This window comes from Phoenix dactylifera, chromosome 16 (genome assembly GCF_051530095.1).
Source record: "Phoenix dactylifera cultivar Ajwa chromosome 16, Ajwa_hap1_PhDact_Kaust_v1.1, whole genome shotgun sequence".
Taxonomy (NCBI): domain Eukaryota; kingdom Viridiplantae; phylum Streptophyta; class Magnoliopsida; order Arecales; family Arecaceae; genus Phoenix; species Phoenix dactylifera.
In genome coordinates, this window is record NC_143205.1 from 13664250 (window position 1) to 13736338 (window position 72089).

General features: G+C 36.0%; 4 protein-coding genes across 13 annotated transcripts in view; 3 read left to right on the forward strand and 1 right to left on the reverse strand.

Moving 5' to 3' along the window:
• The first annotated feature begins 11455 nt into the window (after positions 1-11455).
• Positions 11456-33330, forward strand: LOC103721812 (membrane protein of ER body-like protein). Of its 8 annotated transcripts, none has more exons than XM_008812158.5 (9): positions 11460-11690; positions 15689-15838; positions 16505-17077; positions 20260-20406; positions 23269-23418; positions 27356-27529; positions 27999-28250; positions 30725-30786; positions 32489-33330. In XM_008812158.5, exons 1-9 carry the CDS (start codon positions 11492-11494, stop codon positions 32960-32962), a joined length of 2181 nt encoding a protein of 726 aa, XP_008810380.4. In that variant the 5' UTR covers positions 11460-11491; the 3' UTR covers positions 32963-33330. The 8 variants fall into 8 exon arrangements, with proteins under 8 accessions (XP_088569153.2, XP_008810380.4, XP_088569149.2 ...); XM_088713025.2 differs by lacking the exon at positions 11460-11690 and adding an exon at positions 11904-12593; XM_088713027.2 differs by lacking the exon at positions 15689-15838 and having other exon boundaries at positions 11456-12593.
• Positions 33331-40098: 6768 nt separating this feature from the next.
• LOC103721800 (salt tolerance receptor-like cytoplasmic kinase 1) lies at positions 40099-41898 on the reverse strand. Its single transcript, XM_039114807.3, has 2 exons — positions 41223-41898; positions 40099-41133 (listed from the first exon to the last, which is right to left on the reverse strand). Exons 1-2 carry the CDS (start codon positions 41608-41610, stop codon positions 40430-40432), a joined length of 1092 nt encoding a protein of 363 aa, XP_038970735.3. The 5' UTR covers positions 41611-41898; the 3' UTR covers positions 40099-40429.
• An 8241-nt stretch (positions 41899-50139) lies between these two features.
• Positions 50140-61367, forward strand: LOC103721801 (Ribosomal protein L9/RNase H1). 2 transcript variants are annotated; one of them, XM_008812143.5, is made up of 7 exons: positions 50140-50392; positions 51937-52148; positions 52255-52389; positions 53711-53782; positions 55356-55412; positions 58694-58765; positions 60672-61367. In XM_008812143.5, the coding sequence occupies exons 2-7, from the start codon at positions 52005-52007 to the stop codon at positions 60834-60836; spliced, it is 645 nt and encodes a 214-aa protein (XP_008810365.1). In that variant the 5' UTR covers positions 50140-50392; positions 51937-52004; the 3' UTR covers positions 60837-61367. The 2 variants fall into 2 exon arrangements, with proteins under 2 accessions (XP_008810365.1, XP_088568626.1); XM_088712500.2 differs by having other exon boundaries at positions 58694-58846; positions 60672-60833.
• A 1951-nt stretch (positions 61368-63318) lies between these two features.
• The window catches only part of LOC103721803 (dihydrolipoyllysine-residue acetyltransferase component 2 of pyruvate dehydrogenase complex, mitochondrial-like), a 14889-nt gene continuing 6118 nt past the window's right edge, over positions 63319-72089 (forward strand). The window contains exons 1-9 of one of the 2 annotated variants that reach the window (XM_008812145.6): positions 63319-63568; positions 63650-63716; positions 65211-65304; positions 67745-67878; positions 67964-68061; positions 68141-68181; positions 70982-71037; positions 71131-71205; positions 71307-71399. In XM_008812145.6, the coding sequence (XP_008810367.4) occupies positions 63678-63716; positions 65211-65304; positions 67745-67878; positions 67964-68061; positions 68141-68181; positions 70982-71037; positions 71131-71205; positions 71307-71399 (630 nt within the window). In that variant the 5' untranslated portion in view covers positions 63319-63568; positions 63650-63677. The remainder of the gene's footprint in view (positions 63569-63649; positions 63717-65210; positions 65305-67744; positions 67879-67963; positions 68062-68140; positions 68182-70981; positions 71038-71130; positions 71206-71306; positions 71400-72089) is intronic. The other variant, XM_008812146.6, reaches the window with a different exon arrangement.

The following is a 72089-nucleotide window of genomic DNA, read 5'->3' on the forward strand; positions in this document are numbered from 1 at the left end:
AAAACGCCCATTACATATTATGTAAGGTACATCGAATGTCCAGGGTTCCATAAAAATAACAGAGCTAGACCATGTGACCTACATGAAAGGAAGCTCTTTATACCTTCCTTCGAGGAACTAAGTTCATAACAACAGTGAAGTCTGGCTTCTCAGACAAGTCCACCTCCTCTCCATCCACCGCCTTCCACTCGAACTAAGGATTAAAGTGGATCGGATAATATCCGTCCAGATTCGTTTTCGTATCCGAATCTATCTGGATATGGATAGAAATTTGAGCATTCGACTAATATCCATATTCGTATCTATATCCATCAAAGAAAAAATAAAAAAGAATATGGATAGACAACTATCCGATTCATATCCGAATATCCGATTCCATTTATAACTTTATTTAATTTTAATTGATACTCATAAACTTTTAAGAAAAATAAATGATCACATTAACATGTTGTTAACTTGATTTATCATCCAGTACTCAATAATATTTTTGATTCTGGGGTTATAAAGTTTAATTATTCGATTTATATTCGTATTTATGTCCCTTTTTTTATCCGATTTGTACACGTATCTATTTAAAATAAATATAGATATGAATATTTGCATCCGACTAACATCCGTATCCGTATTTGTATTGGTCAAATAAAATAAATGTGAATATGAATATGCTAGTATCTAATGCATATATGAATTGATTTCAATCCTAACTCGAACTCACGCACCAAATTATCCACGAAGTAATTGACAGAGAGCATGGCCAGCCCAAACCCCAAGCATATCTGTCTCCCCAACCCAAATGACATTATCTTGATCTCCCTGCTCCTGGTTATATATGTTATGCCTCGAACCCGTGACTTGGGTCGACCATGTGATATGGCTGTAAGAGCCTTAAAACGATGCCCTAGAGATCATGCAAGGCCTAAAATGAACAAATATCTATTAACTCAACGGTGAATAGCTGAATAGTCCAAATAAATAAATTATCATATTCAAACTAGTTCAATTATAAGATCTTCAAATGTTCCTTGGTATCAGAAAAATAAATTAACTAACTAACTCATAAATCTGATGCTCAAATTCCATGCCCAACCTATCCAAAATTATGCATCCTCGAACTCTGAAAGAAGAAAAGAGAAGTACCCAGTAAGAATCCCACACACTTATACCAATATAGATATAATAAATTTTAAAAATAGATTAACTATAAACCACATCAAAATACAAGGAAAAATCGTAAAATCTCATACCAATTATCCAACATAACTCGATAAAATATACATCCATGTAGGTTATCAAACATGTAATCCTTTCCAGAAAATATGTAAGATATTATCATACAATGGCTTTTTATTTTTAATCTTCCATTTTTATCTAGATTTTCGATCTACCATTATCTTTCTGATTTAGACTATTCATGGTTACACTTTAACCCGTGACTGGCAAACACAAACATCCGCGCTTTGGCTTGTGGTGGCAAATCAAGATAACTGCACTTCGGCCTGCAGTGGCAATCCAAAATAACTGCGCTTCGGCCTGCAGTGGCAAACCAAGATAACTGCGCTTCGGCCTGCAGTGGCAATTCAAGATAACTGTGCTTCGACCTGCAGTGGCAAACCAAGATAACTATGCTTCGGCCCGCAGTGACAATCCAAATATCCGCGCTTCGACCCATGGTAGCAAACTAAGATAACTGTACTTCGGCCTGCAGTGGCAAACCAATGTGTCATGATTATACCCGTGACAGACAATCCATATCATGTCTAGTCCAAATCCTTTTGTTCATCAATCAAATTATTCAATTTCATCCATATCAGAAAAAAAAATATAATTTTATATTATATTTCATGCCTAAATTCTAAAATAATTAGCATCATATCCCAACAATCAAAACAATAATCCAAGCAGCTATAATCACCAATATTTGATATGTCTATATATTAAAGAAATATATATGTTTATCTATCATAAGGCAATCATATAGGAAACGATGCAAGCCTCAAAATCGTCAACACATGTTATAAAATATATATTATCCATAAAGATGATTGTGTATAGGATTTCTTACCTCTATCGATGACAGACTCAAAACACTAGATACACAATCCTCTCCTCGATCAACGAACTTAAAAACAAAGTGGTTTGCTCAACACTTTCTTACCCAGACGGTTATCCCACTACAAGATCAAATCTAATCATCATGGTGACTACAACAACCACAATCAATAGTAGAAAATTATGGAACGGTATTAAACTTTATCATAGCAGAGCTTGCCGGAGTTCAACATGCCTTCGAATCTCAGTTTTCTTGCCGGGGTTGGGGAGGAAGAAGACCCCGTCCCTCGACTCACATGCCGGGAGCACCCTAAGTGGCCCAAATAGCCAGCCTAGGCCCACTGTGAAACGGGCCTTGCAATATCCACGCCCTCCCCTGACCCCCTGGGCGAAGTTAATTCTTATATTTAAGTATTGACTATGATTTATTAATTTACCAATTTATATATTGTAATTCTTATCTAAACTAAATAATGCACAGCCGCACAGGGGCATTACTTCAAAAAGCTAGATACAAATTCTATGAATATTGACTTCTTTAAGTAGCGTCGTTGTCTACGAATTACATTTTATGTTGCTAACCCTTGTGGATCACGTCTAGTTGCATCAATAACATCTTCCATCATCAAGATTAAGGCATAATTATATTTAAAAGAGAGAGAGAAAGAGGCTGAATTGGCCATATATATATGATGGCGATTATATAATGACCCATCTTCGTGGAAAGTGTCATTTATTTTTGTCCACTAGCAATGACTTTGAAGAAGTCTTGCAGTTTATCGGTATTCCTTGTTCTGCTTGCCCGGTGACCACGGCGACAGATGTTGCCAAAGTTTGGCACCTTGGCCATCAAGCAACATACGTCAAAGGGTGAACCGAGACTGATCTGAGCACATGTTTGGTATACAAAATTTTTTTATTAAAATATTACAGAAATGGTGCTTGAATATATAGTATTTAAAAGAATATTTTTTATGATCATAAAAGAATAGCATATTCTAAATGACTTATATTTATTTTAGCATTTATATTTCTAAAACAGTTGTATAAAATATCTATTATACTTATAATAAAGAAAAAATCATATCTCATTCTATCTAAAAGAAAAAAAATTCTAATTTTCAGGTAATAAAAATTAGACTTTTTAATATTTCAAATGATTTTTTTATAAAATATAAAAATTTTATTTATATAGAAAAGCTATTTTTTATCTCTCTTATTTAAAAACTCTAATCAAACAAAAAGTATATTTTTATTTTTTTATTAACTTTTTTTTTTGTTTCTTTCTAGAAATAAATCCGATTTTATTCATCCTACACAAGGATAAGTCATTTCTGAGCATTACTTCTCTCAAAGAGATAGAGAGAAATCATGCAACCTCTAATTTTTACATATGCACCATCTAAAACTTGAAGCTTAGACATCAAAGCTTAAAAAAAAAGGGACGTAACTATTCAGAAAAAAAAAAAAACGATTAATTCACAACTTTAAATCTATAATTTTTTGCATGGATACCCTTCTAAATATAGAATTTTGCATGAATATCCTTCCAAAATTGATATTTGCATGTATACTCTCGTCAAATATTTATTTTACTATCCTACTATTTTTTTATTCTTATTTTTGTATATGTACCCATACCATCTAATGCCGTTAAAAAATTAACGGTTTTAAATTAAAATAACTAAAATATTCTTAATGAGTAGGTGTGCAAATAAATTTTTTTATAAAGATATATAAGTAAATAGAAACTCTACCATTGTGGAGTGATTGATTATACCTCTATTTGATTTTGATGAGCTCAAAGCATTTGAGTATATTTTATGTTATACTAATGAATTCAATTTAGTGTTGGGCGACCCATGACTTAATATAAACATGATTTTTTTTAATACCGTTAGAACAACCGTTATATTAGGAGTATTTGTACAATAACAGAGTTTTACGAGGGTATACATGCAAATATCAATTTGAAAGGGTATTCACGTAAAATTTAATATTTAGAAGGGTATCATGCAAAAAAATCCTTAAATCTATGTCCCCTGAAGGCCCATCAAAGGCCCAATATGGATGTATATCTCTAATGTTATGAATTATGTCAACTCTGAATTTGTACTCTGCCTCGCATCTCGAGTACTCTTTATAATTTTTCAAAAGAAGCAATCGACTCCCTTCTCTCTTTTCTCTTTCCCAAAAACCTTAGCCATCCATCCATTTATTTTTTCGACAATCACTCCGACTCCACTTTTTTAACCTTTTTCTATCCTTTTAAATCCACACCCTGCTCTTAAAAGTTATTTTTATTCTTATTTTAGCTTTTAGATTACAAGGATAGTTTTAGTGTTAGATTGCACTGTCCCTTATTTTGCCTCAAACTTTATCCCATCTTTGTTCTCCAAAAAAAGTAAAAAATAAAAAAATAAAGATAAGAAAAAATGTGTAGGCCTCTGTGTATGAGGTATTGAGGATCAAATGTGGGGTTTAGTATCACAATGAAAAAGGTGATAGATGGATTGATATAGATAATCAGGCCAAAAACTTAACATTATAGACTTTTAGGTTAAATTGGGTTCAAATTTGCGTATCAAAGCTTTAATCCTAGTTAAACTCAAAATCTTGGTTTTTTTTTCCCAACAAGTGGTATTAAAGCTCCATTTCTCCTCAATGAGTGAAATCAAAGAGTAGTAGATTGGACATAGGTGGAGTTGAAATCGACTCTTGAATGAAGGGAGAGATTGTTGAATAATAAATTGGACTCGAGGGGAGAGTTGATTTCATAAGGGAGAAAATGTTGGAGGTCATGCGTGGGGTTTCGTCCCATATGAAATAATTACTAGGAGGTAGATGGGTTCATATACACTAGACCAGAATTAGTGGCTAAAGCTTTTAGGCTGAATTATATTCCAATTTACATCAATACCCTCTAGATTGGACTCAAATTTTCTAATTCCTCCTAATAGTGAGGATCTATGCGGGTATGTGTTTAGTCTCATTTTATGTTGGAGAGATCTTAGTTTCTAACGTAGGCCAAGGCTATGTCAACTAAAACTATCATACATGTTGCTCTGGTACACTGCTTTTCATGATCATATCAAAAGAATGTGCCTATTCAGGCAAGCAAATATAATCCATATTTGCTCATCTACATACTAATATCCAAAATACCCACACAAAAAAATATCGTATCTTAAGTCAGTCAATTAATAATGTATATTTTCTAGATAATTTGCTGTGTTGTAGAATCATGAAGTTTGTTATATGATCGATGAGTGAGTAATGGCTTACTATTATTGATCAGCCAACAATGATTTTAATTTAGGTATTCTATCATTTCTTTCAAAATTTTGTAATATGTGGCATAGAAGCCATCCTTTGCTTCCCAGCATTTAAATACTATAAAAACAAAGTGTGCCTTCTTGTGTTTTTCATTAAGTTTTAAGTTCAAATGTATATTAACTCTAAAATCCATTTTTTTTGACAAACATGATTCAAAGCACCAACAACTCATTAAGTCAATGAAATTGATACAAGAGAGGGAGAGGTGAGGAAAATTAACTCTAAAGTCCTAGCTTGCCTCCTCCTCTTACTTTGCTGTCATGTTCTCAAATTCATGGCAACCAGTCTTTTTTAATCTATTATTTCTGCTCTTCTACTATCACTATTCTACGTGCTCCTTTCTATCAATTTCAGTACCTAGATGCTAGATTGGAGAGGAGTACTTTCACTCTCCAGACTCTCTAATGAAAACCTAATTTATTGATAATAGAACGATTGAAACCTTTCAAATCTTAATCAATGTTCTCTCTTTATCCTTATCCAACTTATTAAGTAAATCAAGCGACATGCTATCTACATCCAAGAAACTAATCTCCAATAAACTGGCAATGGAGATTCCTACATGATTTCACACCTTACTCTCCTTGGAAATAGCTAGACATTAGTTTTATAGTGAATAAGGGACAAGATGTTATTAAGAGGTTGAGGGACAAGATTATGTTTTTCTAATATGTTTCATAGTATCTTAAAAAGGCATGCATATGGATGCCCAATATGTTCATAGTTTTGGACAAAAATAACTTTTTATAATAAGAGTTAAGATGGAAATAATATTTTCCCTTTTCCTCTTTATTTGCTTCTTGTTATTCTATCTTCAAACTAGTTCTTTTTTTTTTGGGTAGCAGTTTACACAACCTTGTAATAAATACAACCAACAGAACCTGAAAATAAGAAATCATGGAACTATGTAGGAATGGATGCATTGGAGTCCCAAATCATAGAGCTTGCATGGTTAGCAACATATGAAACCATCCAATCTATAGCGCTATTGGCCTCTTTATATCTTCAAAGTAATCCACTATTTTATTATTCGTTCCATTCTAAAGGACTTGCATTGGTAGATACTTATAGAACCTCTTCAAGATGGGTCACTCTTCCACTCTTTTTGATTTGTTGGTACAATAGTTTGGAAAAAGAGAATTAACATGCCTTGTATATAGAGTAGGATATGCAAATGTATTGTTAGAAGATCAAGTTTCTACACATCTAAAGATCCATGACTCATTTTGTTGTTTCAAGTCAAATTATCTCATTGTTGCATTTGATTACTTGAGTTTTTTGTGCAAATGTAATTTCTAATATGGTTACTAGTCCACATGAAGGAAGTTGATGAGACTAATAAGGGGATACAAGATTTATGTTGCGCTCTAAGATTACATAATTTATCCAACTTCTCATTTTTTTCATGTCTTTATTTTCAGTATATTCATACCTTTTGTCTGTTGGCATTGCATGCCCATTAAAATGTGAGGTCAAATTTGAATTCAAATTATTGGGTTTGCATCCCCTTTTTTAATGTTTATAATTTATTCAAAATTCTTGCTTTTTTAATTTTATTATTTGAGAATTTTGTAATAATCAATATTCCACGTAGGCTACAAAATGAGAAATGGAAAAAAACTGAAAAAGTAAAGGATGAATAAATCCAACTAAGATATTTAGAAAACCATATAAAAATTTCAAGATGATAATTATGAAAATCTATTTCAGACACACATATAAAATCTAAAGGTGTTTGATTAAGAAAAAAAAGATATGGTCGTCAATTCTAGGAAAATATTTTTATTTTTTTGTAATACAAGAATAGGTTAGTTATTGTAAACATGACTAAGAATTGATTAATTTTATACTCAATAAAAATTATCTCATAATTTGTTTTATCCCTTTTTAAAATCTTAAGTATTGATTACATTTTCTAATTTTCTTTAAGTTATGAATGACAACACAATGTTGGAAATGCATGCATGTCATTTGCCACAATTTTTATGAACAAATTTAGGTAGCTAGAGGTCAAATTTATTGGTTATTAACATGACATGATAAAAAAAAGTTTGGTATTTGGTATGCTTCCCAATTAAGTTTATAATTTATTACAAATTATATTTTGATATATCGAGGCATGACATGCTGTGATGATGCATTAGATAATCAAATACTCCACCTAGCATTAATGGAGCTGCCCAATATTCAGACTAAATTCACAGGGATCACAGGACACAGGAGAGAGGAGCATAATTAAAACTCACCAACCAAATTCAAACCATCTCGGCAGCCAAGGATATTTAAACCAGAGACCAACCAAAATGGCAGCTGATCCCACTGTCCGGCTCTCCGTGAATCCATTAGAAAAAGAGAATCCAAGCCTCCCGTCTCTCATGTCCAATAAAATAGGCACTTCTTTCTCTTGTGTTGCATGTTGCAGGGGATTCTCTGAGATTTTTCTGTCATAATTAGATGTTTATAAGAACTAGGAGGAGCTTCCACCGTGACCAAGGGAGATGGTGGGGAAGTGCACATAGGAGATGAGCTGGTTGATGATGCCCACAATTAATTGATATATACCAAAGTCGAGCCGCTGACTACTGTTTCTCAACTTTGAAGGACATTTTTTTATCTCCATTTCTCTTTTCCTTCTTGCCATGATGAATCCATTCCAGAGCTAGTGGTGTCAAAATATCCTCAAACCATGGCATGAGAGGATGATGGATTAATTTATTCCAGAGCTGAATAAATTAATCCTCATATGCTTCAACTGATTGGGTCGTGCTAACTTGTGCGAATATGGGTTATGGCTCATCGAACCATGGAATACCATCTGCAAGATTAAGAACCACAATACAATTGGGAAGCTTTGGAAGATTTATCATGCTAGGATTCATCATCATGCGCATCCTGTTAATGTAATTAGTTCACTTGCATTCGACTTGTAATAGTGCCTTATTCCAGTTGTTGTTATCGAAAAAGAAACAAAAAAGAAAGGGAGAAAAGGGAAAGCAAACTTAATTCAACTAAGGAACAGTGATTTTGATGATGATCGCAAAAGAAATGTGAAGTATAACTTAGGCATAAGTCATCTTTTTCTTCTTTACTTGAAACTTTTCGTATCTAATGGTTGCAGATAACCGTCATAGTGACTCGTTAAGAAGGCATAATACATGCTTCTTCTTTTTTGAGATAATATGTAGTATATTGATCACCAAAGATATGATTGATGTGGTAAATCTAGAGTTTGTATTATAAAAGTCAAATGTTATATGTTATAGTACCATTGATCAATTCTAATGTTAGTATGTTACTATGCATATTATTAGCATTTGTATGGATGTGTATGAATTAAGTGGAGTGCCAGATGGATAAGATTCCATCAAATAGTAAAATATTATAATTTTCTTCTTTTGCCATTGTTTTAATGAAAGCAAATCTGCTGATGTGCAATGAGAATGGTGGAATCAATGGGGAGCAGTTAATGACCACTGTGGAACTGCTTAGAAGGTGGGGTACATTTAATGGCTGGGTTTGATGGTTGTCATTTACACTGTTCATCAATATTTTAAACAGAATATAAATAATGGTTGGTTGTGACCCCTTGACCCTGCAAATGGAGAAAAACTTGGAGTTACAATGTAGCTTGTCATTAGATAATTTTTTTGAAATGTCGATTATTTAGTTCATGCAATCCCTGCAAGAAGATAAACGGATACTTTTGACTGTATCAACTTATTGATATTTCTCTCTAGGATAATGAAATATTTTTGTATTGTCTTTTTGTTTATTTATCTCTCCATGACCTTATAATGCCCACATCTACGTCTTCCACCCCTGATGCAAAGCTCCAAAACCAAATCCAAAAACCTCACCTCCTGAATGGGAATCGGTTAAAACAATATTGCCTACCAATACTACATATAAAACAAACTCTAGGCAATCAATCTTCATTTACACTCTAGGAAATTCAGCATATGATTATGCATGAGCTAGAATAAAATAAATAGAGTATAAAAAATAGGGATGCAAATAGGTCGGATCGAATTAAGTCATTAGTGACTCAACTCAACTCGATTTTTTATTCGGATCCTAATTTTAGAATGAGACTCAATTCAATAAAAAATCGAATCAGATCGGGCTGAATCCATATATAATTCAGACTCAATTCAAAAAATTCGGACCTGATTCGGATCTGGGTAAGAAGTGCTACAAGATAACTTTCAAATAGCTACAATGCTTAAAAAATTCAAGTACAATCAAAACAAACACGCAAGCAACTGTTGTTGGCAAGACTTTATCTCTCTGCCCAAAGTATAGTGATATCCGCCAACCTTCGGTCCTTGCAACTGTTGCCTCCATGATTAGCCAGTCAGTCACAGCCAAATGGTCCTCTCTAGAAATGAAAATTAATCTTCATTTGTTAGTTCGGATAGGCAAAGTTAATAGGGCTAGAGACAAAATGTTGAACATGCAACTTATTTCCAAAGATATATGCAGCCTCAAAGAAGACAAACACATTAAGAGATGCGGTTAAAATGATAAAATTTCTCTTCTAAAACTAGGAGGTAGATATGTATATCATTGAAGGGAAAAGTCATTGTGCCCCTATTGTGCCCCTACAATCTGAGACGAGAGTCTCAAAATGGATAATACCCTGCGACCTATGGGCTGCAGGCCTACAAACCCAAAATAGATAATCTAAATTTGAATCGAGTTAGATCCAGTCATTGGGTAAATGATCTAAAATTGATCCAAAAAATAACTGATCGGACTTGGTCGGATTGGTTCAGGTTGAGATTTAGTAAACTCAAACTGGAATCGAAAAATAGAACATGTCCAATTTGAGACTTTAACCCAGCTATCCTTAAAAACAAGTTGGATCGGATCTAATGGATTAGGTCGGATCGGGGATGAACTCGACCCATGTGCAGCCTTAGGTAAAAAATAGCCATGCAGGATAATGAATTGAAACTTCTCAAAATACAAAAATTTTGACAAGAAATCAATTTCTTAAAAACTATTTATAAAGATTATTTAAACATGGTATCTGATTCTCTTGAATCAATCACGTATAAGTATGCCGAGTGCTTGCAATGACTGTTATACAGCTTTCTTCGAGATCATGGATCATGCATTAGCCTGTTGTGGATTAATTAAGTTGGTCTTAATAAATTATGAGTATTGCTTTGCATATCCCTGGAATACGATCGGTGATTAATGAATACTGCATGGATAGGCTCTGGAGCACGTATGAATAATAACTGGCATTGAAGGATATCATCCACCATCGGTACTTGCATTTAAACTGACTATCGGCATTAAATAATCGGAGCGTCGCCGGTTCCCGGGGCCATATCATACTTTCCAAGGGAAAAAAGCAGAAGCTTTCACCGATAACGTTCGCGTCATTCTTTCCCATGCTTAAGACAAATAATAAATTTGTCCATATATAAATATTTTACACATAATAAATATCATGACCTATGACTCGTAAGCTGTAAATCGGGCAGTCAGCTTCTCACCAGTCTTTTTTAAATTAATGTGAGTGCATCACCACCAAATAAGTACCGAAGCTTCCGCAACAAAACTGTAATGATTGTAAGAACTTGTTTAGTCTCATATTAATTATTCACTAAATAAATTTTAAAAATTTATAAAAAATTAAAAAATTTAAATAATATTTTTTAGCAGCAATTTATTAGAGCTGATCATAAATCGATTGTGATGTTTATAATTAGATTTGAATGCATTTGAATTCTAACCTAACAAATAGTCAGATTTGAACAAAAAAAATATAAGAGAATCCGTGCGAGTATGTATTTAGGCCCACATTGATTATTCGTTAGATAAATCTTGAGTACTTATACATGACTAAAAAAAATTAAATAATATTTTTGGGCTGGTCATTTTGGGTGAGCCTAGTTTTGTTACAAAAATCTTGCACAAAGTTTGATCCATCAACATCAAAGAGCAAAAACCAGAGATATATTTTAGAAAGAAAAAAAAACAAAAGAGATATAGTATAATATTGGGCTCATGAAAAAGGTTGGTTGGACATTTGGATATAAAGGACCCAAGGGTGTGTTTGGGTGGTGACTTGGTTTCTTGTGGGAAGGGAGGGATGGAGAGAGAGAGGAAGTGGGAGGAGGCGGCTTTGGAGGAGGAGGAGGAGGAGGAGGGGAGTGGTGCCCTTGAAATAAGGCAACGGAGGAGGAGGGATACAAACGCAAGGGAGAACGACGGCGACGAGGAAAAGAGAGAGGTGGTGCAAGTTGGCGGACAGGGAGAACGAAGAAGCGTACACTACGACAAAGGACAAGGTAAAGCAGTTCTAGTTTTTTTGGGCCCCTTTCTCCTGAAATTTCTCAGTTCCGATTAAAGGATATGTGAAATGACCATAATACCCATAAATGCGTGGAATTCTTGCGGCGGGCCCGGCGGAAATTTCGTTCGTTACCGTGTCTTTTCCTCCTCCTTCGTACCCAAATTATTCTTTAATTTTTTTTAATTAAAACAAAAGATTTTATTTGGTAAACACTCATCTACATAGACAAAACTACTCCGAAGTGCGAACACTCTGCGAAAAAATTCATTTTTTTCACCATAGTTGAGGTCTAATTTGTTGTGGCGATTGGGTTGTTGTTCTCCTCTTTTCATATATGGATGTGATATTGTCTCATGGCATCATCTTTCCCTTAACTTCTTTGAGTTAGGGATGGATCATTAGGGGGAAATTCCGGACTCTGGAGTTTTAGAATACAAGGGATCTTGGTAGGTGTATGGTGTCATCCATGCCACTATGAGTTTTTGTTGGACATACAATTTCATTTGCTTGGAGCTTTGGTTGCTGCAGCCACGGTTAGGTGCAGGTTTTGGGGCATCCACACACTGCGTCATATTGCCATCAGTTTGGTGGGTGGGAGTTCAATCTTTGCGTTCGAAATACGGTTAATTCGCATTGGTTTTCTGGATGTCAACTTATGGCAGGATGGCAAGTTATTTCTTGGTTTTCTGCTAAGTTTTGGACCAAGTCTGCTTTTTATTTGTTTAATGCATTTACTTGCTGTTTCAACAACAACGACTGGAATGTTTCATCTACAATCGTCACTGATTCTAGCACTTGAGAGCCTTCTAGTTGCACATCTATGTTCATATCATTCTTACTAATATGGGATAAATTTCTGAGTGGGAAGATGTTGCGGGCTTATCAAGGACATTTCTTGGTATTTTTCCTTCCTTTTCTTTTCTCATGTTATTCAGTTATCCGTATGTTTGTCGGGATACTTTGATAACTTATGCTTGATGCAGCAATAAGTAAGAATTCTGCAGCATTTCTGTTGAGGGTAATGAGATTCTATCTCTTAATTGGGATTGAATTAGACTAATGATCTGTTTGGAAAATTTCCTGATTTTCTTTGAATGATCACCCTCTTTACCACACCCCTTAGATTCCCCTGCAGTATGGAATTGCTGATATGTTTTAGTACATCACCCATTAAATCTTTTTTTTTGAAGTTCTTTTTTTTTTATATTTTAATTAAATGTTTGTTAAATCTATTGCTGATATTTCTTTTAATGCTAGTCACTTGGCATGTTTAGTACATCACCTAATTTTGGAAGTTCTTTTTCTTTTCCTTTTGTTTTGGCACAGAAATGGCACACACGTTTGGCATGTCATGGGGCATGCCAGGTGACTAGCATTGGTACTGGCATTGATGCATAAATCTTTGGCCTGTGCACTATGTCTTTTTTCCATTTTGTAAACTGTATTTTTTTTAAAAAAAAAAAACCTCGTCAATTGTCATCAATCTGCCTGGCACTTCTTGATCATGGAAAACTAGGGAATTGAAGAAGCAAGTATGTGTTTGTAACAGAATGTTGTGCAATGATATATGCAGATCTTCTGTTTTTATGGATGAAATCATCTTAGACTGAAAATGATTTTAGAACAGAAGCATCAAACATATATGTGTTTTATTGATGTGGAAACAACAAAACTAGCTGTGGCAGTATCACCAGTCTCTGCATATATATCTTACTGTATACTGTTTACTGTCTATGGTTGATAGAGACGCAACCAATGATAGAGACGCAACCAGCCCATCTAAAGATCCTTTGCATGGAATTGAAGGTCCTATGACTAGGGCCAAGACTAAGAGGATGAAACAAGCTTTGGAAAGCCTGATCATAAAAATCAAAGGAAAAGAAGACCAACGTGAGATAGAGGCTGCACCTAATTGGGTCACTTTCATACAATTGGGTGAAGATGCTTTGAGTCCAACCTGAAGACAACACTTTGGAAAGTCCAAATCACATGACAAGAAGCATTCATGGGAAGGCCAACTTTCCTATTATATTTGGATTTTCGTGCATACTTTTGGGGTGATATTTCAGATGATGTTTTGTATTCCCCAAGTCACATTCAGACTTTCTTGTAGTTCCCAAAGTCACTATAATTACTTTGGAATCTTTTTCCTAAGTTCTGGTTACTTTTCTAGGAGTAGGTGTAACATGCATCTTTTCCAAGCCTTGGTAAATGCAGCCTTGGAAAATGCATGACAAGTAGTGCTATGTAATTTCCTAGGAGTTGCTTCTCTTTGAAGCCATTTCAGCCTTAAAATAGCACCTGATTGTACTTGAGAGGGGGAGAACGCATGAATGAAATTTGAGGGTTTCTCTTATGTGAGAGCTTCACCTTTGTTCTTGGATTAGAACTTGATAGTGTTGGTTCTACCGGCAGGTCGCGGTTAGGGTCACGCTTCTTTTGATAACTTTGGTTCTACCGGCAGGTCGCGGTTAGGGTCAAGTTCCTCATTCTCTACCTGTTTCCAGGACGGTCCGAAGTGTGCTCTTATCATTCTTCTTCTCCATTCCCTCCAACTCCTGTGCCTCTTTTCCTTGCCCTCTCTCCTTTTCTCTTCCTCATTTGCTTCCATGTCTATCTCAACATGCTGTGGCATCAGTTGACTTGAGACACCTCTGCATACTGTAAGCCTGCCTCCGACACCACTCAGCCCCCATCCCTCTCATGGCCAGCTTGCCCGAGTGCAACCTAACCCTAATACCAGCCTCTTCTTTCTCACCTTTATCCACTATAGCCCCAGCCAAAAACGTTAGCACTGTCACCCATGGCCCCAACCAAAATCTGCTGCCTTGCTTTTGCCCATATAAGCCCTGAAAGGATCTTGGCTCTCTGCACTACTACTTACCTTTCAGCATGAATAAGATGTCATTTCTCCACCTAGTTCATCAACTTAGTACCTTTGATTGACTTCTCCAGTTTCTCTCTAATATGGGTCTAAATTGTCTCATATTTACCCTATATAATGACCATCAAAGTGTGAATTTATGTTGCTAATAATCTTTCTTTTCAGAAGTGGAAGAAGCATATTGAGAGTGATTGTCAATTAGTCTGGAAGTTTAATCTCCGAACTCCTACTTCCCAATATTCTGTCTATCAAGCATGTTCCTAATACTTAATTTCTGCCAGGAAATCTTTTCGTAGTTGACTTACTGAGTCAGATGTTTTTATTCTACCATATGCATGCATTTTCTAAGTATAATCCTCACATATTATTCTTTATACATGTATTATGCAGCATTGTCACCTACAAGTGAATCATGTCATGTCATGCCAGCATGTTGCATTGCAACTCAACCTATGGTCTCAAAATTTCTAGCTTCATAAATAAAAACTTTGGATAACTCAACTAAGAGAAACCTCGAGTAATTAGTAACACAACCTTCTATCAAGTGGAAGAAATGCATAAACTGCTGCGTTATTATGCTGGCAAGCATCAGAAATAGGACCCCTTTTAATGAGAGGAAAATCTAAGAGAAAAATTAAGACAAAAGCATGCAATACTACTCCAAGCCAACAACTTGAGAATGGTGTATTTTGAATAACCAGCTTTTGTTCACACTCAAACTTTAAAACTCGGTTTCAGTTTTGGTCTCCCATGTAGAGTTTTGGTGCTTCTGATGATTTCAACAGTTTCACTTCAAGTTTAGGAAGCGCAGATACTTCAAATTACATGTTGTATCAATATATATATTTTGGAATATCCTTACTTAAAAGTTAGATACCTAGCAGTATCTGTATGAGTTAGCAGTGTATTGTGCTAGAAGTCTTATTAATTAAATAGTTTTTCATGTATTTATTTGAACAATTCAGAAAGTTGGCTTCACAAGGGATGATTTACTGTAGGCATCATTTAGCATGAAAACTTTATTTTAAAAAATTAAAGATATGTGGTCCGATTATTGTATTCTGTTGCACAGTGAATATACAGTTACTTTTATATTTCTATGTCTGAAGGGGTGTGGAAGTGTCGGCACTGCACTTGGACCTACCAATCGAATGGTCACAGCAGACTTCATATTCAGAATCATGAAGTCTATTGCCAAGTGATGATTGATATCAAACCATTATTTCAGGTTAAATCACTTTTTGAGTCACCAATTAAAGGTTAGTTATTAGATTTCTGAGGACTGAACGTATTGGACAAAAAAATATGATTAAGCATGTGGCTGTATATACTTGTTTCTACGTGTTTTGACTTTGAAACAATGAAGTGAAGACACAGATATAGGATGCTGATATTACATGATATGGCTACTCCAATATGGCATATCTTAAAAAGTCAGGATATTGCAGCTAGGATTTGACAATAATTAACAGATATTTTTACATAAGTGCAATAAAACATCCACAAAGCATAAAAGTTATCTCATAGCATAGTCGATACTATATCCAATAATATCAACATCCGCAAACTTAATCATCAGTGTAACACAAAATAAAATCAACATCACAGACACTAAAATTAAGCATCCATCATGTCAATCATTAAATGATCAACATGCATGTGGAAGGAGAAAAAAAAAAGGTTTTTCCGCTCATCTTGGAACTATCCGGGAAGTACCCCAACACAAATCCTAGCTGCATTTGACAAATATTGGTATTAGAGACATATCGGACACAAACACATATGTATATTAGTATAAAGAGATTATTCATCAATATTTTTCTTAATATTGTCTTTCTATATCCACATTTAGCTTAAAGAGTAAACTACTTTACCGGTTATTTCAGGTGCAAGTTAACAAATGTAAATATGCTGTGTGGCTGCAGGTGTTGAAGCCACTGCTGAGACAGCTCTGATGAAATTGTACACTGAGGACGAATTTGCTGCGGAGAAGGACATAGCAAATGGAAAAGTAGATTTTAGAACCAAAGAATTTGATGGCCAAGAGGATATTCCTGTTCAAAATGCAAATAATATTTTAAAGGATATGAAGGCGGAAAATGGATCAAAATCACAGCATTATTCTGAAGGATACAATGAAAATAAAATAACACAAAGTCAACAGGAAATTGACAGATACAAAGAGATTAAAATAGTAAAGAAAAGTGAACTAAAAGTATCAGGCATTGATCTTGAGAGAGTATTGGAAGAACAAGATACTCATGATTTGTTCTGTCCTAATTGTCACTCGTGTATAACTAGAAGGGTGATTTTACGTAAAAGGAAAAGGTCAGAAAGGATGGCTAAAGACACTGAATCTGATGCACCAGCAAAGAAAGTTCATGAAATACAGCATGATGTGGACTCCAGACATGTTGCAGCTGAAATGACAGATCCAGGTGATAGGGAACCTGATGTATTCAGATGTTTATCATGCTTCAGCTTTTTCATTCCAACAGGTTTGACCTTGTTATCTTCATCATCACTTATGTGTCATAGCAGGTCTTCTCTGCATCCTCATGCATGCATAGATTAAAGACTCCACATTTCCATAGTTTCTTTAATGGTCTCACTCAAAATGTTGGTTGGGTATTGCACAACATGGGTAGTGTTGGGCAAGGTATTTAGTTGTTTTTTTTTAATCTTTGATTGCATAATTTGAGATCTAGTGGGACGGGACTGTCCTGGTTTGCTCATGGAATGGGACGTGCCGCCTTCCCACCCCATCCCGACATATGGGAGAGTGGATGTCTCAAGACGTGCCAATCGGGATGTTGGGACAATGGCGGGATGATCCTATCCCAGCACTCAGGAGGATGCCCCATTTTGGTGTCCCGCAGGATGTCCCATTGGGATTTGAGACCAAGTTTGATTGTGCTCAGTACTAGTAGTCTTCTCTGCATTATCTTATGTATTTTGGGTGCCTATGTTTTCTTTCTTTCTTTTGAATATGATACATCTTTCCAGGACTATTTTATTCAAACGCTTCTTTTTCTGATGTTATGTTTCTATATCTTTATTCTCAATTACAAGAGTTTTGTCTTTATTTATCTTTTTTAGCAAAACGGTGTAACTTATGTGTTCACTTTGCCTATATAACTGTTTTGATGATACTTCCTACCTGAAATCATGTCAATAAGATTCCTATATAGGAATGAGATCATTTTCTTGCTTCACCTCATATATATATATATATATATATTATTTAATTTAGGTTAAAAATATCAATGATAAAACAATAACTAAGATATTTTTGGACTGATGGAGTCTAGTATATCCAAAATCTTTGAGTAATATAAATGAAATTATCATACTAAATATCAAACAAGCCAGAGAAATGGCTTTAGAATTGGTAAGCAATGTTATTGGCAAACTAATAGTACAAAATATTTTGAGGTTATGGAAGGTTTAACAAGTTGAAACAGTTTATCTTTGACACTTACAATTCTTGAACACAATTCAAACATTATGATCCACATAATTCATCTGCACTCAAAGACTTAACTTCAATTATGCCTCTTTTATATTTCAAAATAAATTTTGTTGAGCTTGAGGAGAAACCTTAAATAGGTTAATGCGCTCAGAAAGGAAATAAGGAACCTGCACAATAAGATGCTTCATGTTCTTGTATTGACATTTGGTATTTAGAATATTTAAAAGTTTTCTGAAAACTGTCTATATGCGCTTGGGTCAGTGTTTCACAAGCAGCAAGTAGCAGAAAGATCAATGGAGTATTGAGCTCCCTACTCCCTAGTACAGTTTGGGTCAGGAATGGCAACTCTATTAGAAGAAGAAGAATACTTGTCGTAAGATCCCTTTATGGGATAAAACTGTAACCATAACTGTCAAGCCTTCTCCCAGCTGTTTTGGTTTGACTTTCTTCACCCTTATTGAGCAAGAATTCCTTTATGGGATAAACTAGGATCAAAAATATAAAAAAAGGAGAGAGGAAGACAAAGAAAAGGAAAATAAAGGGAAAGTTGCTACATTGGATTAATCAGGTCCTTGCAGCAGTATATCTTCAAGAACTCCAACCAATTTCTCCACATATGGGCTATAAATGATTTATATCAAAGCCAAGTTCCCATGTACATGTGGTCACCAGTGGCCAACCAACTAAGAGTATTTTGATTATTTAACCACCTCATACTGGTTTCTCTAACAATTTGAGAAGATAGATGGGCCTCAAATTTCTGTCTGTCACTTTTCTTTCTCTAGTCCTTCTATTCCTCCTATGCCTTTTATGATTTATTTATATCTAGTAACTTTAATTGGATTTCTCCATGGAAAAAATAAACAGAATAAATTGTAAAATAATATTAAAATCATGATAACATTTGATATATTTTGACATGAACTGAAATTTTTTTTGATTATTTTTGTGAAATATTCAAAAATGTCATAAGTTACTTGTAAATTTGCTAAATATTCCAAAAAAGCATGATTTTTATTGAGTGGAGACAGTTCCTTGAAGAATGGTTTGATGAAAGTTCAAGAAGAACTTCATTATAACTTATCATTAGTTTGGAGAAATTCGTCTCTAGGTCATTGTGAGTGAATAGTAAGAGACTCAGTGATGTCCTTAGGCCCTGCTAATGATGTCAAGTGAGGTGGACCCTCCCTGTTATAACCAAAGGAACATCAGTATATAATAATAAATAAAAAAAGAGACAACAAACTAGGCAAATCACAACAAATCTTAAGTGGTTTAGGGAAATTATCTGTCTATGGGGCACGACATTTACTCTTTTCGATTAATTCAGAAAGAGATTCAAAGTATAGGAAGCTATGTGTAATGTGTGATTCAACAAAAAGCCTAAAGGTAGCATGATAAACACCCCAAAACCCTGCTTTCATTCAGTCCCCGGATCTGCTATAGCACTTCTCTTCAAAATCACCAGGCCCTAAAACTTTGTTTGTAAACCCTCCTATCTTGTGCGTATTCACCTCTTCAAACAGCTGCTCTATTTATAATCAGATTTTGGGGTGCCTATCCTCTATAAGCTGTCAAGATGAATTTAACCCAACAATACTTATTACTTCCTAGACTGGAGATCAAAATGTGAGTCAGTGCGCAAAACTAGCAAGTGAAAGGTATAGGGTGTACATGAGAGCAGGAAGGAAGGAGGGATTGGGTTAGTGGAGTGGATCATGACTGAGTGTGGCTGGGCTTCACCTGTAGTGCCTTCACCACATCCAGCGCCTTTCAGGAATGCTGATCACATGAGAATTAATTGCATCACATGAAACAACCATGAAATTTGAATTACTTATAATATAATCTTAAGTAACTTATATCACTGGTTTTACTTACTAGATTATTATATCTATGTACAGCACACGAAGAACTATATGATGACTGAAAACAGCATGCTTATCACCACATGCTATAAAAGAGATGTTTTAAAGGAAGGACCTGCTTTATTCTTTGTATGTTCAAGAATTTCTATAGTTTTTCATTTTTTGCATCTGTTGTGGGAAATATTTTCCTTAGTAAGTTAAAGGGCTTAATCAATTGATATTTCAAGAACTAAAGTTACTCATACTATCAAATTTGATTTTGAAATGCATAGGTAGGTGAGTCCCATTATGAGAATCTTCCCAAGGTAAATATCATGATTGTACTTTATATTGTGAGCAGAGGGTGGTTTTAATATATTTCGGATTTTCGCGAAAGGAGAGGAAAACCAGGGTCTGCAAAGTTCACAACAGATGCCCGAGAAAAGCATGAATTGGATTTCGTCTATTTTTAAGTCAGGGACAAGCAAAAGAAAAGAAAGTGAACTGGGTAAGTTTCTGCTTGACATTTGTAATGCTCACAGTGCAAGGAGCATTCACATGGAGTATCTTATAACAGTCTGTTATTCTGCTGTTAATGCTTGTAATTTAGACGTGCATGATAACAGAATAGCTCCTTTTTTTTGTTAAAAATTCTTTCCTAGTATGGCGTACTGATCAAATGATTATCAATTGAAGGATTTTTTGCCATTAACATGTAAACTAAGATGGATGAGATAAACAATTTGGGTAAGTTTGTTCTCATATACTAGGAGACTTGCATGGTGTACAGTTGTGAATTTGTGGCACTTGTAATGCTAGGCCTGCTCGTTGTGTTTTTTGGATTATCAAGTGGTTTCATTGTTCTGAAATATACTGTTGACTAACTATAAAATGATGTCAATGCCTGCAAGATTAGAGCTCTATGCTGAAATTGCTTTTATCCAATCTACAAAACCTTTTTCTATGATATTTGATAATGTTGTGATATACTAGCACATGGTTAAATGATGTTGATTTTATCTACCTAGTGAGATGGTGGGTGCTTCTCAGCCAAGGATTCAAGTGCTGTCTGTGCGCAGCCGGGCCAGTGCCCCTGTGCCTGTGTGTCACATTTCTCAAGGTATCAACATTGCTGGTTTGCACAGATATATGTGACTTGGTACTTTTTGGTATTGAGCCAAAATATCCCTTTGTTCTTTTTCCTTTTTTTTTTCTTTTTTTTTTTTTGGCATGACACAACATGTCATGATCTGCCAGCCACTGGCTTGCATGCCCACTAGCACTGGGATCCCTGCTAGCACTAGCACTGTCACTTGAGTTCTTGGATGTGAATGAAAATTGATTTGTTATTTGGATGAATAACAATTGGGGAGCTCAGACCTGCCTTAAGATTTCTAATATTTATTTCCTGTTCCCACTTATAGTCTCCATCATCTTGTTATTTGATCTTACATGTTAACTTTATCAGTGTTTGTTTAGTTGCTTTTCAGATGGACATTGATATATTATCTTGCCGTCACTTGACTGTCATGTTGTTAAGAAAGAAAGATGAGCCAAACAAAATGAATAAAACGAGGGTCAGCTTAGTACTTGTTGATAACAGAATATAGTATGACTTTTCTATTAACTAACCACTAGAAATCAAAAGCTTAAGCAGTTTGGAAGGGTCAACAATGTATATTAGCCTTTAACATCCCCCCTTGCATTCGGCCTGGAACCAAGATAAGAACGAGGCAATAATGACTCGACTGGGAACAAATCAAGAGAAGAAAAGACTCAAGAGGGAACAAATCAAGAGAAGAAAAGCCTCAACAAAATAAACAGGTAAAATCCATGAATATGCCTCTAGTACCATGTTAGCTAACCAATAGTTCCTAAAAGCGTAAGCTGTTAAGAAAGGGGTCAACAATGTATATTAGGCCTTAACAGTTAATATATGAAGTCCTGCTCCTTATTAACTATATTGTGATGTGGAAAACCATGCAATACGATACATCAATATTAGTAATCATTTCCTCACTTATGCTTCCATGCCGAAGCTTTAAGACATTAGCTGTGTTGATTGTTCTTAGGATCCCACTTGTCAACTTTCCACCAAAAAGATTTGTATCATTTCAGAGGTTCTCATTTCTTCTAAGAGCAATGGGCAAAATATATTCTCCCACTTTGAGTATTGTGGTTGGGTATCAACTGATGGCTCATATTGCTCAAAAAATTGCTTGACTTCAGCACCTACTCTCTTATTTTACCATAGCATCTCCACTTTACTACCACGACTAAAAAACTGTTAAATGCTAGCCATTTTAGTATTTTAAAAAAAGGACAAAGCACCATGAGAATGACCATTATCTTTCATATCACAAAAATTTATGAACTTGGTTACATCTATAATTACTAGGGGACCTCTCTATATTTAATCAACTATGTTATTGGAGAAAATGTTATTTGCAAGGTCCTATGTAGAATTAATATGTACATACATTGTTTGTAGTCATGTACTACATAGACATGGTTTGCCATAGAAAAGTGTACCACCCCCTATTGGGTGTACCATACTATACTGGTAGTGAACCAATACTTGGTGCAGTGGCGTACCAAGTGTCTATACTACGAACCGACCCATATCGACACTATACCAGAATGGCAATTATACGGGTATCAAAACCATTACAATAAACCATGATAGACATATTTATATGCAAGGAATTGTGGTCTATTGCAATTATATATATGAACATTTCAAATAGCTCCGAAATGGGATAGTACAATTGGTACCACACCATTCCAATAGGATTTTGGTATGCACACGCAGAGTGTCGATACAGGATGTAGTTTCATACCATTTGTCGGTACTTTGTACCATTGCTGTTCTGGAAAAAACAAAAAAAAAAAAGAACTGATACATATCAGGTCTGATAGCGATATTTGAAGCCTTGATGTAGATCATACCATTGCTCTCTTACTATTATATAACTTCACCTTTGCAACTGCTCTAACACTTGCTTCTCAGTTTGAGATTGTAAACTAGGATTGGTCATTATCTTATAAACTCTGTGATTATGACATTTCCACTTGTAGTTTCAGAGACTTGTTTGTAACTGCATAGAAAACTTTATATGAAACAATCCTCTGACATTTCTTGGTTACATTTTTAATGGGTATTTCAGTCTATATCATTCAACAAAATGCCATATATTTTTAAATTTTGTATTCAAAGCATAAAGCATATGAAATTCATCAAATATGTCCTAGTAATGTTCTGATTTTCTGTAATTAGTTAAAATGAAAATGAGGAAGAACCTAGCATGTTGTTATACATAATACCTACTTTACTGATAAAGGATCAGCAATGCTGCTATATTGATGTCAGAAACTCCAAAGCCTGGTGATTCTAATATCATGAGTGGAGAAGGAATGAGTGATTCAGTCCATAAAGAGAATCAAAGCTATCAGACTATGTCTATGTCGGGCTTTATGAAGCCTGCTGAGTGTCAGATCATTGCTCAGAAGAATGATGCAGGTTTGTACGAGATGCTCGAGATAACTATATCAGAATAACATAATATGGCATCTAATAAACTTATTTTCTTTTTTAGTTATAAAGTTATTGCAAATTTAGCATTTCCAATTCCTGTAGTTGCTACATTAAACAAACCTGTATTATTGGCTAAAGCCATAATATGGCATCTAATATACTTATTTGCCTTTTTACTTATAAAGTTATTGCAATTTAGCGTTTCAAATTCCTGTAGTTACTGCATTAAACAAACTTGTATTGTTGGCTAAGGCCATTATATTCTTAACCATACCACTAATCTTTATTTTCAGATGCATAAATATGCAAGTTCGTCTCTAGATTCAAGCTTGTTATCTTTGCTATCTTTTATATCTACAAATCCCGCCAATTGTACAAGTAGTGAATTAGAGCATCAAACATTCATGTATTGAAGGAAATTCTGTGATATTCATACTTATATATGTACTGCAAGAGAAGTATCTTTTTTTTCCTCATCTGTTATATGAAGTCATATTATTACCTTCACTAATAAGAGTTAAATTAAGGTTTTCCATCTTGGTACGGGACCTCATACCGGTACCATCCTATTACAGTATCAGTATGCGATATGGTATGAGACAACAAGGTGTACCAAGTGTCGGTATGGTATGAGACTGCATACCGGTTCGGTACCGGTATAGTATAGTACCGACTGATGTGACAAACCTTGGTTAAATATTTCTTTCAGCATATCAAAGATAATACTGTACTAAAGCTGTCTAGAATAGGATTACCAGGATTGGGGCACAAACTCCAAGATATTTTAGAAAATGGAATTAATATCAGAGTATGAGTGGTTGAAGATATGAAGGAAATTAGGCATGGAATGATTAGTTGCCTAGCTTTCAAAGGAAGTGCATAATTCTTTTCTTACTGTTTAATGGCAAGGGAGCATCCGGAATTGATGGGAGTGATCAACTTTTTCAACTAATTGTGATGGCACAATTGGCCTTTCTTGCAGTTTTGATCAACATGTAGTCTAAACATAAATAAGAAATCTGACCATGAAATTATTTCTAAACATCCTTTGTTTTTATATCCAAAATAATTTTCAAGAGCTTGAAGAGGCATGATGATGCAGACTGGAATAATGATTGGCTCGGAGGCACAATATGTTCTAAATATCCTACAAATTAAACTTATCCAATACCAAGATAAATACCGAGTAACTGGACAATTTAGACTGTTCCATGGATCAAATTTTTAGAAAAAAAACACCGTGTTGATGCAGGAAGCCCATTTGCTTCTAGAAAGACTATTTTTTGACAATTCAATCAAAGGAAAAAATGTGCTCTTTCCATCAATTCCAGCGCAAGAGCTTTTTGAAATCTAAAAGTAATTTTGTTATTTCAGTTCTTATTATGGGTTGTCTTCTACTCTTTCAAATGGGTAAATTGTGCAGCTTATGGTCCTCAAAGAGAGCCATATGAACTAAGCAAAAGGCAGGAAAGAACATGCAACTAAATTTATCAAAGCCAGTATCTTTTCATTGCTGTTGTTAACTAATGAAGGTATGAATCAACTTCCCCAAAATTTTATTTTTATCATGATGGACAAAGTAGATATTCATGTGCACAAAGAAAAGATGGAAAAGAAACCATTTTTAGGGTTTTGGAAAAAGCCTTGGTCATTGGCAAAGTTTAGAGGGATCAATACTGGATTAGATGGTGCATGGATAGGACAGGTGTTACTTGTTAGTATAAGAAGCAGGTTGATGTTCTGCAAAGAAGTTCCTCTTCTAGAAATTTTGATAGTCGAAAATTGTTTGAAACGTTTCATGTGACTTTCGAGAGTTTTGAATGTGTATCATATAAAACCTACTATTCCTTATACCATCCGAAGGAATAAAATTTAATTTGTCTTGTTATTGGAGAAGAAAGAAAAGACTTAAACTACAGCCAAATTATTAAAATGTTTATGGACTAATAAGAAGACTAAAGAAGCGAGACTTCTAAAACTGAAATGGGAAGAAAAAAGATTAACCTTTCTTATAGTGAAAAAAGGTTTTTAATGCAAAAGATGCAACGGAAGCTGTTTTCTGCACAGGAGAGTGCCCCCAGAGCTGATTTTCACGTGCTGCTTTTGTTCTCTTGATTGTGATAAGGTATGAAGAATCTAAAGAGACAAGGAAGATGAATTTTTCAAAGAAAGAAATAAGCAGCATTTTCGGAGTATCACCTAAATTTTATTTTATGTGATATGCACTTTTTGTTCGAATACATAACATAAGAAAAAGCAAAGCCATCTTAGAATTCTATCTTGTTGTTAACTTGTTATATGATCTTGAGGCAGTGTAGAACTTCTTAAAACAATTGTTGTCTTATTGATAGTATAATCTCGCTTGCATCATTTAGCTTACCCATGTTTCTAGCTTTCCCTATTTTTTTTTTTTTTTTTTTTTTTGCCATTTTTCAATATGTTGAGTTATATCTAGTACTTTTTAAAACTGTAATGGCTTTCAAGGCTTGGTGCATTTGTTTGATCATGGTGATTAGCCAATCAAGTCACAGCATGTTTGATTGTAATTTGAAAATTAATCATATAGTTATATGAATATTTAGGAGTTCAATTGCCTGTAGAATCTTCGATAATATGCGAAGAACGAATAGGGAATTTGTAGCTTTGAAGAGCATACATATAGTTGGCAGAAATTTAATGACTTTGCAAAATTGCAAATCATGGTTATAGTTGTTATGAGGAAATATATTGATCTGTCATATCAAATATTGATAGGTTCCTTGTTTGAAGAGCCTTATATTATCCATAAAGAACAATTGATGGATCCATCCTAGAACGACAAGCAAAATCTTGTTGCGACTATATCGGGGAGCGTATGCGTTGGGGGGGGGGGGGGGGGACAAACCATTGTTACAAGTGTGAGAACCCGTATGGGTGTGTGCTTAATCCCACATCAGTTACGTACTAGATAAATCTTGGATATTTATATAGGGCCAAGGAATCTAAATAATACCTTCTGGCTAGTTTTTTTTGGGCAAGGTCCTAGGTTGTTATAAATGGTATTAAAACATATCCGGTTCATGGCCTTTGTTGGCTGGGGGATACTGCAGTACGGGCCCATGGCAGTTGACCACGGGTTAATCGTGGTGTTTGTGATAGAATTTGACTGAATTTGGACCCTTAGCCTGGCGAGAAAATTAGGGCTTAAACATGGAGAGTATGTGAGGACCCATGTAAGCGTGTCTTTAGTCCCACATCGGTTATACATTGGATAAATCTTGAGTACTTATACAGGGCCAAGGAACCTAAATAATACTTTCTAGCTAGTTTTTGGGTGAGGTTCTGGGTTGTTACAACAAGGAGTGATACAGGTGTTCTATGAGATTCTCGGCAAACTCTAAACAAGCTTATCGATGTTATTTTATGTATTTGTGGATTCGATAATTCTGAAAGTATTGCAACATTCAACTTCTGTATCCCTTATCAGTTCTGACGCCAAACAAAAGAACCTACGCTATGAACTAAACCATTTCACTTATTTTGAATGCATTTCAATTATCCAACTGAAAATCAAGAATAGCATCCTATGAAGTATTGCTACTGAGCTGGTATTCTTTTACTGGGTTTTGAAACTTATAAATGCAATCATGTTTCTTTATATTTTAGCAAACCTATTTTTCTGCATAATTATTGTTGCAGTGGCTTCATTATTAAAGGGCCTTCAAGATGAAAAGATGTCATTATATTAAGTTCAGATATTTAAGCTCTGCCTTCTTAATTTTCCTGGTTAAATATACAAGTAACCTTCCATGTTCATATCATTTCAAAGTATGTCATATAACTGTTCTATGTTTGTCTATTGTCTGCATGTTTTACGAAGCATGCCACTTGGATACTAACTGTACCATTGTGATGAAAATAATGAGTGTTATGTCATTAACAGGAAGTACTCTGCCTGAAGAATCTTATGTTAGCAGTAGCAGACCAATGGAGGATCAATCTCAGAGAGACAAGCAAAGCACTGTGGCTCAACCTGTAGTTGAAGTTACATTACATGGCAATTTTCAGACCAATAATGACGAGAAGCTTAGTAACGCCATACTAAATAATGATAGAGGTCTGTTATCACATTCTCAGAGATAAAATTGTGAACTTAAGCTAGGTGTGGAGGTTTTCATGTTCCTTTCTGCTTCTACTATTTCCTGTAGTTCTCGTCCTTGATATCACCCACTACCCACTAGAATTTGAGCCCAGGATTATTAGATGTGCCTTATTCTGTAAACACTCTTCTTATTGAAGACAAACAATTTAAATTTTATTCAAATTTATCAGATTGGCTAAGCAATTGATAATCAAGTAAAGAACTACACAAATGCTTAAATATAGTAGAAGGGGTCTTGTGAACAGAAGCTCCTTTTAGTGATCCCCAAAATATAATTCGGTAGAAGGGATCTTGTGAACATCTTGGCTACATGATGCTGATTGCTCCCTATTCCTGAAATACACTTGCATGCATCTTTGAACAGAGGAAAGGATGGTACGACTTGTCTGTTATTTTGCTTACATTCTCTCATATGATAATACAGGAGATGATATTTTTCAAGTTGCTGAGAAAGGAATCTCTTTAAGAGATGAAAGTTTTTGTGATTCGGTAGTACCTGCTGTTGTGGTTTTACCACATTCTGAGATTGAGATTCATGAGCCTGAGCAAAGTACTGGAGAAGCTCGAAGAAAAAATGACTGGGATGTGCTGAAAAGCATTGTCTATGGGGGTTTAATTGAATCTATTACAAGCCTTTCTGTTGTGTCATCTGCAGCAGGAACTGATGCTTCAACATGTAAGTACCAATATTCTTATTGCACAAATAGAAAGTTAACCACTTTTAGTTTAATTTTGTATGAGCATTCAGTGTCATCTAAATGCTAAGCAGTAGTGATTATCAGTTACCTTAAATTTGTTGCAGAGTAACATTTATTACATATTTGGAATGCTATATCAATCCTTTTTTCTGACATATGTTTATTGGTTTGTACTTATCATTAAATTATTATTTTTTATCATATAAATTGATTGTGGATTATCAACTAAAATAAGAAAATATAAAGTACTTTCATGATCATGTTGTTTTGTTTCAAAAAAGTTGAAACTAAGGCTAAATGGCATTGACAGGAAGGATTCCGGCGAACAAAAGATAACCTTATCCCAATATATAGAAGTTTGGTCAAGCTTATTTGTTATTCTAAGATTTGAAAGAGCAAATGTTCTTCTTTGCTGCTCATAAACATGCCACTCATACTGCTCAAATACAGTAGTTCAGCACCAACCTTCGTTCTGATGCAAAAATTATTGCAAGAAAGAGCCACTAGTAGATCTTAACACTTAAGGATAGTCTGAAGGTAGGATTTTTCAGCTTGTATAAGCTAGTCATAGAGCTTGCAGAATTAATAGGTTCATGAGTTTAATTTTTGTTCAAAGCTAAGTTGTTGATGCCATAACTTTCCAGGCTTTAGCCTGAAAAGTTTCTTATCAATGCGAAAAGAAGGATGTAAGTTTGATCTCATTTGTTCCAGGAATTATTAGGAGGGAAGTTATCAGTCATTTCCAAATCCAATTTCCACTAATGAATCTACAAAGGAGTTTCCACATTCCGCTTGTTAACATTTGGCATGCAAGTTCAAAAACCCTGCAGTTTCTTTGGCATGTAACCTGTGAAGGGAGTAGTCTTATATAAAGAGAGATGCCCACTGAAGGGGTAGATGATTTGTTCTACTCGTCTCTGAGTTACATCCAGTCAAAGAAAATTCAATCTCTTCTTTTTTATAATCATGGTATAATCTCATGTTATCAATTTGGTTGATGGCTGACAACGTCCAGTTCATTTAGTAAAACATGCTCACTGATTTTCGGACATCCTTCTATGTGGATAATTTTAAAATGCCCTACAATTTTTAAAACAGGATAGTGGAACGGCTGCAACCCTTGACCATACATTTCCAGTGGATAAAATGAGACAACCTCCAAAACAGATTTGATATAAATCAGTAAATCATTTTCATTTCTGGCCCTAAGCAACCCTCAACAGCAAAGTTTTGACATTTTGCAGCAATCCTATCCAGTTCAACCCTGAGGATCCAAACTGCTCACTCTTAGGTCCATTTAACCTGCTCGGGCCAATGGAAATAACATAGACCACTAGAAAGGATCATGTAAAGATTTGTTCGCCCGGGATAAACACTATTATATGTTCCATTTTTCCAAAGCAACTTATTTCCACAGAACAGGGAATCGGTAATTTGTCTATAATTAATTTATCCAAATGTCACATATTGTGATATAAATATGTAATAGCCTTTCTTGTTCATTAAGTTCCAGATTTACAAGCTTCCCAAATTGGCCCGCACATTCGTGCTATTTGAGCTTCTGAATATAGCACCCAATTCTTCCCCACATCATTGTCCCACTGTTGGATCATTTCCTAAGACCCTTCTTCAATGTGGGCTTGACGCCTAATTGCACTTCATGTAACATTTGGTAATAAAATAAGCTTCAAGCCTATTGGAAGAAGTAGAGGATTGGCCTTAGGCATATGCTGAGTTGGAAAAGAAGGCCAGGCTATGAAATAAAACCTAATTCATATAAATAAATGAACTTTATTTCAATAAGAGAAGGATCAACATTTTTTGTTGTAACTAAAGTTGTTTTTCTTTTTCTTATTGCTTTGGAATATAAGCCTGTTTCCCTCCACACCCACCCCCCCCCCCCCACCCCCATTATAATACCAAAATGAATTTACCAACTTTTTTTTAAAAAAAGGAATTAATTGAAGTTACCAATCTCTCTGTACCATCTCATTGCTGCTATAAGAAAATTCATTTCACCATAGTGAGTGATTTTCATCTCCTTCTCTCTCTCTCTCTTTCTCTCTCTCTCTCTCTCAATATCTTTGCATAATCAACCACTGTTAAGTGTTATCTAAATATTCCATGCTATCGAAGTTTTAAAATAATAATAGAAAGAAAGACCACTCCCATCGTAAAGTATTTCAGAATGAAGGCCAATTCCCATATCTAAGTATTTTACCTTGATTATAAAGAATTAGGTGTTCACTTTATAAAACTGAATATTTCTACATCAATATATCCAGTCTTATGGTTGTGTGAAGTCTTAGCTATTTAGTGAAAGATCAAGATGATTGGAATATACTCCTTTATAGAAAAATAAGCACATGATTTACCTTATTCCTTTGGCTTGTATTTTTAACTCTACTTTCTATAAAGCTGAAGGTCATATGATCCTTTCATTTTCTTGCAGTGAAAATTTTTGCTTTGGGATTGGCAAACCTGATTGGCGGATTGTTTGTAATTGTCCATGATGTAAGTAGTTTCTCTAGTCATTTCTTTTTTTAATCTTTTGTGTGAAGATTGAATACTTGTGCTTGCAGTAACTCAAATTTTGTTCTTTAAATCTTACTCTTACACGGTGAGATTGATTAAACTAATAGTCAACTTCTATGGATAGTAAAAGCATATAGCAAGAATCATTTTCTATTAAAGAATATTTTTTTCTGTTCAACGTTCTATGATAAAGTTCTTTATCTCCAAGTGATTGCTAGAGACAGTGATCCAGTTATCCAAAGCACTCTCTCAAGTGGAACCCTGTATATCCGTTTAATATTCTTATATCACAATACGAGGTTATATTGCTAATAGGAAATCACTGGTTTATGAAATAGACCAAAAAAGCATGCAGAACCGTATCTACAATGATAAATGAATCTTTAGAGAATTTCTGATAATTGCCGGATATAAATGGAGCATGTATATGGAGAGCATTAGATTAGGATCAATTAGGGATGGGATGGAACTAGTTGAGATGGTATGAACATGGTTGGAAGAGTTGCTTGAGTCTATGTAAGCATATAACAAGAGGAGGAGAAGACCTAGCATAACATGGTTGGAAATCGTGAGAAAATATATATAGAAACTTTAATAACACTAGTGATCTGGTTCATTGTACTGGTATATCGGACAACAACATTCTGTACCTGTATGTATCAGGCCATACCATACTGTGCTAGTACCAAACTTGTATATGGTGTGGGGAGCGTACCGAGTATCGGTACGTCGAACTGACCCCATACTTGGCGTAGCGATAATGTACCAAGATGGTACTAGCACAAGGTCCGATACGGAGATTATGAACCCTACTGGAGAATTTTTTAACAAAAATCATTAATAAAAATGACCATAAAGCTAACCCTAGATAGATAGGACAATGCAATGGTTAGGATTATGTTTATGGAATTGTCATATATGAACATGTAGAAAAACCATAAAAGAAATAATATTACCTTTGATACCCTTCTGAGAGTCCCAACTGCTGACATGCTAGCTTTACCCAATCAGCCAATCTCCATGGAGTTGACTTTATGGATCAACGTATGATTTCTCAATCGCATGAAATCTATTTAAGTAGAGGTTTCTATGGGTTTCTACGTAAACACATGTAAATACTATATCTGTGTATAAAATATATATGCATGTATATATGTATGGATGTATACATCGGCTCTTTTTGCTACTAAAAAAATGTTTTTTGTAAAAATGACATTTTATATTCCAAAGAGAAGAAGTTGACTTCCTGAATAATCCACATCCATGGCATAAAATGATGAAACTTGTTATCCAATAAAAGACAGTTGTAAGCTGACGTGACAAATAAATGAAGTAAAAGTATTTAGGATTAGAATGTCACCAATTAGAAATATATAGAGAATGCATGCAAAATTTGTGCATTAAGTCGATTCACAGAACAAATTGAAATTTCATGAGATTATTGAAAACTGTTGCTTCTTTAGTTCCATTCTCTTCCAGTTCAACCGCTAGAGTTTGAGCCAGCCGATCGCCATGGATAAAGTCTTCTTAAAATATCTGAATATGATTCTCAAATTTAAAAGGCAGTACTTAGATGAACATCTTTCAGTGCTTATGAACTCAGTCTAACATATTTTTCTAACACATTTTCAAACTGAGTGCATGAAAATTTCTCTTTTACATGTTGATTTTTGCCTAGCAGCTTTTTGAACTAAGAAGTGCTCAAGATGAAGCTACTGATCAAAAGGGTGAACCAGCTGGTCGTTACTGGGATGTTCTTGGGAGAAGAGCAAATTTCAAGATGCATGCTGCTGTAGCCATATTATCATACTTATTAGTTGGGATCTTGCCTCCTCTTACATATGGCTTTTCATTCCAAGAAAGCGACAACAAGGAATACAAGCTCATAGCTGTTGCTGCAGCAGGTCTCCTATGCATTTCATTACTGGCCATAGGGAAGGCCCATGTTAAGCCTCAGAAGGCATATATCAAATATCTATTTTTATACCTTGGTCTGGGCGTGTCAGCATCTGGCCTTTCTTATGTAGTTGGGTTGATGATCAGCAGACTCCTGGAGAAGCTTGGTTTGTTTGACAGTAATACATCTGCTTCTGCACCTCCTTCCATTATTTATAGGGATATAAGCTCAACATTTCCGGCATGGTCATCCTACTGAATGAAATCAGAAGCATGTTACCTTATGAAGTCATCTATTTATTGGCGAATCCGATAATAAGTTCACTCCCATCTTTCACTGTGGATGGTAGGAAATGCTGTGGTTTTCACCTGGCATGTATTTTCTGATAGTTTGTGTACCGTGGCTGAACATTTCAGTAATAAGCTGGAACATGAGATAGTCATGTTGATCGAAAATTGTGGAACATGATGACTGCTATTTTTAATGATAACTAAGCATATGAGATCCCAACATATGATGAATCTATCAGTTTTGTCTTGAGGAAACGGACAAAATGAAACTTCTACGTTGCTGTCGTGCCCTGGTTGTTCATGCAATAATTGAAGAGCAATTTTGTATTGTTGAAAGAGTTTGAATGGTATTTCAATATCTTATAATATTTCAATTTTGCATTGTCGGCGTACTTCATGTTGATCCACACAGGTTCGAGTTGTTGCAGGACTAAATCCAATTTTTTCTAATAGTGGCCGGAATCAAGTTATTGTTACTCCTCCCGTTCTGCAATTTTCCTTTTTCTTTGATCATTTAGGATGTCTGGGAGCAGGGTTATTTGGCTTTAATCTCTGATTTGGAAGATCACTGTTGAGCATTTGCTGCTCATGAACAGGAATGTAGCTTAAGAGATTTTCTTTGGCGATGTGTTGTTTACTGAGAAGAGGTTTCTCTAAGAACTGACACTTATAATGGCTTGACCCCAGAAGCCAAAAGGTATTAATTATCTCCTGCTCACCAATCTGTTTCTTTCGCATCAACCTTCTCTTAATTCGATGGTTTCAGTTGAAAGATCCTAGCGAAAAGGTTTGTAAGGCCAAATGGATTGATCAAATTGATACTACTTGCTTGATGTTAGAGTTGTATTTACTTGTGTTAGATCGCTTCCTGTAATGAAAATGATATTGGTGTATCAGGTGGTGGCTCTTTCAGGGGGCAAGTAGGAGTTATATCTTGGCTATTGTAAGGTAAATGCCTTGAACCAAATGTCTAAGAGTCTCTTTTGAATCAGCGAATCAGCTGTGTACATCAAACTTGTCAGGTGCTATCACTACCTAAAACCAATGTTGGACGTCATGCATTCCAGATTTTTAATGCTGAAAAATGCTAGTTTTAGACGCATCAACTTTGAAGAAAGGATTCCAATGAGATGGCTCTGGGAGAATTTCTGAGCACCATAGTGATGCAGTTGGCACGATGAGCGCTTTTTGATTCAAATTGTGTATTTGATCATACCATAGATTGGTCAGGGCATAAGGTTGGTCGCCAACACCGGCTGCTCGGCCAGGCTATCTTATAATGGCTCAATATGGTTTAGCTCGAATCTTTATTTTCTTTTTATTTTTTTACCTTTAATAGCTATTTAAGCTAGAAATGATGGGCTCCCCACAACCATAAAGCTGATTTATCAAGGACCCAGGCTCCTGAAAATTAACTCTCAACTAAGAAGGCTGAGAGGATCAACTCTAGATATAATGATATCTAGGATCATACTTTGGATGTGCCTCCTCTTGATGCCCTTATAATATTGGCAGTCACCATCTCTCCTATGCAGAAAGTTTCTGGACATCATTCTCACTCACTACAGTTCTGAAATTATTGAATATATCTGAAAGACATTGATTCCTTAAGTAGACTATGGCTAAAATGTATGAGAACAAGTGAACAGAAGAGAATGAGATTATAAGACAAGGTAATGATGCATAGTTACTACATAAAAGAGGATGACCTATGATTATTCTCATCGGTCTAACTAGTTGCGAGTATTTTCAACAAAAGAAGAACTGCTCATGAAGAACAGGAGTTGCAAGAAAATTTAAAAAAAAAAAATTAACTGAATTGCACAACTGGCTATTCTTGTCGTTCTCATGACCAGTGAGCTATCATTTTCTAAATATTCTCATATCTTAGGTGTATTTAGGGTTGATTTATGATTTTCCTCCTTTACACCCTTTTTTCTGCTCTATCTTTTGAATCACAATTATACTATGATATACTAGTGGGTAGTGTTTTTTTTGGAAGCATGATACATACAATGACATCTAATCTACCGTCAACTTTATGGTCAGGTCATTCTCGAGATCCAATTATTCACAAGCGATAACAATGACATAAACTAAAAGTGGATAGGTAAGTATTGACTGCATTCATGCACCATGCACGTTCATGAGAATGATTATTTTTACAATTAAAAAAAAAAATCTAACTATTTGCTGCAATTAATTGTAGAACAAGATCGGCGCATACAATTAATTGTATGGATGCAAACAAGGCGCGTGCACACAATAAGAGAAGGCATCTCATACCTACATTAAATCATAGATGTATCAATTACTTCTAGCTATTTGATTTGCTCGAGCCAAATTGGCACACCAATAAGCCAAAATTCAATCTTGTCATTCAGGAAAAGCTAGACTTAAGATTTGAAAATTAGAAAAGACAATCCATTACTCCAACCATAGCATGATCAAATCTAAGATGGACTTGAATTGATATGATCTCATCCAACTTGAGCAGACCAAAGCCAAGTTAATCTTATCTGGACCGTTATTATAACAAGACGACAAGAACAAGGACAAAAAAAAAAAAAAAATTGCTGCCGCTGAAGCTACACTTCACCAAACTCTAGTCTGCTGGCCCCAATATTCTCATCAAAGGAGACAAGACTTTGGGAAGAACGTTGCATGAGAAGTGGTTGTTGGGCCCTGAATTTTGTGACTACAAACTTTTACCCTGCATGTCCTAAATTCTAGCTAGTATTTTTATCTGATGGCTACTGTCATCACAGCATGGTATGGCCCACAAATTGCCAGCTCTATTTGTAGTCAAAAGAAGCATCCATTCTCACATCCAAATGTATTTATGGAGGATGTCCCATATGACTATTTGGAGAGTAGGCAGGCGTACCATCCTTCTTCCAACTCCTAAAGAAAGGGATGGATAGAAGAATAGACACCTTCCACGCTTGCGTGTCCCATTCCAATTCTTTGTCAGGACAAAGTATATGTGTCGGTTAACTACTACCATGCACTCTTTTCTTACCTCTTGCCTTCTCCACTCTCTCGTGTCACTTTTGTTGCACAGCTTTTGGTCCCTTTTGTAATCATTTTGCTCCATTTCTGTTTGTCCTAATGGAATCTCATCACTTTTCTTAGAGATATATGGTCGTAGGACCCTAGAGCACCGACAGTATGCTTGCAATTGTTCAATAGGACTGGGCCTGATGAGCCAATTTCCCCTTGTTCATCATGCTTTCTTTCTTCTTCCTTTCTTCCTGAAAATGAGATGCACTAATAGCTGTGATTGGACAACAATCGGAGCTTGTCATGCTACCTGTTGGTAGTATCTTCATCTCAGCCCCGTATCAATCCACATATCAAAGATCTATGATTCTAAAAATTTTAAATTTTAAATTCTAAATTTTGAATTTTGAATTTCAAATAGCTTATATTTAGTAATCTGCCAATGCTACCTTTCTAGCTCTGGAAATAATGAAGCAATTGTATTGTTCATCCTTGCACAACTAGTTCCTTCCAATCGATGATGGTGCTTAACAGATGAGGACATGTACTGAAGGAAGTCCCACCATTGATCATGGAGCCTAATGGAATTCCAGGAAGTGCATGAAGTACTAGATAGTTCAATTATTTTGGAAGCTAGGGAAGACCTCTAGATACCCATCAGCCGGTCTATCCGTGACTCTCTCCACGATTCTCTCCCTCTGTCGTCTGTCTCTCCTTTTTCCAATATATTTATATTACTCTCCATCTTCTTCCCTCTTGCACTTCTAGATACCCTATATCATCAACAATAGAGAATTTCAGATTATATCATAGGGAACTAGATTCAAGTTGTTAACCCTAGTGTGAAATGCTCATGCTGGATTATTCTTTTTCTTTATGTATGTATCAGCTTGTATGATGATGTATACCATTGTGTACCAATTTAGGTCTATATGCACATCACAGGGTATACCATGAGGACTTCTGTGAGCATGTATTTTGTTCTTCATCGGTTGTAGACTAAATAGATTTTAGATATTTATATAGAGCTAAAGAATCTAAATAATACTTTCTGATTAGATTTTTTGGGCGAGATCCTAAATTATTACAAATGATATTAGAGCAGACCTAATCCATAGTCTACGTGGATTAAGAAATATTATAGCATGAGCCTATATGGGTTTATTGTTGGCTGATCGTGATGTTTGTAATTAAATTAGTTGTACTTGTGATTGGAACAAATAGATTCAGACCTTTAGCCAGGCTGCCATGACTTAAATGGAAGAAATATGTGACGGCCCATGCGAGCGTGTATTTAGTTCTATATTGACTATACACTTGTTAGATTTTAAATACTTATATAAGCTAAGAAATTTAAATAATCTCTTCAGAGTAATTTTTTTGGATAAAATTCTAGATTGATGTACATGCATGTGGGTTTCATTTTGCAGATATTGGGACATAACTATATCCATACAAGAAGTTTGAATGAAACCCCTATGCAAGTGGTATAAGTCCGTGACTTTGGGCATCGCTGATGGGTTTAGAACAAGGCTCCTGCATTGTTTATATTATTTGGAGGAGGATGTCAAATACATACAGTCATACATACGTAAATGCATGCATACATACATATATACATATATACATATATATATATATATATATATGTATGTATGTATGTATACGTAAGTATGTATGTATATTCTATAGCTTTATTGGCTTTGCGACAGCGACAAACATTATAGGACTTACCTTTTGCCTACAAACTCTTCTTTTTAGTCCAGATCTTGCCTGATGACTTAGTACGTTACAATATTGGAGCCCCTTTTCTCTTCCTTGAACATCAACTAATCTCTAGCAAAAAAAAAAAAAAAAAAAGGTCAACTAATTGACGAGGCACCACTAAACATGGAGAACGTATTCCTTGCTGGCTCTCGCTGTATCATAGTTGGAATGGAAGGTTGTGCTCCGGCTACTGAATCTACAGAATAAAAAAGTATTTATCATCACATATAGCTGTATACTTTTCATTAATGTGAATGAATAAAAATATGTGCATTGTCAGAAAAAATGTACTGCCAATTTTAAAAGTGTGCGTCATGAAAAATGTTGAAACCTTCTCTATGCATCCTTCCATGCTGCCTCCCTCACATGTCTCTTCTGCATATTGAGAATCATATATAAGATTTAGTCCCATATGAAATAATTAACCAGAAGGCAGATAGTTCGGTATAGCTGACTAGACCCAAAACTTTATGGCTTAAAATTTTAAGTTGAATCTTGTATGTCAAGGACTTCTCTAGTTGGACTTGAACTTCCTATTTCTCCCCAGTAGGTGGTATCAGAGCCAATAGCTAACTAATGGGAAGTAGATGGATTGATATAGATGATTAGCTCTAAAATTGCATTGAATAGAGTTCCAACAAGTATATCATATTGTTTCTCCTGGTTGGACTCAAACTCCATGTTTCTCTCCAATACCTCGCCTGCCCCTTATTTCACACCTTTTTTTTTTTTTTGGTGAAAACGGTAATTTATATAACTCTAACGTGAGTACATCCTGCCAAGTCAACAGAAAGTAAAGAGTGCAAGGGATAGGGAATATCTCCTATAGAAGTCCAGAGGACCTCTCCAAAATGTCGGACCAAAGAAGCAATCCAGTCCACTGCTCGGTTTGCCTTCTGAAAAACATGTGCTATCTAAAGATCACCCATCTTCCAAACCAATCTGCGAGACTTTCTGATGAGAGGGTGGCCTCATTTCACTCCTTCGACCCCGACTCTATTTGCTGCCTTACCATCCCCAATAGCCTGATCACCTTCTTGGTTGCTGATGTCATTGCTACCTTACACATCAATGTTGTCATGGTGCCCACCGGACTTTCTTGCTAGCCAACCTTAGTGTTGGCTTCATCCTCTCCATTATCAAGCTCTTCCACCATTACGTCTTCTTCCCCAACGAAACCTTCCAAAACTCCTCCAAGATCCCATCATTCCTCTGAGATTCAAAGACTTGAGAGGAATTGGGGCCAAATTTGTAGGATTATGAGCTCCAACAGCTCGATGGTAGTAGCACTCGCCTTTGGATTCATGGATGCCATAAGTATCCCGAGATTACAATGAAGGAGAGATAGGGATGGCAATTTATATTTTTTTTTTATGAAATTATACGATGATGTATGTGTTGCGGGGGGGAGGGGGCCTTGAATTTAGTCCCACATTGGCTAGTAGCGAAAAGGTTCTGTACCTTAAATGGGGGATGGCCCGCAACAGTATGCATATACCCAACTACTACTGCTCAACTTTTACTTATACAAGAGAGCAAAAAAAGGCAATACCAAATATATATCATTCAGCAAAAAGAAGAAAAGAAAAGAAAAATCTCCTACCTCATTCTGCAAAACCAATGATGGACAATTACTCCCCGCTTACAACTTTCATCATGCTATACTCTCAAAAGAGGAACTCTACTCAAAATCACAAAGGTACCAAGTTTGGAATCCCATTCTAAGAGTTCTTGTAGTTCCGAAGATATATTGGTTCCCGAGACTTATACCACTAGTTTAAAGCATGCAACCAAGGTTTTGAAATCTTGAGATACTACTTATCTAAATAGGTAGCCAAGACCAAGATGAATTAAGATTTCAGTTTATCTAGGCCAAATGTGGTAAATGATAAAATTTAGAAAAAAATAAATATTTTTATCTCGGATAATATTTTCAAACCAAGATATGGATTTCTCGGCCTAATCCATATTAAAATATATTTAAGTATGAATTCCAAAATTTATTAATTAAAAATTATATTTTAAAAATTAAAAAAAAAGTGATTAAAAATATCAACTGATATTAATATATTGTACCGGCTGATAATTAGATTTTGTTGGTTTATCTCAGCCAAAAAGAGGGACCAAAATTTTCACAGGCGTCCAAAAATAGGAAATGAAACCCATACATGCAACTAGAAAGCATCCACACTGGAAAGTCATTATCCTTCTTTCAGCACCAAGCAAGCATCCTTGCAAAACTTGGAAGAGAAAACTCAAAGGTTTCATGGAACTATGTGCACAATTGGTTCCATTTGAAAATATTAGCCCACCATGGACATAAGCAAGCAAGACTTACCTCAAAAAAATGATAAACACAGCAAGAAATCAATTCATCAAGCTTGTTCAGTGAGGACTAGAAAATCCTCCAACAATATTGACTTACAGGACTCAAAAAATATTAGACATGCAATTGGAAAGAAACGAGCGACAGACATTCATCTGAATTCATGGTCCCCCATTCAGCACCAAACAAATAAAAGCCACCCACGTAGGCTACATAACACTGTGAAGCTGCTCCCAACGTTGCAATTTACACCACCAACCCTTCCAAGAACACAAACAAATCGCCCCCATAATTTCCCCACTGCACCCCGTCAACTCTTTCGTAACGAAAAACGAAAGATCAGAATACGGTGAGAGAGGATCTTAAAGCCGCCGCTTTACCGTTTGATCCTGCAACAACGGCTGATGACGACGAGGGCACCTCCTCCCTCATGATCAACCGTATCTCCGCCATCGACGGCCGGAGGCTCGGCTGCTCCCCGACGCAGCGGGCGGCAACCGCCGCCATCGCCGCAGCCTCCCTGGTGTCGTACTCCCCTCCTAGCCTAGGGTCCACCGCCTCCGCCACCCCTCTCCCCTCCTCTCTCAGCCGCGGCCTCATATCCGCCGTTAAAACCCTCCCCTCCTCCGACCCGACGGCAGGGAGCCCCGTGATGAGCTCCAGTAGGAGAACTCCGAAGCTATATACGTCGGTGGATTTGGAGACCATCCCGGTCCGGAGGTAGTGCGGGTCGGCGTAGCCCGGCGACCCGATTATCGGCCCGGCCGACCGGACCGCCGACGAGAACCCGGCCCGGGCCGACCCGAAGTCGCAGAGCTTCGGGTCGAGGCCGCCGTCGAGGAGGACGTTTGCCGTCGTGATGTCGCCGTGGACGATCGGTAGCTCGCCGCACCCGTCGTGGAGGTACTCGACCGCGCCGGCGACCTCGTAGGCGATCCGCATCCGCCGTGCCCACCCCAGGGCGGCGGCGTCGCCGGCGCCGCTGTGGAGCTTCTCGTGGAGACTCCCATTCGGCACGTACTCCAGCACCAGAACCCCTTCCTCTGTTATCAAGAAATGCCCAGATTAGAAATAGAGCCAGCGAGGGATGTTGGGTTTTGATCCGATCACAGTGGGGTGAGGGCTGGGCTACCTCGGTCGTCGCAGAAGCCGAGGAGGCGGACGATGCGGGGGTGGCGGAGGCGGAGGAGGACGTCGAGCTCCTGGAGGAAGGCGCGGTGGAGGCGCTCGCCGCTGCGGTGGACCTTGACGGCGGCCAGGGAGGAGGAGGGAGCGGTGGCGCCGCGGAGGCGGGTGAGGTAGACGGTGCTGAAGCCCCCCTCCCCTATCACCGCCGCGGTGAAGTTCCTGGTGAGCGACTCCACCTCCAGCCACCCGTATTGGCGGACGTAGGCGATCTTGGGGAGCTCGTCGGCGATATGGGAGGCTTTGAGGCCGCGCTCCGGGTATGCGGGGCGGGGGCGGGGGCGACAGCAGGGTAGGGCGCACCGGCCGAGGAATTTAAGGTCGGCGACTGGCATTAGTGCAGCGGAGAGGATGAAAGCGGCGGAGGCGATGCCGAGAGCTAAAGCGAGACTTATTCCTCTCTCGCTCCCGGTCTCGGTCTCCGGCTCTCGGAATAGAATATTAAGTTGCTCCGGCGGAGGAGAGGAATTAATGGATTTTGCTGGGTTTATAATTAGTAGAAGGAATAATAAAACAGAGTTGACCAAGATCTTCTGAGAGATACCAGAGCCCTGACATGCTCTCACAACTGCTGTGATACAACGAGACCGAGGATACAGGGAGAAGGAGAGAGGAAAAGGAGTAGGGGCGAAGAGAGGAAGAGGAGCAGGGGAGTATTTATATGGATAAATATAGAAGTAAACGACTAATAAGTAATAACTAATAAAGAGACACGAGGTTTCTTGGCGAGGGCGCGAGGGTCTTGGCAAAATTTTTAGAGTTTTAACATTGTTGCCTCAAGGGGATGGGGATGGGAGTTTTTGGTACACTACCTTCTCACATATAACCCAAAAAATTAGAAAAAAAAAAAAGCTGGCCAGATAAGTAAAAAATATTGGCCTGGTTTACCTAAAGAAAATCTCCTGGATAATATGTAGAAGGCCATCCAGTCAACGGCTTTGTTGGCCTTCTGGTATACATGGTCCTGAAAAAGTTACAATTCTCTGCTATTCGCGATAAGTCAAGAAGTAGGGACTGCCTATCCAATTCAGAGAGTCGCTTATAAATTTTTTCGATCATGGAGTAACTCTTAAGATGGATGTAATCTGCATTCAGAGCGTGTCTCACGGAGTAGAGTCCATTAACTTGAGAAGGAGCCGAATGGAGGGAATTGGTGACGTGGATGCAGCGGAGGAGAGAGGGCTAGTTTACGTGGAGGCATCAGCATTTGATCTCGATGCTGTCGGTATAGCGTTTTGGAGTTTGTGCAGCTCTGACCGGTCAAAAAGGAGTGGCGAGGGCGAGGGGAAGGGGAGGGGAAGCGAGGGCCATTTTCTCTCACGGTGCAAAACGTGGTGTTTACGATGGCAATCAGGCTGAGAAATGGCTGGCGGAAGGCAGCGTTCAAGATGTCCGGGCCCAGGTTTTGGACCTCACGGAGCCAGTCCGGACAAATGCCATCCATCTCGCGGTCGCTGGCTTTTGCGGTGGGCCATGATGGTAGCTAGCAAAACGATAAAAGTGGATGAGACGGCTCTTCAGGGATGGTGGAAAGTGTGAGGAAGCGTAAAAAGTAATTCTTGATGTCTATCGTATTATATATTTTATTTATATATTTTATATTTTTTTACCCAAAACTTAAAATTTCTATTCCAAAAATTTAAATTAATACAGTCCGTGCCTCGAGATGCATTTGTGGGGGAATTTATGCCAACACAGCCATTTGTTTGTGGGATGGATTATTAGACCTCAAAGAAACTCCTGATTCTACAAAGAAAGAGATTATTTCTTCAACTTGCTCAACTTTATTTTTTTTTTAAAAAATAAAAATAAAAAAATCAATAAAAATATACTCTATGTGTTCTTTTTCTATTAATAAATAATAAAATTAAGTTATAAAGCTTTTATTCAAGCAAATGAGGTCTGTTTTTGCATAAATTATGGTAAAACGAGAACACAAAAAATCTCACAGAAATCAAAATACGAAGATTTAAAATTAAAAAATAGAATACAAATAAGAACAAACAAAGGATAAAACAATTTAGAAACAGTATCCATGAAATAAAAGCTAGAAACAAGTTGCTCATAAAAAAAAAAACGGTGATGAAAAAGAAACAGAGGATTTTAATTAAAATAATAAGTAATTAATATGATAATAAAAAATATTAAAATTGATATAGTTGTAAAGAGCATAATAATTTGAAATGTGAAATTAATTATGTAGAAATATAGATTAAAATATATTAATAAAAATAAAAACTTGAAATGTAATAAAAATATGATGCATAATGAAAATACACAAACGAAGAAAAAGGGTCAAACAAGAAAATATCAAATGATGTAATAATGAAGACAAAAGAAAATTATAAATAAAATAAGGTAAAAAAGAAAAGGAAAAGAAACTTAAATGTAAAATGAAAATACAAACAAATTAAAAAAAATAAAGATAAAACAACACTCTTTAGAATAAAAATATACATCAAAAGATAATAAAATGAGATATATAGGTTCTCACGCCTTCAACCCAAGAAAACGAGCCGGGGGTCGCGGCAACCGCTGCATACTCATAGGTACTCTTCCCATGAGTATTCAAAGCATCTCATCATAATATCATAATCAAATCAGGCAACAAAAATAATTTAAATAATAACGTTCAAATTCTAATTAAATAACAAAATTAAAAAGCCTTGCAAAACTAATAATATTCCAAAGTCTTGCATCAAATCTAAAATAAATCTAGTCTAAATAAAGATGTCAAAATCTTATCTGTAATTGCTCTTCTATGACAAATTTCAGAGTCGAGCTAATTCTTCGAATCTGTAAAAACAGTAAGAAATCGTATAATGAACTAGACAACTCAGTAAGTAATGAACACTTTAGCTAGAAAAATTATATAATAATCTAAGTAATCATTTACAGAAAATAAGCATATTATATTCATCAATTCAAACCAAATTCAGACATATAGTATTATTGAAATATTACGCATGCTAAATTCAATTTTTCTTAAAATCCAAATATCGTTTATAAATCAATTTCTTTCAAATCATCCAATTCAACTCGACAGCCAAGAACTATGACCATATCAAACTGTCACCATATAACCGCCAATGGTAGGGTATCGAAGTGCCAACGTATAATCCCCACTGGCAGGGTATCGAATGCCAACGTACAATCTCCACTAGCAGGGTATCGAAATGCCAATGTACAACCCCATTGGCAAGGTATCGAAATACCAACAGGCAGATTAGCAAATATAGTGTGGCTACGAGTCTAAATCTGTTTCGATTCAAAACTCTTGTTTTCAAAATATGTTCAGTATTCTAAATCCTAAGACGCAATATCAAAATTAATCAAACATATATCAAAACTAATACATTCAACCAAGAATCACACAATATTTTAGAAAAAAGCATATATAATAATAAAATACTATACATCAAATTTATAAATCAAGAATAATTTAATTTAAAAAATATTTATAATTTATTGATAAATTCCTTATCTTGCGATGAATCCAAAGTATCAGTCCAAACAATTTTAAAAATCTTTCTAAGATCCTAGTAGTTAAAAATTATATTTTTATCAAAATTTATCATGATTATTTCAAGAATAGAAATTCTAATATCAATACTCTCATTGGGCTAACTTAACGGAAGTGCCCGACCCCCCGGTTAGTTTAATCAAGGCAAAACTCATCTGATCATATTCTAATTAGGATACAGAAGATTCAATAGAGATCAGAGGTGACCAAATCTAATAGTGTTCGCAAAGGGCTAAGATGGGGGCTGGCATGTTGCCCGTTAAACATGGATCATGGCCCTTCACTAGAATTGTCCAGAATCATGAAGAGAAGTGTCTTACTACATCTATCATCTCTAGGGAGAGAATGAGAAAAAGTTATGTAGAGAGAGAATCAGGAGAGAGGAAAGAGAAAGAGAGAGGGAGGAGAGAGAAAGAAGAGAGGGACTCTCTTCTTCCCCAAAAAGGGACAGTGTCTCTCTCCCTTTCCTCTTTGGTCAGAGGGGTGGTAGCCCATGGTGGCTCATCCCTAGGCGATGGTGGTCACGACGACTCTCAGCCATAGTCATCGCCGGCAACGGTGGCCGATGGCGGCGAAACCTAGAAAAAAAGGGGGACGAAATAGGGCACCCTATTTCAAATGGTTTTCCGGCAATTCGTCGGCCCAAATCTCAGCTAAAATAGCAAGAGAGAAAGAGAAGAAGAAGAACACCTACCTCGATCTGGCAACGTGGTCTGGCAGAAATCAGAGGAAGAAACTCTTGGAATCGGTGACTTGATCTTGTGTGAACTTAAAGGAGGAGGAGGAGGTCTTTAAATAGGCAATCCCAGCTTTATCTGGTCGGTCTTTGGATTGCAATGGGATTCCGATCACCATCGTGATTGAGGAGAAAGAAGACTCTCAGTTAGAGTCTTCTTCCCGATCCACCCTCACATGCGTCACATGTGAAGCCCAAGGCCAAAAATGGCTAGGCCAAATACTCTAGGCTAGTCAAATAGACCGGGCCAGATAAGAGGTATCACATAGGTATTTGTAAAAGAGAAAGGGACATAAGAGAGAGAAAAGAGGGGTGTTGCGGGTATAAATGATGGGGCCGAAGAGAGAGATATAGGGCAAGCGATGTGGAGGGAAGAGAGATGTGTGAGAGATAGGGGACTCGAGAGAGCCACAAGAGAATTCAATTTATTTAGAATTTTAACTATTTTGTCGATCTTTTGTTATTTTAGTTAGAGAAAGTCTAATAGAATTCATTTTTCATAATTTTATTTGTGTTTTAAATTTTAAAAGTATCTAGTTAGCTAGGAATGCAGAAAAATAATGAGTAATTTTTTTTAAAAAAAATAAAGTTATTTTATTTGAGATTTGTGTAGATTAGAGATAAAAAATATATAACAAATAGAGCATTCTTGAATTATATTCAACTTGTTGATTGTACTTTTTTATGGATATTCATGAGTTAAGTTAAAAATACATTTATCATAAAATTTGATAGACGAAATCTAAAATGATGTATTCTTCTCTCATTTAATAGTGTAGTATATATATTTTTCACTAGCTCATCTTCTAGTGTCGGTGAGGTATAGCAAATGATAATGTAGATCAAAATAGGGCCATCGAAATTAAAGCACCTTTCAAATCTCCTATTACCCTACATGTATTAATTCATGCCTCAAATTGGAATCCTATACAGTGGTTTACACTATATTGTGCCATGTGGGAGGATAACACGAGATGGGCATTAGAAAATGTGAGAGGGACCTTCCCCTAGCATCAACCAATGTAATATTTAATAATGAGTAAAGGAAGTCTTAGTCTATTAAAGTGAACAGTTGGATTCCAACCTGTGAACATTAGTGCATGCAATGCCTAATCAATGGAGTCAACAAAAAGGCTACGGACCACTGCTAGTGTCACAATCCATATAAACATTTTACACGTAGCATTCACCCATCCAGGATAGATATATTCCAAGTTGCTGATAGCATCGCACAAAACGAACAATTTGGGACGTTGGGCTTCAAACCTAACATAAGCGATTTTGTCTTAAAAAAAATAATCTTGGTTATGGGCTCCGTAAGCCCAGGTTACCTTTTTTTTTTAAAAAAAAATAATTACCCTTTCGTTGCAAAGGGTAATTAAATGTTCCAAATAAGGTAGGTTTCCTACCCAATCTAGCTAGGAGTCTGCAGCTCGAAAAAAACTTCGTATGTGAATGTCGTATGTGATGCCAATCGAAAGATATTTAAATTCGCGTGCGAGAAGCCAGAAAATGATGAAATGGCTAGGAATGTTACATGTTTTTTGTAATACTATTGTGGCTATAGTGGTCGTGGACCCAATATGTCTGAAGTAGTAATATGGATACTAGGGGTGGCAATCAGACCGGTTGGGTTAGATACATATTGGGTTGGATACGGGTCGAGTCAAAAATTCATCAACCTGAATCTGACATATTTATTAAATATATCAAAATTTTATGTTCGAATCTGATTTATTTATTAAATAGGAAATTCGACCTGACCCAAATAACCTACTTATTGAACATACCAAGTTAGGTTAAACAAGTTAAATGAATTTCAATATATCAAATATATTGGAATGTCTTATAAAGATGGGCTTCCATTGATTAAGAACTGATTTTAATTTGATTTGTTATGCAGTATGGGCTAAGTGGTCTTTTGAATGAATGTTTAAGGAACTCATAATTAGTTTGTGATCATATAGTTATTTTGGGCTTTAATATCTTAGTCATGTGGTGTAACGAGTATTGGTGTAGGCCTAACTTTGTTAATGGGCTATGTAATGGATTGACCTATTGGCATAACTAACTGGGCTAGATCCCCACTCCACTCATGTAGAAAAATTCTAGGGCATCAAAGTCTCTATCCCATTGAAGATAGAGGCATCAAGGAGGAGAAGGAGAGAAAGATCTGCCCCATCTTTGTGCTTTTTCTTCTACAGATATTGCTGCAGCAATTATCAATGGCTCCTTAGATCTCTTAAGGTATGCTTTGATCTTTTTTAGTTTGATTTATAGTTTTTTTTTTGTTCTCATCTTTCGCATGTAGCCTATAAAATTCCAATATTTAGTATCTAAGCTTGAATTTTGTAGTAGATTAGAATCAAAATAATGGATCAAATCGAGAAGAAAACAATTAAAAAAATAAAAAAAGGGGTGAAAGGAAAAAATAAAAAAAAGAAAAAGAAGAAAAAGGGACGATAGCACTCATCTTCCCCACCATTGTGCCCTCCTCCTCCTCCCATCGAGTGGCCAGAGAGGTCACTGCCGACCGCCTGAGATAGGCCGATGGTGAGCTTAACGAGCGGTTGCGCCGCCGCCGCTGGTTCATCTCTCAATCGCCAGGAAACTGGCAGTTAGAGTCACCGAGAGAAGGTGGTGGCCGCCGATTAATGGACGGGTCACCAAATTCGGTGCCCTCCTCCGCCCAATTGTCAGGAAGATGAAGGATAAGTGGGTTTCAGGTTTTGGGTTCCAATCTGAAATATGAAACGATTAGCTACAAAAGGAAGATTTATAGTTTAGCCCCTAAAAATATGGAGCTTTGATAAAGTCCTTTGAAAATTGTACGTTAGTCCCTATTGTGACATTTTATTACATAAAGGTCTCTAAATACTTATTTTGTCCCTAAACTAAAGTTTAATTTCAAAATGGTACTCTAATAATTATGTTGTGGTCCCTATAATATATTTTTATTTCATCAAGGATATTAAATATGTTGGTGCAAATTTTATGTACTCTCATATTTGGACTGAATAATTATATTTTTTATAAAAATTTCTATTTTTAAAGGGTTGTAAGTTTTGAATGAATGGTGACTACTAAAGTGGCGTATTTATTGAGATTTTAATGATCCCTTTGTTGGAGTTTCAAGGGATTGAGTCATATTATTTTTTTGTAAATTGTACGCTATTGGTGCATCAAGGTTAAAGAATGGATTGATAGGCATAGCTGGTTGATCCCTATTTTTGAAAGGTTGTGGGTTTCATTGGACGGTGATCACCAAAGTGGCCTGTCCATTGTGATTTGCGGGTTTCTTCTTTTAATTTTTGAAACAAATTGAGAAGTATTGAGGAATCATTGCACACAATTATCTCCCTAAGGGGACTTTATTACATGTTATAATTCTAAAGTTGATTTTTTTTTTTTACTAGCTAGTATGCATGGTCTAGGAATTCATTCTACCTAAGTAGATGGACCTCCAAAACTAATGATACCTTACCTGTTGATTCCATTATATGGTGGAGAGGGTACCTTATGTAGGTCACTTTCTTTTCAAATAAAGTTTGTGGCATTGCACTAAGGGCTCTTATTGAAGTATTGCTTATAAAATATTTTCAAGTATATTGGTTACTTATATTTATCCATTAATTAACTACATAAAGGTTATCTAGTAGTTGGTAATGTTGCACACTAGAGATATTAGGCAATTTAAGGATTTGGCTTGGGTTTCACCAGGGAGAGCTTCTCGTGTTATATCCACAACGACTAGGTAGTTGGTAATGTTGTACACTAGGGATATTAGGCAATTTAGGGATTTGGCCTGAGTTCCGTAAGGGAGAGTTTCTTGTATTATATCCACAACAACTAGGTAGTTGGTAATGTTGTACACTAGAGATATTAGGCAATTTAGGGATTTGGCCTGGGTTCCATCAGGGAGAGTTTCTCGTGTTATATCCACAACGGTGAGATAGTTGGTAATGTTGTACACTAGAGCTGTTCCAAATAATAACATTCAATATAGCCACATGAGTGCTGATGCCAAAATTCATCTCTTTATATAGGATTGCTCTCGAATGATGCATGTACCGCTCTCTATTGAGGTATCATAAATTTACAGAAAAGCGAATAGCATTGCTGATTGGATGGTAGCCTAAATGGCTAATCATATTAAGACTATACCATAGGATTCTTCAACTAATCTTTCTAGTTAATTTTTGATTTTTTTTTTCTGATTTTCATGTATATATCTATGCTGGTATGTTTAATTTGTCCAATTTATCGAAAAAAATATATAGACTCTTATGAGCAAGGCTACTAGAACCTTATACAGTTGTCCCTTGGAACATAACCTAATTTGGATCCCACAAATTTTTCTTTTTTTTTTTTTTTCCGGAGAAAGGATCCATAGACTCTTTCGTCAAGCATTAATTCTTGGATGGACACTTAAATGGCTTAAAGTTCAGTCAAGGTATCCCAATATCCACTCTCAACTTGATCGCATGGTAAGACAGGCCATGAGTCTAAGTTCAATCCAACTGGACCTGAGACGAGGAGAATGGAACTCAAAACTGGACTATCCGAACCTCTTTTCCCCTTCTTTCTGACTCTCGAGCCAAAGTCGTAACCCAAACCCAATTTATAAAATTGTTTCAGTCTAACGGAGAGGCGTCGCAATGCATGCTAACTCTCTCTTATCAGTTAACAGCAAAAAGGAAATGCCCTAAAAATCTCTGGGAGCGCTTGTTCTCTCCGCCCCCAATCCCCGACGCCTTCCCCCGCCACCCCTCTCGAGACACCTCACTGACGCTGCCGCCGACGACAGCGGCAGCAGCCAAGCCTCCTCCTCCTCCTCCTCTTGTCGGTAGCAGCGGTGGTAACTCCTCTAGCTCTCTCACACACACACACTCTCTCTCTCTCCTGCCAGCCACATCTCTGGCCCCAAAGCCTACACTTCCCCCACCTCCAATCAACGCCTACTGGTTGGGCAGCGACCGTGTTAATATGAAGTTTTTGGAACAATTTAGAAAATTATTATTTGTTACTCATTTAATCAAAGTTTAACTCTTGCAAATGTGATGTAATGTGTATAGTTCTTTCTTATGCGTTTCTTTTTCATCATTGTTTGCTAGGTTTTGTAATACATGATTTGTGGGATATGTATTGCATTTGTTTTGCTTGGGACCTGAGACTATTTATCTGTCGTCTGAGGAAAGGAATTGTTCCTAACTCAACTTTATTTACACTAGTTATAATGCATGTAAAAATACACGTGGTTGTTAAAAAATATAGATTTTATAAAGTTGATATAAATTCTAAATTCCAAAAAAAATCTGAAAAAATTAATTTATCGTTTTTTTGTGTGTGTTAAACTGGGTTTTATCTTAATATTAGCGCGCCCGTTTCTATAATATTTTGCAAGTTTTAAGATTTTAAGGTTAATATCTTGTTAGAATTGTTATAGAAAATATCTTAAGTCCATGGATGTTAGAATCTTTTCTTTTATAAAAGTCTTGCATATTTTAGACTTTTTAAAGAAAAATCTAATTAAAATTATTATAGGAACATTTGGAATCTTTGAGAGTCATCTGATTAGGATTAATTTTGAAATTTAAAGATTGGGAAACTGAGTCATATTTATGTAGTTTAATTAATTTAATTGAGGATTAGAGATAAGGATTAGAAATTTTGCCAATGAGTACTATGCATTTTTCTAACATCTATCTATTTTTGTATTTTTCACTTCATTTTAATTTTTAATATGTTTCTAGTTCAATCAATCAACCTGGGTTTGGACTAGTGTGTTAGGTAAGATCGCCCTGGTCCAAATTGGGCTTAGCATTCAATTGCGAACCTAGGTCGAGCAGGGCCACATTGGGTTGGCAACTAGGGTTTAGGTTGGCAACTAGGTGTGCAACTAATCACTTCCAACTAGCCTATGTATTTCATGAGGTCAATCATTTTCATATTTTTAGTACATGCGAATTGTAACAAAAACATTGCATCTGGTCTGCACTGTGGGGTACCAAACAAAACTCTGTGCGATATGGCATGAGAGAATTGCTATGATTTATGGCAACAAACTCATATATACAGTGGGTTGTTGCATGAAGGCACAATTTCTTTATGACATGTGGTGTAATATAATTTTTTCTTATACTGCTTTAAAAGATAATTGAGACTTGCTTAACATGTTAGCACTTGATAAGCTGCTATCTATCAAGCTGATAAAGGCTCTTGGTCATTATATTGAGATATTCAGGAGAGGGTTATTTGCCTATCCCTGCATTGTATGACAAACATGTTAGCACTTCAGCACCTGGCTTGCTGTCCATTACATCATGTGTTAACTCATATGCTTCACGATAGACCTTTTTTATTTTTTTAAATACTTTTATGAGCACCCTGCTTTGGTTCTAGGGCACGGTTCAGGAGCGTAGAAGGTTGGACACTTCCGGGGTTCCATCTCCCCCCAAACTTGAGTGCAAATGGCTCACATGTGTTGTGGTCGAGATGCCCTTCGCCGCCTCCTTCGAGCCCAGACTTCCTCCTCCAATGCTGGCATCACCAATCCCATCCTCTTCGCCGGACAAGGCCTCAGATATCGGAAGCTGGAGGTCATCCTCACCACGGTGAGCAGCCACCTTGATTCGGCCATGGGATCCATCCGCTCCTCCTCCACCTACTGATGATCTCTATCTTTGCCTCTATTTCTCTTGTTGTTTGATTTGCTTTCAGACGGTTGACAAACTGGGGAAAGCTGGGGAGACGGTGAAGGTGGCCCCAGGGTATTTCCGCAACCACCTGATGCCCAAGCTGCTTGCCGTCCCAAACATAGACAAGTATGCCTTTCTTATCAGTGAACAGCGCAAGGTTAAAATCTTCAGCACCCCTTTTTATGCTTGCAGGTTTCATTTTAGCTTTCTTTGATGTGTATTGTTTTATGTCTTCTTTTCTTTTTCCCCTTTGTTTTTCAAAATTAAGGAATTGAATATTGAAGAGTGTTGTGTTATTTGCTGACTGGTCCATTTTGTGGCAACCTTCCGTCATTCAATGGATTTTATGAACCTTGGGAAGAGATTTCTGCAATAATGTGAGGCTTGTTTATAAGGATGAGATTCTTGATGAAATAAAACAAGCACAAGATGGAATGTTGCTGATTGTAGCATTACACAACAAGGCGCATGTTTGATTGCTAAACATTCCTAATAATGATTCAACTGAGTTTTTCATTGATTGGAATTGGTGATAGTTTCGATGTAATGATTTCTTGTTGTTGTCTTATATGGGTAGAAAGATATGAAGAATATATGAATTTTGTAGCAGTGCACCTACGAGAGAGCTCTAGTAACTAAGCATAGTCTGGATTTTTATATTCAATAAAAATTGTGAAACAAGTGTCTGGGCAACATTGTAAGGGAGTATTTGAAGCAGGTATATTACTCTTGGTAGAAGTTTCCTACCACTAGGATCCAGACACATGATGTTCTTGATGTTGTCCAGGTTTGATTGTAATGTTGAATTTGTTGTGTAAACATTATGGTACCTTTAGTTCCAACTTTGACCAGTATATTGTCATTTGATTAAAATTTTGTAATATTTCAGTTGCAAGAGCAACAAGGAAGAGTTTAATTTCAGAATAGTCATGACCTAGAGCTTGTTTTGTCCCTTATGATGTAGTATTGCCTCTAACATGCATATTGTTTGCAATCCATAATCATCGGCACAGGTACCACCGTACCAGTGATGGTTCTTGATGCAGTTTTCTAAAACCTTGAAGCAAACTTTTTCCCCCTTGGGCTTCTGATGCTTTTTACCTTTAATTGCTGGTTAATGCCCATCCCTCACTTAGATCTTTACTTGACTGTCTTTCAGAACCACCTGGGCTCTGTGTTCTTGCACATTTCTGTTTTCTTTTCCAGCTTCATCTCCAATAATGTTGATGAACTGATAATCCAGTCCTTTCAGGGGTGACAGGCCTAGGGTGCTTGCGCAGACTGAGTTCAATTGCAAATTTAATTTTCGCAACTACTTTAACTAAAAGTCTTATTAACTACTTATCACTGAAATCTTGTGAGATTGCTTCTGCATCTTCCAACTTCATCTGCAATAATCAACATGACGTAATAGAAGGATTACAATTTTCCTCATGTTAGCTTTTGAATCTCATGAATATAGTACATTGTTTGAACAGCTTTACCAACGTGAAGAAGCAGAAGCTGTGACAGAAGTTTCAAAGACTAGGGATGATGCAGTGCAAGATCAGGTGGGTGGTTTAAATCAGTGTTAGTTCTGCATTTCCTTAGCCTGTAATTAAATTACTATTTTAGATTATTTTCCAGGTGTTTCTTTCATTTCTTGTAAAACTTGTGCCATGTAACAGTTTATCTTATTTTAATTGTCTTGGCATAGACTTCATGTCTATGCTTTGGTATAGCATGTGCAATTGATGATTTACGTTTGATAATAGTTGTTATTTATTGCTCTGCTGCTACTAATTTTTTTCCTTTTGTTTTCACCATCAATATTTGCATAAGAGGTTTGTCAGATGCTGTTCTTTTCATTTTTTTAATTCCTTTTTCATGAGTTAGATATGAATCATATTTTAAGAACTTAGAAGGATAATAGTTTGATCCTACACATACTATGACTTTTAAAGGGTAAGTTCCATTAAAACGTTTTTGTTATTAGATAATTACTATTAGAATTAGTATCTCTGATATACTTCAAAACTAAACAAATTAATTTATTATTTTTTTTATGGTTATGTTCATGTTATTGTTTATAGGAATCCTCAGATTTGAGGGTTTGAGATATCCGGTAGTAGTAGTAGGAAGCATCTCTGTGGAATATTTTTGACATTTTGAGCGGCAACATGTCTCAGATTCAATCTGATGTGATGTGAACATAGCCTAGAATTTCATTTCAGGTTTGAGGTATGGCCGAAGAATATTGAACAATCTTTGGACATAGAGTTGATCTTATATTGAATTAACTATACAAACTATAGCAAGCAGTTAGGGTCAAGGGCATTTAGTGTTCTCAGTGAAGCTGCATCTGGATGTGCATTGATGAGTTGTCTCACTTAATGCTTTGAAAGTGCTTTTGTTTACCAAATCAACCAGATGATGTGATTGATCTTGTTGAAAATCCTATTATGATGATAATATAGAGGTATCTCTAAAGAGACGGCACCTCATGGTGCGGGCACACCAAAAAATGTTCTATTTGTTGATACAATAAGGTACTGGGGGGGCCTATTACTACTAGTACCTTACCAATACATTACAGTAGAGTTGGTACGGACTAGCATTCACCAACTCTTAAATCCTTGTACAATAGTTATCGAATCATGTGGCCTTTAGAGGAAGTTTAAATATTATCTGATTATCCTTATTTCTAGATCTTTTCTGTGGTTTGGCTATCATTTCAAAAGTGTTAAGTGTTGGCTCCAATTTTTGTTTTAAAAGTATGCCAAGGACTAGTATTGCGGTATCTCAGTTGTGATAGAACTGTATTTATGGCTTCTTATTTTAGTTTGTTGTGTTAGTGATGTGTAACATTTTTTTTTTGCCCTACAAGGCATTTGATTAAAATGACTACATATGCTTATTTCTTCTTGTACGAACTTACCCTACTTTTTTTTGCATCAAGGTACGAAATCATGGTCCCCTGCATCATTGGGATATGATCAATTTTTAGTTGTTTTCTAGTTTTAGAGGGTGCATGAAGTGCCAATTTCACCTTTCATTACAAATGTTGATGCATTTTACCTTTCTTATGCTAGGGTGCTAACCTGTTGATTTTTTTTTTGGCTTATTTCTTTTGAACGGCAAAAGGAGGATAAAATGAAAGAATATCAGACAGCAGCAAAACACCTTGATAATGCTCTCCTGGTATGTATTTTGGTCGTAGTTTGCACTTTTTCCTCTGTATTATGAGTTGCAGCATGTACCATGTGATTTTAATTTCTAGTGACATCCTTGCTATGTAACAATATTCAGCATGGCCCTTTATGTAAATGACCAAGCTGTATCCTTTCAATATGGATCTAGTTTCAAGTATCAACCTTATGGCCCATGAAAGCTTGAGTATGGTTCATGACCAGCTCAACCCAACATCAACTCTCTGTTACAGTATGTTGCTAGCCAAGGATTCACTGGGGAATAAAAAAAGCCTTCAATGAAGCCTATGGGGCCAGGCTGCAGGTAGAAGCATATAATTGTTCCATGAAATTTTGCACCCTAGCAATTACAGTTAACAAGCCAGTGTGAGATTCAGTTTGCTAAACTTCTTATCATATTGTTATTGAGTTTCTCACAATGATCTGCTGTATTTTAAAAAGTAGCTACAGTATGCAGGCAATCAAGGAAGTGCATAGTGCATATGAGTTGCGTAGGCTACATATGCTGGTGCATATGCGCTCTTATTTTTTAACTACTATTTTTTAACTATTTAAAATAAATATAATATATTAAGTACAATAAAAAAACAATAGTAATGATAATATTTTTTTTATGGATGGATAATAGCAATACTGAAACTGACTAACAAATAATAATTAGTGCTTATTATTTAGTATCTAATACACAATATCAATAATTATAACATAATCAGTATTTTGTCACTATTAATACTAGGGGCCCACTTGAAACTCATATCAGCCTAACCATAAGCTTGAACCCGCTTCACCTAGTTCGCCTACATCGGCGGGATGCTAGCTCTAGAATGCTAAGTGGGGGCTCACATATGCTGCCGTACAATACTAAGCAGGCTCATATGTAGTCGTGACGATATACAATACCACATATAGGCAATATGGTGTGGTCAGGGGACCACATACACATGTCAAGTGCATGTGCGGCAATATGCACCACATTTTAAAATATTGATGCTATGCATTTGTTACCATGTTGATGAGGATAATTTTGCTTTTATGGATTTTGCTAGCTTGATGCCACTTTGATGCACTTCCCTCTTGCAATCAAGATTAGAAGTTTAGGATTTAATTTATGATTTGGATTGAATGTACATTGTATGTTTTATTGAATTTCTATAGTAGATTATGTTAGATTCTTATTCCAATTAGTAGAATCCTAGGCAAGGTTCTCCGAACCGTATTGGCGGTCATATTGGTTGGTGATCCGTTCACTATGGTACGGGTTCGTACTATGCCGTTTCGGCATGTATGGCAACATGGAGAGTCAGAGAGGGAGGGGGAGAGGGAGGAAGAGGGAGGGAGAGAGAAGTGGGGGAAGGGAGAGGGAGCTGCCGAAAGAGAGAGGGAGGGGGAGAGGGGGAGGAAGAGAGAGGGAGAGGCTTATGCGGCTGTCGAGGAGTTCTTATTTTAATTGTAGACAAGGAGCGAAGAGAAGTCTTTCTTGAGCTCAGTGCAGAGGATAAGGGGAGGTCTTGCTCGGCGTTTTGCTTGGGGTGGTTCATCCGCCTTGTCCTCCTTCATCGCCAGCACCACCAGCTGCAACTAAAATGTTGCGATACTCACCGCCTTCGCCACTGCCCCGTTCTCCGCTCCCTCCACCATGATCAACCCTTAAAAAGAAACAAAGCCCTTGCAAAAACCCATACCTTAAGAGAGAAACGAGAGAGAGCGAGGGCGGAGAGAGCCTCGAAGGCTCTCAAATCGTTGAACCACCAGGGCATGTGGGGGTTATTAAACCGAACCGAACATGGGCGAGGATTATTAACTTGAACCGAACATCATCCAAAAACAGCAACCAAAAAAAAAAGAATCAAAAGCACCTTGTGAACTGTCTGTCTTGGCGTCGGTTCGGTATGGGCCAAACTGTATGGTTTGGATCAGTTTGGCAATCACTGAACGTAAGCAATATATAGAACAGATTGGATGTGGAACTTTTTCTGAATATTTCTATTCTTAGATCATTATACCCATTATAGAACCCTAATAATCATGACCAAAGGGCTTGTCCACCTCTCCAAATAGTGAAAATCTCAGTTTCTTATCAAGAAGAGAAAGCAATTGGATGGAAACTTAACCTAAGGCTGAGGAGATAAATAAAGAATTTGTTGTAGTTGTTGTTCTGGTCATTGAATGATTCCCCTCATGCTTTAAGTGAGGAGAAATCTGCATCCCTTTATCTTTCTTAATTTTCAGACTAGTTGAATATATCCTATCTTAATTAATGGGATCCTCATTTAAGGTGTGAGCTATATTCCTTCTTCAATATTTTTAAGTGGATGGTCTTCTCAACTTGTTATTGGGTACGTACTAGAGATAAGATCCACAATGTTGGTAATAATGATTCAAGGAACTTCTTAATGAAGTGATGAACCAATTAACATATTGTTGCTGATTTTAATTTTCATCATTTTTATTGAGAATTTTCACTGGATGGAGATGCTATTAGTTGGCCAGACATGTTTGTTCTTATTTAAAGTTTGTGTAATATGAGTTACCATGTCTTCCTACTCTTTATTGTTGCTTTCTGATCAAAATGTGAAATAATGTTAAATTGTACCTTTCTAGCCACTGTGAATCAAAGGATCTTGAAAAATTAATAGAATGTCTTTGTTACTCCATTAAAATCTTAATCCATTTGGCATAATTTTGGGCTCTAGCTAATTGTCTGGTCTGGTTCGTGATGGCAAACAATTAAGTTTTTGTGGAGATCATGCAAAATGATTAAGCCTTCCTAAAATGGGACAGGCATTACATTATTTTTGTCTGGTGCATGTGCTAACATTTGTGTGATCACATGCATAATACACATTCATGTATTTTTTTCTAGATGGCAAGCTTTGATTTAAACTATTTTGTGGAAAATCATAAAAAGAATGTGAGGACAGAATCATCTTTGGGAGATGTGAAGTTGCTAGTTTTAATTCATTTCTATGCTTATCATATGTGAGAATATGTGAGAAAGAGATTGCCATTTATTAGAAGTCCAAATATGTTCCTTAAATTATTTTCACCTAGTTAACTTTAAATGCATGCGCATGTGAAGAGATGCTCCGCCCACTTGGCTGGTTGATTCATCAAACATAATTTTCTCCTTGTTAACTTTAATTGATTCATTTAGAATCCCAGGCGTTAACTGACCTGTCTATGCTAAAAGCTTCAGTTTGACTTTAGCCTTCATTAAACATTATTTTCAATATTGCTAGATATGTTATTTGACTATTGCAAACATAATTATAGGTTTTGAGAAGGTTCATCAAGGTTGACACTGAACTGCGTACACCTGTGACAAAGGAGGAACTTGTGGCTGAGGTAAACCTACTTCCCTTGACACTTTTGGCATTTGCGTTTACACAATTTCTGTTTGCGGGAGAAGCATAAAGTTGTTACCAGGTAACTTGGCTTCACTTTTCCATTAAAGCTGTTTTGATCTTCTTGCCCTTCAGATCCTAGAAGCCGGTGCGAAACTATAAACTTATAGCTGAATGACGTGTGCTGAAATAAAGTTGTTCTTAATTGTTTTTAGTCATATTGAATTTTCATATGCTGTACAAATGCTCAGAGCCTTTTGTATCTTCCTGTATGTCCCATTTCATTCCGTGTGCGACTATGAGATAAGCAAGATAAAAACAAGATGTTGAATTTCAAATTCCTATGCTTGTTAGAATGATGAACATGTCAGTTCATGCTACTCAGATAAGGGCTACTTTTTCAGTTGTGATAAACTCTTTGGTTCAAGCATTTATATTTCTGTCCCTTGTACATGATATGTATTTATGAAAAAGCTGTTGTCAAATTATAGCTAGTTTGTTGTCAAACAATTTTTCAGAAAACCCTGCTCACATTAGATGCATTTTATTAATCTAAAAAAACCCTGATCATGTGAATCATGCAAGATTTGAAAAATAATTGCTAGACCATGAATTGGGTTCTTTCTAGTAATTATTTGATTATATTATTTTTTAGGGTTTTTTGCATGGATATCCTTCTAAATATCAAATTTTGCGTGAATACCCTTCTAAAATTGATATTTGCATGTATACCCTCGTAAAATACTTATTTTGCTATTCTACCCTTTTTTATTTTTATTTTTGCATATATACCCATGCCATCTAACGCCGTTAAAAAATTAACGGTTTCAAATTAAAATGACTAAAATATCCTTAATGGGTAGGCATGCAAATAGAAATTTATATAAGGGTATACAAGCAAATAGTAACTTTACAAGGATATTCATGCAATTTTCTATATTTAGAAGGATATATACACAAAAAAAATCGTAGAAGATGGAAAGAATTTAGATACATTAATTAATGTGATAGCCTTTATAATCCTTTATAACAGTCAACATCAACTAACCAGCTATTTTGTCTTCCAAAGTAGTACTTAAGTCTTGTAGAATTCTTAACCTTCTTAAAATATCCTCCAAATTTTACCTTTAATTTGAATAGTTATTGCTCCATTTAAGAACCTGTACATTGAATAAATAAATATACACGATATAAATTGTAAGAGAGAGTGCTTATCAACCAAACCTATCCTAACAAAATAAAAGAAAAAAAAAATATACAGCCATATTATGTTTCAACAATCAATCAAAAATGGGTGATATTTCGTTTTTCTTACCTTCAAATAAAGTATATGATATGTGGTTAGAAACCAAAAAATAAAATTTTAATATAGGTTCACAGTGAAAAATAGAAATGAAATAAATCTAATCTAATTAATCTCCCACCGGAATGGTTCTGATGACTCGTTCGACAAGGATCATCAAAAAAAAAAATTACTATGCGGGGGGGGGGGGGGGGGGGGGGGGGGTGGGAAGCCCGCGGGGAAGCCGGGCGGGAAGCCCGCGGGGGGTGGGGGGGGGTTGTGGTGGAGGTGAAGAAGAGTAAGGATGGTAATGTCATTTCAAATTTTAATTTTATTTTTAATTAATATAAATATGATTTTTTTATCACCGTTAGAACAACTGTTATATTAGGGATATTTATGCAATAACAGGGTTTTACGAGGGTATACATGCAAATATCAATTTTGAAAGGGTATTCATGCAAAATCTGATATTTAGAAGGGTATCCATGCAAAAAACCCTATTTTTTATTTTAAAAATTGATTGTGCCTGAACTCTCTCTCTCTCTCTCTCTCTTGCCTTGCTTTTTTTTTTCCCAAATAAATTTGATCATGCTGCAGTTGTTCTAAAGATTTTCCTTCTCAGGTGGCGAGACAGCTTTGTGTTCATATCCACCCAGATAATCTGCACCTACCGTCACCACTCCAATCATTGGGGGAGTATGAGGTGCCCCTCCGCCTACCAAGAGAGATTCCACGGCCTGAGGGAAGGCTTCAGTGGACTCTAAATGTTAAGATCAGGAGAAAATGAATCAGCAGGAGAGCTGCTTCCATATTGCGATCTCTCAAATTGTCCAACATACAAACCTGCTAAGTAAATTCATTGGTTAAGTGTATTAGCATGCAATTTGATAGCTTCAGCTGTAGGTTGATGTTATCAACCCTCACTCGACTTTCAGCTGCAGTGAAGGTGGGAGTGGTAATCATAGAGAACATCTTAAAAAGTGGGGTTTGATGAGATTGGCAAACAAATATATGGCACCTATATAATGAAGCTGCGGAATTTTCTTCAAATATGTTGCTGCTGTCAAGGGATCTGAAGTTTTATCAATCAGATTGTTTGTTTCATTATGAGTTGATCTTCTTTTTTTTTATGAAAAAGGAAAGAAAAAGAATACAGCAAGGAACTATCCTTTTTCTTTTCACTTATTTTTCTGCCAGAATCAAATTCCTTCTCCAAAAACTGCGGTCATACCATGTAGCAATGCATGCAATAATTGTTTCATCCAAGTTGAGAATCTTGAAATTAATCTACTTTTGTACTCATTGCATAATCTAAAAATTTATTTCAGGATTGCATGGAAGAATTTTATGAATAAATATTAGTGGTTTTTCAAATTTCGGGTCCGAGCAGTAGGTTCAGATGGAGATTCAGGATGAAATTTGGGGAACTGATCAATTTTACATGACAATTTTTTTTTTTTTTTTTGAAGCTTGATGTGCACTGAGACTCTATTTGTTGTTCACTATTAAATTTAAAGCTAGATATGATTGAACAGTATAATGCAGGTATTAAGCTCATGGTGCAGCTATCACTTGGGATGTTAAGCAGGGGTTAGCAAAGACAATAGGGATATACAAGTTCTTTATTGCCAAATGGAGCCATTTTGGCTTTTAAGACGTTTACCTGTTAGTTTTTGTTTCCTTTTTTTTATGCTAAAATTAGTTTTTGTTTCCTCCAATTGCAAATGAATCAAAGCAGTTAAAAAAAATGGAATTACTGAACTAGCTATAGTTTGGAAACATCTTTTGAAAAGAGAATATAAAATACATCGGCACAAATAGGTTAGGTTGAGTCGAATCGGGCTAGTTTGAATCGACTTTTTGAAAATTCAAACTGAATATGAATCGACCAAGATTAAGTTGAATTTAAGAAAAAAATCGATATAAACCAAAGTGAAAAGACCAATTTGTGTTGCGCTTGCGGTTTGACCGATTTTTCGTGCACAATTGTGTTGGAGGGAACAATAATGGCCATGCTACCTAAAGAAGGCACGGGTAGATATATGTCACCATGTTATACCTTCTAAGCCTAATTGTTTGCACACTAAAATGAGATCATTACTCGTCAGCTCACATGTTATATGCTACCTAACAAAAAAGGGATTGTATGTTCAAATTCTGTTGGTATATGTCACCCCGTTATACCTTTAAAGCCTAAGTGTTTGCACGCTGGAATCAGCTCATTACTTGTAAACTCGCATGTAAAATGCTATAATGGCCATTAGAATCTATCTCAAACCTCAAACCAAGTGCTATTGTACTTCTTGCGTGGATGAGCTAGGTAACCAAGTTTGGACCCTTCGGTTGCCTAAAAACTTGAAACATTTTATGGACATCAATGAGATGGATCACTTCAAAGAACAAATTGTGGAGTGGTAGTAGTTGATAAGTCACAATAATCTCATTAATATATCATTAGCTGGGTTCATAAAATACAAAGTCTAAATGTCTTTGACGAATTTAGCTCATGGCATGCTAACGGAAATGAATTAATATATTTACTTTTTCCATGAAATTAGTCCTATGAAATGAACTACCAGACCGTTTTCGTTGATGAAAGAAGTGAATAAATGCCGGTGAAAAGGTTATGAGACATCAACCATGTCTTGGACTTGTGCAATAGAATAATAAAACAATCCACTTAGCATTACTCTTATTATTGGTGAAATAAATATAAGTTATTGAGTATTTTTTTTTGGATTTTTTATAAATATTCTTCCAAAAATTTAAATTTGTATGAATATTTTGTTAAATTTATATTTATTTATGTACTCTCATAAAATACTGTTTTTGTACAAATATCCTAATATAATTGTTCTCCTGACATCGTTAATAGAAATTATATTTATTTTAATTAAAAATAAAATATAATTTTGAAATTATTTTTGTGTCCTCTATCGCAATCACCTTATAAATGGATCTATTTGCACATCCACCTATTAAGGATGCTTTAGTCATTTTAATTTGATACCATTAATTTTTTAACGATGTTAGATGGTGTGGGTACATATGCAAAAATAAGAATAGAAAAATGATAAAAAATAAGTATTTTACGAAAGTATACTTATAAATATTAATTTTGAAAGAATATTTATATAAAATTTAATATTTAGAAGGGAATTTATTTTTTTTATTTTTTTATTTTTTGAAACTAATCAATTAAGAAATCAAAGCCAGCGAGAGAAATTTTTGGGCGTATTATTACCAGTCTTCAGTATACTTTCTTGACCAAGACACGCCTGCCAGCCAAGTGCCCCAGGCTGACCACCGCAGTATCAAATTCGTACCCGGCTCCATTTCACTTCCGTTCTTTTATTTCTTGTAATAAATAAAACCCGCCTCCACCCCCATTCCCAAATCCTGGCCCGTCCGTTGCTGCTTTCTCTCCCACCTTCGCCGCCTTCCTTTCCCGGTTTCCCACCAAACCCCCTCTCTCTTTCTAACGCTCCTTCCAGAGCTCTCGCCTTGCTGCTGCTTCGGGTCAGCTCCCTCTCTCTCGCTCTTTCTCGCTCACTCTCTCTTCCTTCTTGGATAGTCTGACTGGATTTTTTAACCGATTAGATTGGCGATCGGCAGATTGGATCCGATCATGACGATTGCTTCGAGGATTCTGCGCCACTCTCGCAAGGTCTCTTTTTTGATCCGGTTTGAGGCTTCTTTGGGTTGGATTTGGTTGAAATATTCTGATTTTCTGATCATTTTTACAGATTAATCTTTTATTTGAGTAAAACTCTTCCTGCTCCGATTGAAATCTTTGCGTGCCATGAGGCATTTGGATTTTTTTATCGCTCCTTATTTTTGGGATGAGTTCTTTTTACTAGTTTGGAGCAGGAAGATGCTTTAGAATGACTAGATATAAATAAATTTTGAACATTATTAATGTGAGAACTTTTCAACGATAAGGCTGGGATAGGTCGCACCGAGTCCTGTGTTACTGGTTCTGGTTCCTTCACCATCTGTTCTACTATGGTTATGGATCTGAATAGGTGATGTCTCACTGGTGGATTTAAATGTCATTGTTATTTGGGGGTTGTGCTTCGATTTGACTCCTTTGGCTTATAATCTGTTCCCTAGAGGTAATCTTGGTTCCCTATATCGAACACTGTCATGCTCCTCCTTCATGTAGGTGCTAGTAGCATCAGCTTAAACTGCAACCATCAAGATTGGTCTTGCTACATGTAAGGGTGGACATGGGCCGGGTTGGTTCGAGTTCAGGTCGGGTCAAGTAAGAACAACAACATACAAAATCTAGACTCATACCCGACCCGACCCGACCCGACTGACATTGGTTCAAGACCTCTTGTCCCATACCCAACCATGGGTTATTTCATGTCACCCATTGGACTCTAACCTAATCTCTTTTGTAAGAGTCAATCTCTAATAAATCTATGCTAACCTATCAATATTTATAATTCTTATCGGTTAATATCAAAAATGATTTAAACAACTAGCATCAATGAAAAGATCGATTACTAAAAAAATTCTTATCTGAGATTGTGACTCAACCAGACCTAATGGTCAATGCTTTGATCCATATTCAACCCATTTAAAGTTCGGGTCAAAAAATTTGGCTATACCTGACCCTAACTAAAAAATTCTTGACCCAAACTGCACCCAATTAGGACTGGGTTGGGTCAAGTTTTTTGGATCCGGTTAATTTTTGCCGCCCTTAGCTACATGCTAATTGGGCTTATTGAGCTAGTGGCTAGCATGTTTTTGCTAAAAGCTGTTTTCTTTGCTAGGAAGTGGGCATCATTTCTTAGAGGTTTGAATTAGGTTGAGAGCTAGTTGGAAAGCCACATAATAATTCCATGGAGCTTTCTTAACTTAGATTCTGAAGGGAAGCATCTTTAATGATGATTATGATGATGGTGTTATTATTCTGCTGCTGTTACTGCTATTCCATGTTGTTGGAACCTTATTTTCAGTTCACTTACATCTTAGTTAAAATGATTCAATAAATAAATGGTATTTCTTTATGGCATGGACTGCCCTATTAGGACTCCAACATTCATATTAGGATTGCAAGGTTAGCCTATTCGGAAGTTTTCTTGTGATTTATGAAATATTCATTATTTTTCAATCCCTGGTGCTTATGTTTCTATTTTCCTGATATTTGCAGTTAGGGAATGCTCAGTATGCTCTACAAAACGAGCCTGCTGTTCTTGGTCGTTATTTTTCTAAAGATGCTGGTCTGTTTGTTGGAAAAAGAGATGGTATGGGCAATTCCATCAATCATTCCCTCTTTTTTTTGCTTTTGATTCCTCTAGTAGTGCTATGTATTTTGCCCAATCAATTTTGTAGTGTTTTCTTCTATTTAACTATTAAGTGGGCAAATAGGAAAGGGGTTGGGTTCTTTAGTAACTGTGGTGGTTTCGAAGACATCCAAAACAAGTAATCAATAAGTTTTGGTATTTTTGGTTGCATGAGAAGCGAAATAACCATGGTGCTTGACAACAATTCACCACTTAGGTTATCAATTCTATTAGGTTATCAATTCTATTATTACACTCAGAATCATGTTGAATGAGAGGCAGTCTGACCACTAAAAATGACAAATTGGCACCTGTTCATAAGTAAAGCTAAGAACTACTCAAAATCACTTATTCTGTTCTTTGCAGAGATCAACTGTTTTTAGATTATTTAGGTTCAAAATTGTAGGAAATTCTATGATTTTGCTGGAATCCGAGAATATTAGGGGCTCGTTTGGTTTGCGGAAAAAGGAGGAAAAGTGTAGTCAACGGGAAAGTAATGAGATGCCTCTTGTTTAGTTGGAGTTTTCAAAGGAGAGAGATGGGAAAGTTGTATTCCTATGGAAATATGATTCTCATGTTTCATAGAAAAGTCTTTCCCATGAGAAATACGGAAAAGTTACTTTTCCGTAATTCGGGTATCACTTCTTTTTTATTTTTTTTCAAAAAAATCCTTCAGCATTAAAGAGGCATTAAAGACCTAAGTTTTATTAAGGGTATAATAAGAATTACACAACTTTTTGAGAAAAGTAGATGGTCAACCAAACATAAGCACTCTGAAAATCTGCACTTTTCCATTGTCAATCAAACATGCCAAAAGTACTTTTTTAGGCATCCTCTTCCTAGAGATCTGCTTTCCAGGAATCATATTCGTAGGAGGAAAAATGTTTCCCGCGAACCAAACGAGCCCTAGAGAAAAGAAACAGTTCTGGTGCAAACTTTTATATCCACGTAAAAGCTTGAAGATGAGTTGGAGCAGGAGCACAAGGGTGTATTTAAGGCAACGATAATTTTGCGTAGAAAGTTGTATAAAATAATCATTCACAAGTATTGAGAACATTCCATTGGAAGTATCGGAATAGTTGAGCATGAAGCAAGAAGAAATAGCATCTTCATCTTAGCTAGCATGATTTCCTGTACTTGATCAACTTATGTTGATGCCATAATATGTTGACATCCTTATATGTTGGTAAGTGTAGAATGCTTTAAGGACTCCATCCCAGTGATAGCAATGTCATTCCTTTGGAGCAATCATCGCTATATTGATTAGAATTTCAAGCCAAATGCCAGAACCACCTCTTACTCCTTCAGATATCATGGTATGGTGCACAGATTGCTGATTAAAAAAAATATGATGACCGTATGCCTTAGATTTCATGTTTGCTAGAAATATTTCTATTGACCATAAATCCCAAATGGTTGAGATTTCTGGACTATGTAAGACTTCCAGACAAGTTTATTGCAATGGAAGAAGCACCTGATGCAATCGAAAACTTGAAGCTATACCATTAGAAAGCAGGATGATGGCTATATTTGGGACTTTTTTTTCTTTAACTTTTGAGGCAAAAAGACATATTCAAGCATTAAGTATATTAAGGGAGTACCAATAAGCTAGTCATTATTCCTTCATTTCATGTTTTCTCAAGTGGTATGTGTGGGAAATGCAGGATTGAATACTTCACTTATTTTATTTATTTATTTAATAAACTGAGTTAAGGTCCATGACAAAGACTGTAGATTTTGTTCAACTAGCCCTCCTGTATATGCAGGAAAATCAACTGCTATTTTAAAAGTTAGCTCTACAACACTGGAAGAATGAAAAGACCTGTAGTTGAGATGTTCCCCTTATCGTTTTTCCTTTCCTTCAGCTTATCCTCGTGTTTTTTATCCAAACCCAAATCTAAAAAAAGGTCAACTCTGAAAAATGGACTGGTCTTCAGACTCTTCTTTTTGTTCATTAGCTATTCTTTCAGGCAGAATGATAACAGATCTGGTCGGCACTCTTCTTTCAAACCTTTTTGTGCCATCCATTTCACTTGTTCAAGTAAATTGATCATCCGACAGTCATTCTCTAATCCCTAAGATTTTGATTAACATGACTCTAGTACTGATCTGGACAAGAATCCATCAAACTCTGTAGAACAAAACCTACCCTTCTCTACATCCCAAATTTTGTTACCTTTGCCTTTCAGGTCACACTAAGATGTAAGCAAGGATGACATAGACGGTGTTGAAAAAGTGGCCAAATCTCCATTATGTAGAATTAATGATTTATCTTGCATTAAATATGAAGCTTGCATGTATATTATGCAACTCAAATGCAATTATGGCTTTATGATATGCTAACATTATGGTTTAATGATGTCACAACAAACTGAAAAATGTTGATTCATAATATTTTCAGATATATCAAGGAGCCATCAGTGTGGTTTGCATAAAAATAGGGATGGAGATTCAAACATTTTTGTTGGAGGCTTTCCATTTAAAACCAACAGATTTGAAGGCCAAAGCAGCATAAAAGACCTTGATGTCTTCAAGGTGATGATTGTTGGCAAAATTGTTGTTTTCTAGTTTCTCTTTAGTGGCTTGACCTGATCCTAAGTGTTATTCTTGAATTATTTAGATATCTTCTCTAGGGCTAGTCAAGACCAGCATTTCTAGAAGAGCAACCAAAATGAGTATTCCAATGGCTGGCATGGGGTTCAACAGCACTTTGTCATGGTTTGTGAATTTTTTTATGCCATTTTGTTTCCTATTGTTAGCACCATAAAAGATTTCTGATAGCTTTACCATTCCTTAGTATGCAGGCAGCTCCAAGGAGATGTTTCTCAAGCAACTCAGGTATGTTTTTGCTGTTTCTTTTTTTTTCCGGCTTTTAAATCTTCATTTTCATGTTCTAGTTAGACGTTGATTTTCTGGTATTAGTTTATCTTAAACTTGAGCTTTTGGATCTAAAGATGTCCTTGTTGTAGTATGACATTGGGTGGTATATTACGTGTCCAAAAGATTGTTGGTATTCCACATGTTTGAGATATGCTCTAGAAGATTGTAATGGCAGCTGTAGATGATTAGTCAACAAAAAGTTGGGGATGTTATGAGTGCCATATACAAAAAACCAGTATGAAATATATGATTAAAAATTATTTGGTAGGTAACTCCTTTAATTAGCCATTTTCGGTTAATTTCTAATTACTAGATTGTACTCTGTTGCATTAGTTTTCTTTAAAAAGAATTACGTGACCAAAGAAAGTCAATTAGTTAAATAGCATTGATAGCTTGATAAGCTTTGGTGGACTTTTTGTGATTGCTTATTTTTTTAAAAACAATTGAAGTGTCATGTATCGTGCTTGTTGTTTAGGGGTGAGCAAAATATACTTATTGTGTCATTGAGAGATTCGCTACTCCATAAAAATGTTTTTGCAATTGGCACATTAATATAGACTATGTTATTCAATATTTTGAAACATTGACCAACCTAGTTACTTTGTCCTATTTTCTTTGCAAGTTTTCTAACTGTTGCATTATATAGTTTCAAGTAATATGAATTAATATCACACAATTATGTGTTATCTTTTCCTATTTAAAACACAAACAACCAAAACTTCATGATAGTAAGCCCTAGGAAACAACTATATGTTCGCATTAGCCACAATTTTTTGTGGAGGTGTCATAAACATATTGACAATACTGCAAGAAGATTATGGGCCATGGTTACCTTTGATTTCCAAATAATATTTTTTTGTTTTGACCATGTCAAACATGTGGATTGGACTCTTAAATCCAAAAAAGGAAAGGAATGAGTTCTTGTTCATTTCAGATGGAAACAAAATTATCTAGGACAGCTGGGTATGAGTTTAACACTACAACACAGGGTTTGTTCTTTTGTCACGTGTATGACTATAGACTGATGCTCGTTGCTTTTATATGCATTTATGCAGATCAATGCATAGGAATATCAGTTGACATAGATAGTGTAGATTTATGCACCCTTTAGTCATGGTGATAATCTACCAGCATTCTCGGTAATATAAATAGGGTAACACATGGATGGGCAGTTCAGTCCTTGTAAATAGTATGAGTCTGCCATGAACTTGTGGACTAACAAAATCTTCTATTTGCTGTCGGTTGTGATCTGAACTTTTCATTCAAAAGAAGACTGTGGTAAGTTAATTACCTTTAAAACCTAAAGAAAATTAATCTTCACAAACATATTCTGCATATATCTCTATTTCCCTCTCGAACTACCTTATCCCTTCAAATCTCTATCTCCTATTTTAATCCCAACCTTCAATATCTAGTCCTCCACATTATTTCAAAAGTTTTTAATATTTTATATTTTTATTACTCTGTTTTGTAAATTTATATGAATGATCAGAACAAATCCCTTTTAGAAAAGTGAGATTTATATGATATAAATTCTTCTTTCAACTATATTTAAATAAATTTATTTTAGGGCATGGGCATATGCTAGTATCACTTTTAAGTCTACCATTAGCTTGTGGATGAACAAAATATTCTATCTGTAATTAGTTGGTTTTTATCTGAACTTTTCATCAAAAGAAGACCAAACTAAGCTAATTACCTTTTAAATCTAAAGGAAATTAGACTTGATTGGTTGTGAAATGGAGATTGCAAGAATAGCATAAAATCTTCATTCACTTGGTTGTTTCTTCATATTTTTGCTTTTTGGAAGATCGGCGCCCTTAAGGTTTGCTTTGCCAATCCATACTGCCTCGTACTAACTATACCATACCATATTGGTAAGGTATTGGAATGATACCGAGATTAAGCTTGGTTTATGAGCTGAATCAGTTCTTACTGGTGTAAATCAAGCAGAACTGTCCTGTACTGCCAGTACTGACTTGTTCTGCTTGGTTTGGGTGGTACCATGGCTGGGATTAAGAAAAAAGTGTTGGGACTTGGGAGGCTGTACGGGACGTGTATTGTACTGATTGCTCCGTACCAAATCAGTAAGTACTTATCTGTTTTCCGACACCGGTTTTGCAAATCATGATCTCTCCTATCACATTGATATGCTTTGTATAATAATTAGGAACAAATCACACATGTATAAAGTACCTACCATTTATAGTACCCAAGAAAATGGCAGCTTGACCACATAAGGAACATGTGTTATAGACATCAGCAGTCCATCAATAGATAATATCCATGCAAACCCTATATCGAGATCATATGTCTAATGGATAGATCTACAGGTTTCCTCTATACATTTTATTTTTCTTATAATGCTTTATAGCCTACTGGTTCTGCTTGTTGCAAATAGCATAAGAATAATTGAAGGTATTGGATTTTTGGGATTTGATACATATGATTCTTGGATTTTTCATTGCAAGAAGAATCTAAAAAAATCTTTCAACTGTTGGTCCATGTATCAATATGTGTACAACACTAGTGCCCCTTCCTAGTAGAATGATCCAGGTAACCTAGTTCCATCTAAAAGGTTCAATTTTCTGTAATTTTTAAAATATATTTTTTCACTGCACATTTGCACTCATGTATTCCTTTTCTTTGGTTGTATTATGTGGCATGTGCCACAACATACTTTGTGTATTTTAACAATAATAAGTAGTTGATGCACCTAAAAGAACTCGCTAAAATTTTGTTGGATGCATGGTTTCAGATTTACCTCCACATCAAGAAATTGGGATGCCATCACTTTCTCCCACCATGACTGAGGTACGAACAATTGTTATAGATATCAAACACCAAGGCTTCTTTCACAGAGTGTTCATGTTGCAACTCAATGGTTCTTGTTTGTATTGCCTATAGGGAAACATTGCTAGGTGGCTGAAGAAGGAAGGAGATAAAGTTTCTCCTGGTGAAGTGCTCTGTGAAGTTGAAACTGTAGGTTTTAATATTTAAATTATCAGATTGTTTAGCACATAACTTATTGTATACTTCAAGTATATTTGCATAACTGAAGAATTTGACCATGTCTGTATTAGGATAAAGCTACTGTGGAAATGGAGTGCATGGAAGAAGGCTATGTTGCTAAAATAATACGTGGAGATGGGGCCAAAGACATTAAAGTTGGTGAGGTATTTACTGTAATAAATGTGGAAAATACAGTTTTGAGCCAAATCAATGTTCTGATAGATTTTAATTATTCTAGATTCTTTATAATTTCCTAGTTCTTTTTTAAGGGAATTGCATTCTCACTGCTGTGATATTTGTAGTACTATGAATTGGTTCCTCGGTCTATCTATTATCATTTGTTTCTTTAGCATTGCTTACTTGGTATTCAGCGGTGTTAACAGTTTTCGAAGGTAAAATGTAGTCACAACATAATAAAATTTGACAAATGGTCTGTTTTTTATCACACGAAACAAATAATGCTCAGACTGATGTACTTTTTTTGGGCACTGGATTTCATTTTGTTGATAGTGTGTGGGGCTTATCTGTCCGCAACATGGTAAATGAGGTGAACTTACAATTTTTTTTTTTTTTTGTGTATTCTTAACAATTTTTTCCTTTTTTGTATTCTTTATCTTTAAAGATGTGAGCTCCAATTCTTCTTATTATTTAACAGTAAAGCTACTATGAAGACATGTTTTCTTCTTGGTTATGGATTAGGGAACCTTGTTACTTATCCATATAGCCAGTGCATTGACTTAGTTCTTCGTTTATGCCACATTTGAGAAGATCAGTAACATGTTTGAAATTCAAACCTGTACCTTGTATGGCTCTTTCTTTCCAAGTCCTAGGTTCCTATTGATTCAGAGCATATA

Excerpts from the sequence above, each read along its gene's own strand:
- LOC103721812 (XM_008812158.5), top strand. The coding sequence starts at position 11,492 with ATGGAGAGAGAGAGGAAGTGGGAGGAGGCGGCTTTGGAGGAGGAGGAG. Across the intron at positions 27,530-27,998 it reads CATACTAAATAATGATAGAG|GAGATGATATTTTTCAAGTT; the intron begins GTCTGTTATCAC and ends ATGATAATACAG. Across the intron at positions 28,251-30,724 it reads AGGAACTGATGCTTCAACAT|TGAAAATTTTTGCTTTGGGA; the intron begins GTAAGTACCAAT and ends ATTTTCTTGCAG.
- LOC103721800 (XM_039114807.3), bottom strand. The coding sequence starts at position 41,610 with ATGCCAGTCGCCGACCTTAAATTCCTCGGCCGGTGCGCCCTACCCTGC. Across the intron at positions 41,134-41,222 it reads CGGCTTCTGCGACGACCGAG|AGGAAGGGGTTCTGGTGCTG; the intron begins GTAGCCCAGCCC and ends TCTTGATAACAG.
- LOC103721801 (XM_008812143.5), top strand. The coding sequence starts at position 52,005 with ATGGCTCACATGTGTTGTGGTCGAGATGCCCTTCGCCGCCTCCTTCGA. Across the intron at positions 53,783-55,355 it reads ATGATGCAGTGCAAGATCAG|GAGGATAAAATGAAAGAATA; the intron begins GTGGGTGGTTTA and ends GAACGGCAAAAG. Across the intron at positions 55,413-58,693 it reads ACCTTGATAATGCTCTCCTG|GTTTTGAGAAGGTTCATCAA; the intron begins GTATGTATTTTG and ends ACATAATTATAG.